The 55568-nt window shown below is 35.8% G+C and overlaps 3 protein-coding genes across 5 annotated transcripts; 2 read left to right on the top strand and 1 right to left on the bottom strand.

The window, feature by feature from the left end:
• The first annotated feature begins 15295 nt into the window (after positions 1-15295).
• Positions 15296-22095, top strand: LOC107862633 (protein STICHEL-like 2). 3 transcript variants are annotated; one of them, XM_016708264.2, is made up of 8 exons: positions 15448-16091; positions 16390-18043; positions 18141-18360; positions 19168-19350; positions 19460-19678; positions 20348-21050; positions 21541-21623; positions 21782-22095. In XM_016708264.2, the coding sequence occupies exons 2-7, from the start codon at positions 16466-16468 to the stop codon at positions 21620-21622; spliced, it is 2985 nt and encodes a 994-aa protein (XP_016563750.2). In that variant the 5' UTR covers positions 15448-16091; positions 16390-16465; the 3' UTR covers position 21623; positions 21782-22095. The 3 variants fall into 3 exon arrangements, with proteins under 3 accessions (XP_016563751.2, XP_016563750.2, XP_016563749.2); XM_016708263.2 differs by having other exon boundaries at positions 15451-16091; positions 21541-21595; XM_016708265.2 differs by lacking the exon at positions 21541-21623 and having other exon boundaries at positions 15296-16091.
• Positions 22096-22923: 828 nt separating this feature from the next.
• Positions 22924-27749, top strand: LOC107862634 (probable inactive receptor kinase At2g26730). Its single transcript, XM_016708266.2, has 2 exons — positions 22924-24945; positions 26828-27749. Exons 1-2 carry the CDS (start codon positions 23634-23636, stop codon positions 27493-27495), a joined length of 1980 nt encoding a protein of 659 aa, XP_016563752.1. The 5' UTR covers positions 22924-23633; the 3' UTR covers positions 27496-27749.
• A 10679-nt stretch (positions 27750-38428) lies between these two features.
• On the bottom strand, positions 38429-48276 carry LOC107862635 (probable Ufm1-specific protease). Its single transcript, XM_016708267.2, has 13 exons — positions 47938-48276; positions 47209-47571; positions 43204-43448; positions 42944-43031; positions 42638-42813; positions 41615-41705; positions 41409-41528; positions 41275-41322; positions 41114-41190; positions 40663-40751; positions 39481-39592; positions 39120-39222; positions 38429-38993 (listed from the first exon to the last, which is right to left on the bottom strand). The coding sequence occupies exons 1-13, from the start codon at positions 48125-48127 to the stop codon at positions 38764-38766; spliced, it is 1932 nt and encodes a 643-aa protein (XP_016563753.1). The 5' UTR covers positions 48128-48276; the 3' UTR covers positions 38429-38763.
• Positions 48277-55568: the final 7292 nt, after the last annotated feature.

Here is a 55568-nt window from a genome sequence, read left to right as displayed (position 1 = left end):
CATCTTAAGAAAATCCTGTGTTCGAAGGCTAGCCGCCCTATCTGTACCACTAGGACCCGTGGTAGGAATGGCTTGCCCTTGAGATTGCCCAGTAATTATATGAATCAAAAGTTGCACTGCATTTCTAAGATCTTGATCAGCAGCATTAATAGGTGGCACTGGGAATATAGTTCTCCTCCCCCTTATTTCTTCCGGAGTGGAAGAGGTTTCTGATGCATGCTCAGCTGGAGCCTCACTTTGATTAGCTGGTATAGTGGGTGACTTACTAGTCCCCTCTTCAGCAGTCACATCTACTTGTTTACCCGTATTCTTGCTTCTGGTAACCAGCATCATTACTATAATAAGAGAAACAAACGGATTCAATGGTCAACTATAACTTTATATACAATATAGGCTCTATCGCACGATCTAAGACATAAAGAAAAAGAAACAATTCCTAAATGTCCATAGCCTTCTGTTTATAGATGCGGTGCACGACACACCGATAAACAAGACTCTACGTAGACACAACTTTGTAAATTCACTAGGACGAACTTCTCTAATACCACTATTGTCATGCCTCAAATCCTATTGGGGAGGACTGGCACCCATAACCGAGGAGGCCCGGGAGAACCAGCTCATAACCTTATACTTTCCATGCATACCTCTATGACAACCTGAAATTAGGACAACATCATGTCACATTTAAAAGGAAATAATCACCTGTATAAGCTCGAGCACACATATATATGTATATACAATACTTGGCCATTGGAGCCATCACGTCTATTAACAAAACACCACCTTGACTGTACATTAGGTCTACAAAGCCTCTAGATAATACACAGAGTTTAACTAAGCTCGGGACACACCCCGCCATATAACTAACTTCTATACAATACCAAAAGTGACTGGATATGACACTAAAAGCCCTAAAGCAAATTGGAGCTCACCAAAAGCAGCTGGATATCCTGGCTCCTACTTGTGCGGTGTATGAGCTGAGGTACCTATGCCCGCAGCATGAAATGTAGGTCCCCCATGGGGGACGTTAGTACAAAATATGTACTGAGTATGTAAAGCTCTAGATAATCACATAAGATATAGGAGCTCAATAGAAATAAAAAACAAGTGAATAAATCGTAATAGGAGTGGACCACACTTACTAGAACTTGTGACAATCTGTATATTGTATTTATTCAATCACTTTACCTTCGTTCTTATCATCTTTGTAATCATTACTGTACAGTACTGTGACCATTAGGCTGCCTCCAGTATATATCAACTGGGATCGAACCATGATAGGCTATGCCCCTGGGATACCACCCATAAACACATAAATAGGGATCGACCCATGATAGGCTTATGCCCCTGGGATATCACCCAATAAGAGAGAACTTCCATCACTTAGTTCAATTAATCTTTGAGATAGTTATTTCGGTAGCCACCGCATTTTTGATACTTTGAAACAATGATACATCAATAAGAGACATATAAATAGACCATCAATGCAATAACAATGAAGTAAGAACTCGTTGGCACATCAATGAAGCATTTTGGAGTCATTAATGCCATAACAATGAAGTAGGAACTTATTGGTATATCAATAAAACGTTTTGGAGTTATTAATAGCACATGAATCTTGTTTGAGTAACCGGATACCTTCTGACATTCATTAGTGCAATAAACATGTAAGATTTGGAAAACAAGTAAGTATTGGAATATCTTGACATCTTGTAGGGTGGAAACAAGTTCATTGGTAATGTAGGACATCATACAAAACCATTATGGATCACATGTTACTGAATAACTTTGGAAACTTTCTTAATAGAACAATTGTTCACTTTCATGCCAAAGATATGGTATAGAGTATGCTTTATATACCTGACTGTAAACCTTCAATACTAGTCCCAAATAGACTTCCCGTCTTTTCGGATTACTTATCTACAATAAACATATATAGCAATCTAGTATTAACAACCAAACGTCACAATTTAATTATTTGAATTCACAAAACTAGTGGTTAAGTAGTAAGCCTTAATTACATCATAAAGGGTGTCACTTTAACCTTCTTATACTCCAATTACATTCACATTCCATGCATATTCATACAACATCCTCCAATATCAAGTTTGGGTTTATTTATCCTTCCAACCAATCCATTAAACCAAATTGAGCCATAAACATAAATAATCATCAATTCAATAGTATATCACCATATCCACTTTCCATAACTCAATTACCATATCCACCTTCCATAACTCAATTACCATATCCATATTCCATAATTCAATACAACCAAACCATGCAAAATAGTCCATAACCCTATTTCCATCACCTTTCAATAACAACCAATACATATAATCCTCTATCACACATATACATATGGAAAAGAACAAAGGCAAACAATATTCATGCCTTAGAATTCACCTCTTGATTATGCAATCCTGTTTGCACAAATAATAGGTGTCGTTCGAAGCTCTTGATATGACAAACGCAGTTATCGGATTACTTTAGAATTTCTACGGTTGAATCAAAAGTAATTTAAAGGTCAAATTTGGCTAGGGTTTGTTCTTACTCAATGATTGATGATGAAAATGGGTTTTTGAACTCATATACATATATATATATATACACATATATTCCCGTCCATAATATAATAAGAAATGACCAAAATTCCCTTAAAATTTAAATAATGTCAAATCTGTCCTTTGGTGGACTATTTTGATAAGCTAAAGTATATCGACCATAACTCTTTTCTCCGATATCGGATTTGGGTAAAATTGGTATAGTTGGAAGGATAATTTAAAGGGGTTTAATTTCATATAAAGTAGGTCACCCGGTTCGTCCTGTACAAGGATTTATGGTCATTAGAAGTTGACCCTAAAAATCTGTTTTGATAGACAGAAGTAAAACGAGTATAACTCCTTACTCAGATGTTGGATTTGGATGAAACTAATTGCATTGGAAAGAAGACTCAAATATCTTTCTTTTCATAGGTCACAGCTCTCCCAGTTTATTATATTAAGGGAGTTATGATCATTCAAAGTTGACTTAAAAATTTGGCTGGCCTCAGTAGTTTGTGTGCAGGAAATTTTCCTGCACATTTACTATTTCCAAATATCCCGGTCACTGTTTTATAGTTTCGAACGTGCTCGATTATATCCAAAACCCATCCGTTTTTGGAAATATTTATATTGTTGGAAAGCTTATTCAATAACCTTCGCATGGAACCATCGACGGGCAAATTCTGGTATAAATAAAAAAAATTAATTCCATACAAATAAGACCACTACACGTACTTGAATACGCCAATACACGTACTTGAATACGGGGTGTTACAATAGGTGCCTAATGTTCACTTGGTTGTTAAAGGGCATTTTTTGTCTTTTCACCTTTTATTTTGAGATGTAATAAAAATAGAACATTTTAGGTCTTTTTCTCCTTAATTGCACATTTTTTAGACTTGTAACATTGTAACACTTTAGTCTTCTCTTAGAAGATCCTAACCAAAACTAGGGCTAGGCAAGTGAAGATCCACTTGTGTTTGCATATTGGCTTGAAACATTGGTGTTTAGAGGAGGTAATGACCCTCTTGTGTCAATGTAGAGTTAGGTTTGTGTCGCAGATAGTGTTAAGGGTCCAAGAGTGTAACAATTCTTGGGTTCTTAAGATTGTCCCGTCATTTGGTCTAACTATTTATCTTGTATCTTGTTGAATTCGTTGGTTCCTTGTTATTGTTAATTTACCTGTAACTTTCTTATTGTTGTAATCTTGTTGTTTATGTGTTGACATAGTGAATTCGTATGGGGCGCCTTCGATTCACTATAGACCTCATAATCTTGTACTCTCTATCTACTTTGTTGAATATTGTTGTTGTTGTCTTGAAAACATAGAGAAGCCGAGTGGGGCCTTTGATTTTTTATTGTTGTTAATCTTGTAGATATCTTGACTTCGTGTTGAGTGTTCGATCTTGTATCATTTGGTATCAAAGCATGGCTTGATCTTGTTCCTACAAGATCAAATCTTGAGTTTGCTTGTTAGAAAAATAAAAAAAAGTGTTCTTGTTCTTGTTCTTGGCTGAATCTAGAATTCGTTGTTGTCTTGGCCAAAAACTTATTTGTGTGTCTAGATCTAGTAGATTTTTTTTTGTCTAGTGTGTTTCTTGTGTTGGTTTCTTTCTCACTAACACAAAAGATGTCTAGATCTAAAGTTGAGCTTATAATATTGACTAATGTTGTGGTGACTTGAAGATGGTCGTATGTTGTGCCTTGTTGTTGACAATTGGTGGTGTTGTGTTGTGTTCTTGAAGAAGTTGTTATTGTGTTCTTGAAGGTTGTTGTGGTGTTCATCTTGTTCTTATCTATTCTTACAACTTAAGACAACAAAAAGTGTAAAAAAATCCAAAAATTTGTAAGATAAAACTTATAAAGTTGTTTGTGAGAAGACTAGCACACATAACTTCTTAGACTTGACATCAACTTTTCCAACTACAATCCTTAAACCAAGGAGCCTTGTTTGGTGTAACTAGTACAAGTCAAGATCATCTTTTGATATTAAATTTACAAAGGACTCAAAGTCTTGTATTTTTCCCTCCAAAACCAATTGTTCTCCAATTCTAAATTATGTGAAAGTTGAAGATTCAAATTTGTGACTAAATTATATGGGCCCGAGACAAATTGCTTGCTGCACATCACCACTTGCTACTGTTCGCTTCAATATTGAGATCAAATTTGGATTTTCTAGTTTCTAATTGTTGATTCTTGGTTTCATTAACAAACTAGTGAGTTCCTACTAGATTGTCAATTAGCCCTTTGAATCCATTGTTCGTGTCTACGTTTCTTTTGTTCTTTTATCATTTTTATAATTGTAGTGCTTCTTGGTTCAAGTTCGAACATTACTTACTTGAGTCGTTCAACAAGCAATCCATTCTGACTAAGGAGTAGACTTACTCTTCAACTCACCACAACTACAATTCGATTTGAAAACATTTGTGACATCAAGTGTGAGGCCTCAACATGAGTTAGAGAATTGTGAGGTTGTTTGAATTAAGGCGTGTTTTGTTTTGTAGGTTTTGTGATGTATTGTTGTGTGTGACATAGTAGACTGATTTGGTGACTTGTTGGACCGTAACTTGAAGTATTAATTATGATACCATCATAATGGAACCCGAGGCTTCAAATTCTCAAATAATGGATAGTAATTCCATCAAACTTATTTTAGCTCGCCTCGAAACTATATCCTGAGATGTGGCTAGGTTGAATGTGGGTCTTGAGAAAATAGATACGAATGTGGCATCAATGAGTAGGATATTAGAGTTTGTGTAAAGTCAAAGGAGTCGACCATCCACCCCTCAAAACATTTCCTCGACCGTTACTCCCGAGGCCTTATACCAAATATTCCATCCACTGAGACAACCATCCAATGTCACAAATTAAACTCCACTATACTCCCTCACCCAATACCATGAGAGGCCAATCCAACCACCGCTTCACCAAGTCTAACAAGAAGGACTTGGAACCCAAATGCCACCCCAAAACCTGAGCCCTCCAAACTGAACACCACTTGACCAAATACCTTATTATCCACCAAATCCAAACCCACCACTACAAACTCTACTTATCCCAAATAGACATATCCAACATAAGAAAAATGGGTCGTTTAATGATGATTACATGAGGAGGGAAGAGGTACGGGGTAGATATGTTGATCCAAGGGAGGTTTATGGCCGATAAGGAAGAGTTGGTCATTGGAACCAACAAGGGAACCAAAACCATGAAGTAGGACTAAATACCATCAAAATAGGACTTCCAATCTTCAAGGGTGAGAGTGACCCTGAAGAGTTTCTTACATGGTAATCCGCATGTGAGAGGATTTTCTAAGTCAATGATCTTACCGAGGAGAAGAAGAGTTGCTACGCGATTGCTCACTTTGAGGGTTATGATACTATATAGTGGGAGTATGTTAAGCGTTTTGGCAATATTTTTGTAGAGGGGAATCCCCCTCCTTGGTTTCGGCTAAGGTACCTCATGAGACAAAGGTACCTACCCGAAAGATATTATCAAGAGCTCCTTGCCAAGTTGTATAACTTGAGGCAATGAAAAAAAAAACATTGTGGCTTACTACGTTGAGTTCCAACAACTCATCTTGAAACTTGATCATAGAGGGAAACAAGTGAATCATGATATCTCCGATTCAAGGTGGCGTTAAATAGAAATATTTTTTTACGTTTGACACTTCATAAGTTTGACACCCTTGATTTCATATTCCAAGCCGCATTGGAAATTGAAAGAGAGTTGAGGGAGAAATCGGGGTCCAAGTTCAAAGTCCAATCACCCTTGGGTTGGAACCATGACAATAATGATTCATCTAAAGCGGAGCAACCCGAGGCCGAGGCTGTCTAAGTCGAGAACAGGGCTCACCAAAGGCACCCTCCGAGAAATAAAGGTAAATCACATTCTTTTCATAATTCAAAGGGCTTTATATGTTTTAAATGCTAAGGTTAGGGACACAATGCTAGTGAGTGTCTGAATAGGAGAAATATAATCCTAAGAGAGGGTAAATTATATTTTCTTGGGGAGAAGGTGGGACTTAAATTGAAGGAGATTGATGATCAATCTCAAGGTGGAGAGGGGGTAGAAACCGAAAAGCCGAGGAAAAGGGAAGAGGAGGATGCTTGGTCGTGTGATGGTGAGGTTGAAATGCCATGCTTTGTAGTGAGAAAGGCCATGATTAGTAAGGTTTTGGGTGATACCTTTAAGGCCATGATTAGTAAGGTTTTGGGTGATACCTTTCTAATACCAAATGCCTTATTAAACGGGTTGTATGTTCTATGTTTTTTTATGAAGGTAGTTGCACCAATATTGCTAGTAGTACATTGGTTGATGTTTTGAGGCTGCCCACTATCCGTCTTTTGAGCCCATACAACCTTCAATGGTTAAATAAGTGTGGTGAGCTAAAGGTAAATCAACAAGTGGTGATACGGTTCAAGATAAACAACTACTTTGACGAGGTATTGTGTGATGTTATTCCTATTCAAGCGTGCCACCTATTGTTGTGGAGACCATGGAAATACGATAGAGCTACCATACATGGTGAACTAACTAATAGCTACACTTTAGAGCTCCATGCACAAAGGTATATGCGCCACCCTCTCTCACCGATACAAGTAGCAGAAGTTAGTTAACAAGTGAGAGAGTTGGAGGAAAAGAGAAAAAAGGAGGGAAAGAGAAAGTCCAAGAGTGGGAGTAGAGGAGAAGGAGAGGGAACAAGGAGCAAAGAGACAAGGGGTCCTCACTTTTGGGACTTACACTCGAGAATCTTTTACTTCTCACTAACGTAGGTACTAGTATTTTGCCTAGTACCGCCTTTTTTTGTGTCCAGGTACATGATCATGTGCTTCCTAGAAGAGATACCAAGCAACTTTCTCACCAACGCATGCTTGATGAACTCAAGGAGCCCTTGGCTAAGCCTCCAAGCTTTGGGATAGAAAATAAGGAGGTGATTCTATAAAGGAGTTATGAGGTTGATGAAGTCGTGAGTTTGAAGTCAAACTCCTTTCAAGATGGAGAGGAGGATACGAGTATGACCTTGTAGATGGATATATTTTGGAGCTTGTTGAACTCAACTAAGAAGGTGCACACGTTAAGTGTGATGGAGGCTCCAAAACCGTCTATAATAGGCACTACATAGGTGCCTAATGTTCACTTGATCATTAAAGGGCATTTTTGTCTTTTCACCTTTTATTTTGAGATATAATATAAATAGAACATTTTAGGTCTTTTGCTCCTTAGTTGAGTAGTTTTTAGACTTGTAACATTGTAACACTTTAGTCTTCTCTTAGAAGCTCCAAATCAAAACTAGGGCTAGGCAAGTGAAGAATTTACTTGTGTTTTCATATTGAATTGAAACGTTGACGTTTAAAGGAGGTAAAGGCCCTTTTGTGTCAATGTAGAGTTAGGTTTGTGTTATAGATAGTGTTAAGGGTCCAAGAGTGTAACAATTCTTGGGTTCTTAAGATTGTCCCATCATTTGGTCTAACTATTTATCTTGTATCTTATTAAATCTGTTGGTTACTTGTTGTTGTTAATGTGCCCGTAACTTTCTTGTTGTGTATGTGTTGACATAGTGAAGCCATGTGGGGCCTTTTCGATTTACTATAGTCCTCGTAACCTTGTACTCTCTATCTACTTTGTTGAATATTGTTGTTGTTGTCTTAAAAACATAGAGAAACCTAGTGGGGCCTTTGATTCTCTATTGTTGTTGATCTTGTAGATCTCTTGAATCCGTGTTGAGTGTTCGATCTTGTATCAGGGAGTGATCCAAGTGGGTTCTAGGAAGGTGAAGCCCTAAGGAGTCAAGAAAAGTGAATCCACTTATCATTAGCTAAACATCTATCAAGCTTCTCCAGAATAAGACTATGTTTTTTTCTATATATCATATTAGACCAAGTGTACTTACTACCCCTGAAGCCTAAGTCAATAAGTCGACAATAGTTAATGCAGTTCCAGAAGGTGTTAGCTCTATGCATGTTAATATTGTTCCTTTCAAACTTTTCTGAAGCCCTAAGAATCTCATTAAAGTCCCCCCCCCCCCCCCCCACTAGCCAAGAAATGTTGTCTAAGGGATTAAAAGATTCAGAAATGTGTTTCAGATGATTCCAAAGGTCATTTCAAATAACAATATTAGTACTAGCATAAACAATAGTAAGAAACCAACAGGGGGGGGTTTACTGACCTTGACAGTTGCATGAATAGCTTGGGGGGTAACGGAGATGGCAGAGATGGAAATATTGTCATTCTTCCAAAGAATAACAATACCTCCTAAGTGTCCCGAAGCACTAGGCTAGATGAATAAAGGAAAACCCAAGTCATTAGCTAATCCTGAGTGATCCATCATTCTAGTTTCAAGAAGGGCTAAAATGAAGGGCTGATGGATATTTACCATAGACTTACAATGCCTATGAAATTCAAAATTATTAGCACCCCTAGTGTTCCATAGTATGCAGTTCTACATTACTATTTTTATGGTTGGTGAGGTCACCACTGCTATTTCTTTCTTTTTTCTCGAATAGTTGGATTGACCCAGAGGGGAGAGAAACGTCCTCTTCCTGGAAAGTAGCGTAATTCTCACTTTGAAGGGATCTCCTAGAATAGGGTTTAGAAGGCTTATTCCTAGTTCTAACTTGTCTAAGTCCTGAGGTAGTAGTGATATAACCATCTCATTGAGAAACTCTAGACTTATAAGACTTTCCAGCGTGAGAACATCCGTTTAGGGTATCCTCAACAGGGCCAACAATATTTTTATTTCCTGGTTGCTCTCTTTCAAAGAGGTTGGTGTTTTTTCCCACTCTAGCAACTCCTGGAAGAGTGTGGTGGGTGGTTAAGGAAGGGGTGGAAAGAGGACTGAGGATTGTGGGTTGGACCCAAAAGAAATGACAAAAAGAGGTCCCTGAGATAGGAGGGATTGATTCAGAGAAGGGTAAAATGGCAAAGTCATGTTTGCTTGTGTCATCATTTTGGAGATTAGAGATAGGTTGAGATCTCCCTGAAAGCTGGGTTGAAGATTTGGAACATGGTTACCAACTACACATTCGGGCTGAAATTTTAGAGACCCTCATTAAGACAGGTCATTGCCAGTTGAGCAAGGTAGCGCGGGTCTTGGATATGGATGGTGAAGTGTATCCCCTACCATTGGAGGGGGAGGGGAAATGATTAGTTGGAGAGACACACATCCAACCATGATGCCGAAATGTGAGTTGGTGGAAATGGCTCGGTAAAGAGAGATATCACTTGAGGAAGTGGGGAGTTTATTTTTGCAAATTGTATTTTGCATGTTAACAGTAGACATTTTAAAGTCAGAATTATCAAGAGAAAGAGGAAGTGACGGAGTTGGGGGATAATCAAGAGCATTTAATGCTTTGTTTGGAGGTGGGATAATATCCATCAAATCTCCAAGGAAAAGTGGGATAATAGCCGTCAGTATGGCGGAGGGGATATCCCCAGGTGGGGGATGAGTAATCATAAGCTGACTTGAAGGGGACCCCACTTGGAGGTCTTTTGGAAGTTCTTTTTTATTTAAAAGAGAAGAGTAAATAGTAGTAACGGGAATAGAAGAGGGGAAATGGGAATTGGGTTTGGGTTTAGGGCAAGAAAGAGAATCCAAGTCCATGGACGTAGTAGGACCAATAGATGGGCTATCAGGGCTGGCACTTTTCCTAAAAAACTTAACATTCTTTTGACCAGGCCCATCAGGATAGTCAAATGACGGATGAGGCTTAAGGGGTTTTTGTTGGGCCTTGGGGTCCAAGAAGGTTAGACCAATAGAGGAGCTGACCCGTTGTGGCCCAACAGTGCGGAGAAGCCTTAGTCTGACAGATCCGTCATCCCTCGAGGAGGAAGGGGAATGAGCATCTATGGACTTGGAGGAAGAGCGGTGGTCGTCGGTAGTTTCTTATTTTTCTTAGTGAAAGAAACAGTGTGCCATTCATTTGAATTCTGGTCGGCAGACAATGAGATTTGGGGATCCAAGATGGTCGTCGGAAGCATCGGGCAAAGATCTGGCTTTTTGACGCAATTTACTGCTGTGTGACCCAGATATCCATATATTTTGCAAAGAACTTTTTCCCCTTCGTAGATGTTCCCCGATGTTGACGAAGGATTTGACCGGCCGGCCCAATTCAATTTGAACACAAATGCGTGCATATTTTCTTCTTATTGTAGAAGATGTGCATGCATCGACCTTCAAAAGCTTTCCAATCTTCCGACCAACCCGTTCCAAGATGTTCAAATCATAAATTCAGTGGGTAACTGAGGTAAGCAAACCCAGATAGCCGTGGAATCGATTTTAGAGTCTCTTGAAACAAAATTCAATTCCCAATTTCGAATGAACATGAAGGTACTCGCAACGAACCAGGGCTCTACTTGCAAGATCTTTGCTTGGCCAGCAGGATTTTATAATTTGACGGTATAGAAATCAAAACCCAAGTCGATCAGACAAAGTGGTTCAGGTAACCTCCAAAGGGCTTCCAACTTCGTTTTCAAATACTGGTGAGTGGATTTATGGACGAAGGCTTTGACAATCAGATAGTGTTGCCAAGGCGAATATAAGCGATTCATATCCTCGAGACTGGGGGTAATCAAGGAGTCATCTAGATCAATGGATGAGGGAGTGGTTGATGAGGCTTCAGCCGAAATTGAGGGAGAAACTAACTTGTTGGTAGTAATATCGCGGTATGATGGTAGATTTTTGGACGGTAGAGAGACCATAGGGGTAGTATCTGATAGAGAGGTATGGCTTCCAGCATCATGGAGTTCATGACATAGAGAAGTTGTAGGAAGATAACTGGGAGCTTTGTGGATAAAACAAGAGGAAGAAAATAGAAAGTGGGTAAAAGAGGAAAGATAGAGAGAGGCGAGACTCTCTTTCTCTAACCCATTTTCGTATATATGTTCATTAATCTATTGCTAAATACAAAGCTCTATACTTCATATATCTCAATTTTAATTTAAGAAAACTAAATATTTACTGATAAAAATATAATCACTAAAATAACTTGTTCACAAACCAAACTCTTAGGGGTCGTTTAGTTTGAAAACAAGTTATACCGGGATTAGTTATGCTGAGAGTAGTTATCCTGGGATAAGTTGTCCTGATATTATTTTTTAGTGGCTGTTTGGTTTGTGGTACTAAAAATAATATGTAGTGCATTGTTTGTAAGAATATATTGTTAGTTTACTAAAATACCCCTCACTTTAGTGAACTTGATTATTTTTATGTTTGTATTCCTATGGTTTTTCTTTTTTTTTTTCTTCTAGAAAACTTGAAATTCATATTTCATGACAGCAAACCTATGATACAAACTCCACACACACATTTTCCCTTAACATGAGATATTTGTTCTGGATAGATCTTAGCGAAAAAGTTTGGGGGTGCTATAACTCCACTCTTAAGTAAAACAGTGAAAAGTTTTTGAGCTAGCTATGGATTTTCTTTGGCAGCATCAATCATGTACTGTGAATCATCTTTTACTTTCATTCTGTGTATAACTGGGTAGCCACCATAGGAAGTCCATGTGCATCAACCCAAAAAATTGTACAGATACATAACCAAATTTAGGAATTAACAATAACAAAAACTTGAAGGACAATGCCGGAAATGGATTAAGTTCAGAACAAACCTCAATTAGAGTAAGTCCAAAGGTTTCAACTAAAGCTGGATTTATGAAGACATCCTGCGAAGTTTCTATACTAGGGTTTGAGGGTATTTTTGTCATTTTATAATTTTATACCAAGGATAAATTAAGTTGGGATAGTAATCCCACCCTACCCACTATATCTATGGATAAATTAGTCCCATAATAAGTTATCCCGAATATTGACAACCAAACGAGTGATTAAAATTTTTATCCCGAAATTATTTACTTTTAATACCGCACACCAAACGACTCCTTATTTTCCTACTTTTGAATATTTTCCAATAACTTAATCCTCTTAAGAAATCATTTGGTGTGAGGTATAAGGGATAAATAGTCCCGGGATAAAATGAACGGAATAAAGTGAAAGATTATTTTATCCCATGTTTGGTTGGAGGTATTAGTTAATACCGGGATAACTTATCCCACAATTTACACCATAGTGATGAGATAAGTTATCTCATATGAATAGTGGGATAAGTTATCCCGGGCAATTCTGGGATAACTAATTTCAAAATTAGTTATCTCAGGTAATAATTTTCCAACCAAACCAACCCTTAATTTGCAACTTATATAATATATTGACCTTTCATTATTTGAATAAGTAAAACAAAAATATTATGGGAAAAGCAGGGTGATTCCCCAGGCTACTCTATGAATAGGAGGGGTTAGACTTTGAATGTCAAGTCAGTATTACAATATTTTGAAAAAATAAAATAAAATAAGATGGACAGAGAAAGCAACAAAAAGGTATGAAATAAATAGTCAATGCAAAAATAGTTTGTGGGGTTTTGACTGGATTCTTGACACTCCCACTTGTCCAACCTCACATTTGCAATGTATTTATTTCAAATCAAATATAGCTTAGTATTAATATTAAAAAAAAACTGTGAAAATGTATAATTATTTGGTTATATCGTTTTTCAGCGCATTATTTGATTATATATTAGTCATGAGTTTTTTTATTAATTTTTTAAAATAAGTATTTAAAATTGCAAAGTTGGTCAGTTTTTTCAAGTGAAATTTATTTCTCACCCAAAAAAAAAATTTAACTTTTTTTTCAAATAAAATGTATGTTCCAATAAAACTTCAACTTGTTAATATTATTTAATTAACACTGTTTCTAAATTATTATTTTTTGAAATATTATTTAATTCATATCTATAGGCTTTTTCTCAATGTAGAATAGATGTAATAGTGGTATCAGAATATCTTTACTCCACTTCGAGTGTTTTCCTATTTTTCTAGCATTTTTTTGATTATTGAATTAAATTTATTCCTATCAAATATTTACATTAAATTAATAAATTTATAACATGTGTACCATGTTAACTTGAGTATGTATTTTTATTTTGCTAAATCATTTAATTTTAAGTAATTAAATTGGATAATCTTTGAGGAAGGCGAATACTGTTAGTGATGGTTGGTCCATCAATTACTAATAATTAAACCTGTTGCTGATAATTATGTGAGTACTCTAATAATGTTGATGATAATTATTGACATTGATAAGATTTGTTCATAAAATTGTGATTCATGCACGTGGTGTTCATAAAGTTCACAGAATAATAGCCTAAGAATGTCTCTTGCACTTTTGTTTTTGTGCTCCTTTAATAAGATAAATTTCAAACTTATGGTACCTAAGAATGTTTCTTGCACTTTTGCTTTTGTGTTGCTTAAATTAGGGGGGGAGGAAAATGAAATTTAGGATGTGATAGGTACGGAGGATATGTTTTTCAATCGCTTCAAATTCAATTGGTTGAAAAAATGTAAAAAATACTTTTTTAAAAATAACTTCTCTAATAAAAATATAGATCAAAAAATAAATTTCATAAATATAATTTTAAATTCATTATCTACTCCACTCATCGAAACCGTCCCATCTTCACCTCCCTCACAAACTCGTTATTCAAATATCTCTGTTTTGTGTCATTCTACATGTATGTATTAAACTTTCTTGGCAGTTGGTCCCATCCCTTTTAGGATGGGTTAGTACAAGATTGACACAAGAGGTAAAAAGGCTAGCCAAGCAAGGCAGAACAACCCCCCACCCCCAAAACACACACACACCCAATCTAAATTCCACTCTTCACTTAATGGGTTGAAATTATTGTAATGACACGTAATAGATTTCAAATGAACATCTTGAAGCATGAATGCCACCGCAAACATCACGACTACAAAGGGCACACTTGGAGGCACATGACGAAAGAGTCCACTGGTATGGTAGGGATAAAGGAGCTTCCACCCGTCGCCACCAGTGACATGGCACAAAAAGACAAGCAAGGGACAAATATATCGACTCCCTCAAAAACTCGAACAAGCTTTTGCAGAATAGAGTCAGGAGAATACTAGCTAATCCACTAACGAATCAAGATAGGTGACTATCCCCCATAAGTGGAGATCCCTTAGGATGTAGCTGCTAGTATTCGATCGGCTATGTTACAAATAGTTGTCCTTACTTACTTGTAAAGGGATCCTCATTTTCTCCCTCTCCCCTTGGTCTTTAAATTTTCTTTATTTTTCTGCATTATTGAATAGTTTCTTGGTTTATCAAGGATTCGTTAGGAGAATGATCCTAGCTCTTGATGTGCTCATGGACGACCTCGACCCGCTGTCGCTAATTTGTTTTATTTATCCATTATTGTATTCGACTTAATATTAGGAGACAAAAGTGTTCATACCACTTAGGAGCGCGAACGAGCTCGGACGGAAATATGCACTGCAGAGCTATTAGCTGGCTCACTAATCGATCGAACCCGTGGCTCGCCAGCACTGGTTTAAGTCCTTCAGGGCTCTATCGTTGCAATATAATTGTACAAGTCCTCATGCTATAACCTGTAAATAGTTGTCCATCTTTACTTGTAAAAGGATATATGATCTCTCGCCTAGTTACTCAAATCAATAGCTTCTCTTAATCTCCATGCAATTTCTCTTATACTTTACTACTTGTCTATCTACTGATAACTTTACTCCGTCGGTGATTCTAGTAGCTCCGATTAAATTATATCATAATCGCACTCATACTCAAACCGAACTCACCTAGATTTGTTTGCTTTACCTTCACTTGTGTCATATATCTCTTACTTAGGTGTTTTCCTTCATCACCTAGCGACCAATCTACTAGTAAATCAAATTTAAAACAAGATTAAATCATGATATATAAGTATTCTTTATTCACCTACAAATTTAAGTGTACCAAATTCATAGTTAACTCTCTTTCTTTTTCAAAATCTAGAAAGTGGTGTCCCAATAAATAAAAGTAAAATCAAAAAACAGGAAAGAAAAGATAGCCCCACGCAGCAGCTACAGTAGCAGTAGGATCAGCTTTTAGCCACCCAAGCCCCAAACTAACTGAAACTGTCAGTTTACAAAATTCCCAAAGTACCCTTTAAGCACCTTCTTTCCCTGCAAAATGCGCACACAGTAGAATTTCTGTGAAATTATTTGACATCACCTCTCTTTCCTCTGCTCTATTCAATGTGATAGCATGTTTCTCACTTCACCCCCTCTGCATTAACTACATTTACTACTTTGCCACTGTTCACCTCCTCCTCCTTATCCCAACAACAACAACAAATATTAAACTCTCCCTCTCTCTCTCTCTTTGTTGTTTTTCAAATTTCGTGAACTTCGAAGTTCTTTTATTTTTTATTTTTTTGTTTTGCTTCTTCTTGAATCCACAGGTTTCCTGTGTTTTCATGTGTCTGTTTTCTTACAAATTTTGTCGGTTTTTGGGTTATTCTAATGTGACGTTAGTATTTGTTTAAGTATTTAAGATTCTTCCCTATATAAAGTATTGTTTTGGGTTGAGTGAAAGGGCTATACTTTTCAAATGGTATACATATTTCGATGTATACGTATGGGAATTTGCTCATGTTGACTGTTGCGCTTCTTCTCTTTGTATATACTACAACAAAAGGTATGTTTTCTTTTTTTTTTTTTTCTTTGTATTTTTCCGTTGTCAAGTGTTTATAGGTGAAAAGGGGAAATGGGGTTTTGATTTTGTTTATTTTTGAGCTTATTGTCTCAGTTTAAAGGCACTACATTGTACTTCATTGATCATTTTGTATTTGTTTGATATCTCTCTAAATGTTTGCGATATGTGTTTTTTAATTATTTTGAATACCCTTTTAGGGACTTTACACTGTTGCTTTAGTTTGATTCTTTAGTTCATTGTGAAGCAATAGAAAAGACTTAATTTTTATTCTCTGTTCTAGGTAAATACTGCAGCATTGTTTGCTGGGCCATTTGAAAAATCTTCTGCGGTGTAACGGCTTTGATAATTTTTGAGTGATGGATGGGAGGCGACATTCCGTTGATGTTCCCATATCGAAAACACTGGTTGCACTTAGAAGAGTGAAGTCACTTAGGGATCCAAGCACGAATTCAATTAGCAAGTACTCTACAATGGTTGATAAGTTGAATTGGGAAACACATTCAAGTAATGCTATTACTTTAGGATTTGAGAATAGACAAGAAGTGCGCTACGATGAGGATAGTAGTGCGTTGAGGAATAATGGTTTCGTTTTGTATGCCAACCGGGAGGAATATGCAGGGGATCAGTTGGTTTCACCTCAAATGGAGCCTTGGAATGGTAATGTTGAAATGTCTAACGTACGCCAAACAAATGAGGTACAAAGAGGAAATAAATCAGCAAGTAAAAGGTTAGGTCATCCTCACAGCCGCAGGGATGAAGGAATGATAATGACTGGTACAACGCCTTCCAATGCGTGGGAGGAGGGCAATGGTTCAAGTAAAGAATCAAATGAAGGTGCAGTGCAGGCGAAAGATGTAGTTCATTACGCAACAAAAAGGCATTGCAGACAGAAAAAACATACTAGATCATCTAGAACAGCAGCTGGTGATGTCTTGAGTCGTGTAGGTAGTCCTTACTTTTCGGTAAGTGATGCTCCAATTGAAAGTTCAAACCATGCCATTTCACTGTACGGTAATGAAGATGTTGACAATGTGGATTCTGATCATGGTGGATGTGGAATTAGCTCCTGCTGGTTAGGCACCCCCAAGTTTAGGGGATCAAGTCCTCTTACAAATATGGAAGAGCGACCACTTCTGTCTGCAGGAATAGGCGAGACACTCTTAGCACTACAAAGAAGAAGCTTGACACGAGATAACAATGGAGTTGCTTCACATTCAGAAAGTCCTAGAAATCTCAGTCAAAAATTCAGGCCAAAATCATTCAGTGAAATGGTTGGACAGAATGTGGTCTCAAGGTCTCTGCTGAATGCAATCTCGAGTGGGCGGATAAATTCATTCTACCTGTTTCATGGTCCTCGTGGTACGGGAAAAACATGCGCATCAAGAATATTTGCAGCCGCATTAAATTGTCTTTCTTCTGATGCCGAGAGACCATGTGGCGTGTGCAGGGATTGTGTTCTCTATTTCTCAGGAAGAAGCAGGGATGTTAGAGAAGTAGATTCCTTGAAAATCAATAAAATGGAGAGAATTAGAATGCTTATCAAGAATGCAGTGACACCTCCAGTTTCATCCAAATTTAAGATTTTTATATTTGATGAGTGCCACTTATTGCGAGAGGAAACATGGACAAGCATTTTAAATCACCTGGAAGAACTGTCTCGGCATGTGATCTTCATAATGATCACCCCTGACCTTGATAAGCTGCCTCGTGGCGCAGTGTCACGGTCCCAGAAGTACCATTTTTCCAAAATAAAAGAAGTCGATATTTCAAAAAGGTTGCATGAAATTTGTGAGGTTGAAGGAATCGATTTTAATCAGGATGCTTTGGATTTCATTGCTTGTAAATCAAATGGTTCACTTCGAGATGGAGAGATAATGCTTGAGCAGCTAAGTTTGCTTGGGAAAAGAATAACAATGCCATTAGTCTATGAGCTAGTAGGTGTTGATTCATGACTTTCTTGTGTTTCTTTTTCTATATCCTAGTTTTATAAAAGCAACGAGAATTGATGATGTCCATTTATCTTCTCCGCAGATCGGAGCTGTCTCTGATGATGAGTTGCTGGAGTTGCTGCATCTGGCATTGTCATCTGACACTTTGAATACCGTTAAAAGAGCCAGAGAGCTAATGAGATCGAGAATAGACCCCATGCAATTGGTATCACAGCTGGCAAATCTAATAATGGACATTCTTGCTGGAAAATGTCAAAGAAGTGCTTGTGAAGTCGAAGACAGGCTATTCAGCCGACACATTTGTAAGTACAGGGTTCTTTTGTCATTTGTCCTTTTATATGTTGCATAGCATATTTGGCCAAATTTTATGTCCTTGATTCTGCATGTTGCAAATCAAGATTTTTTGGATGATGACTTATTACTCCAGTGGTATCAGCTGGGATCAGTGGCCACTGATGGAGTGTTCTAGCTCCAATCATTTTTAATGTTCCTTGTGGCTTCTTAGTTTGGTTTAGATTATTAGCTTTCAGAAACTACTTCAGTTTTCAAGATTTTGTGATGAAAATGGACATTTATCTTGCAAGTGCCATATTCATTCAGTGTTAAATTAATGTGTCCATCCAAAATCATCTGGCAAATTGTGTGGTCATCTAGACGGTTAGTAAAAAATATTTTCATGGAGAGCTCAAGCTAATTACATTCTATCCCATTATGAAAATTCAAATGACCAGATAGTCTACTTCTTGACCAAAATCCTTTTTGGTCGACCACTTGCCGTCTTTATACTACTTTTGGGAATTTAGCGGAGAAAATTGTTAAATAAGTGAGGATTAGGTGATCTTCTTTAGTTCTATCCATTTTCATTTTAATTCCAGAGTTTAATCTTTGTTTTGCTGTTTAATTCATCTTTCTTTTTCCCTATTATCTGATAATTCTTAGCTCTCACTCATCTGTACTTTATGTGATGATGTTCTTTCATTAGACAATAGGTAAAAAACTAAAATTCGAACTGTTTGACTCGACTTTGTTGTTCTGAAAATTTTAGTTTTTCGTTGTCTTGGAAGTCTGTTATATCTTAAAGATTGCATTTTTATTACTGTATATCATAGCTGAAGCTGAGAAACAGCAACTTAGTCATGCCCTCAAAGTACTCTCTGAGACTGAAAAACAATTGAGGATGTCAAAAAATCAAACAACGTGGCTGACAGCTGCGCTTCTACAGTTAAACTCAGTGGGTTCTTCAGTCAATGCCAAAGATGGAAGTTTGTGCTTGAGAACGGTATATGAACAAGGTGGGGGTTATTTGCATAAAACTCTCCTATACTTCTCCTTGTTTGGGACAAGGCTAATTTTCATGTTCATCAAGTTCATTGCAGTGGAATTTTGTTTATGTTGTGTCAGATCCTGATGGTCATCCTTGTAGTACATCGTCAACAAGTGAGAGTTTGAAGCACCTTACAAGTTGTGCTTGTGAAAGCATGGAATCTTGCAAAAGGGGAATGCAGGATGATAAAGAGACTCTGGCTTCTATATGGTATAGAGCAACTGAAATGTGTGAATCGAATTCCCTTGCAAACTTTTTGAGAAGAGGGAAGTTATCATCAATTTGTCTTAAGCAAGGTAGCAGTTCCTTGCTTTACATATTTATTGCATTATATCTTCAGCTTTTCCATCTCTGTGAATACATAGGTCTCGAGATACTTGATTACATTCTTTTCTTCAATCTAATGTATAATTTTACCCGCTCGTGTATCCTATTTTGGTAAATCCTGAGCTCTGCAAACCTCCTTCAATCCAAAGAATTTGAATAGGGGACTACTTTTGAGTTGGACCTCCATGATGCTTTTCTGGAACAGAATATGATGAAATTTATATCTTTAAGATATGGATCAAGTTTGTCCTTCTATCCTCATTATTCCGACGGATAAACTCCCAGGGTACCAAATGTGATTTCCATGGGTAATGAGTCCTATTTCTTTTCTGTTTTCTGTCCTTTTAACAGCATATTTTTAAGCTCTTGGCACCTTTAAACCTCTACTCACCTAAATCTCGTCGTTTTGTGTAAATCTGTTTGACCATAAATCTTGAGTCCACGGACGGGACAGTAGAGATGTATTAGGACAAAAAGCATAGTTTGAGTTCAACATTTTGTTCCTCTTATTGTCCAACTTCATAATGTTAAAATACTTATTACCAGCAAACCAGATGCTTTCTTAGTTTATTGAATGTTGCCTTGCACAATTCAACTTTTATATTTCCATGATGAATATGTTTCAATCCATGGTCCAGGTCTGGCTATTGCTGAACTGGAGTTCTATTGCCCCAAAGACATATCAAAGGCCGAGAAATCATGGAAACCCATTGCAAATGCACTTCAGCGAACATTATGTTGCAATGTGGAGATCAGAATTAATCTTGTACCCGGCTGGTTCCCCAAAAAGTATTCCAGGGTGAAAAGGCTTTCTTATAGACTTTTCAATTGTTCGCTCGGTAAACCACATTCCAAGATGGAACGCTTAAGTGAGGCATCAGAGAACTCTGATTCTGCTTCTAAAAGAGTTATAATGGTGGACAAAGTTGTTGAAACGTGTTCCTCTGAGTGTTTATCTCAAAACTCTCAAATATGTGGTAGAGAAATTATGACCATAAGAAACAGTGATGGAAATGCACTAAGCATTGGATCAGATACACCTCAGATATTGTTGACAGATGGTTCCCTGCAAACACCTCAGTTAGAATCTGATTGTTTGAAAGAGAGAAGTACTTGCAAATGCCGGGATTTATTTACCATTGAGTCGGAGCAAAAATCAAGCTGTTTTCCTAGAACAGTAGGACTTCTAAAGAGATCAAGGTCATCGAATGCTTCTCATATGACCTTTTCGATTACCCAACCACAAAGCAATTTGGTTTTATCCATTCCCAACAAGACACCTTGTCAAAGCCACATTCCTTGCAGCAGTTTAAATGATCACTCTTCTGGGAATCTAGATTTGTAAGTATCTTATATCTCAAAATGATTTTTCCCAATCTCTCTTCTTAATACAAGTTCTGTGCTAATCCTATTAGTGATCTCAATTTTTAGTTTGATTTTACATGAATGTGAAGCCCATAACGAATGTTTCCAAATTCATTTTTAGTTTGGTAATGGACCGATATAATATGGTATACCACAAGATATGGCCGGATCTAGAACTGTAGCAGTGCCTGATTGATAAACCACTTCCGACTGCCTAACTGTTCCGTGCATATATCTTTCTTTGAATTGAACTTTTATTTTATTTTTTTGGTCAAGGAATGTCACTTTTTAGGTCCCATATTATTTCCTTGTTTCCCAACACTAAATTTAAAGCTACAATGTCACACTTCTTCGGTGGTAGCGGTATGGACTGCGTACATCTTACCCTCCCCAGATCCCACGCCGTGGGAATACACTGGGTTTGTTGTTGTTGTTGTTATAATGTCACACTTCTCTTTTTCAACAGTTCCAAGGAGTCAAGGTCGCGTTATTGGAGAACTGCGCTGTTACCCTTCAGGAAGGTAGCCGTGGTACCTTATTATTTTTAAGGTTGTGTAGATGCATGCTTGCACCAAATTGTTCCTTCTGAAAGGACATTCTTTTGGCTTAACCATTTTGATTTCTTTGCTATTTACATTGCTTATAAGTTAACATCTCCATACATCCAAAAGTTCGGACTACCTAACCGATAATGCTTGATAATGCAGGCTTTGCAGCTGAGACATCAGCATGATAATCCGCCCCAAGAATGGATCCTACCTTATTCTGCAGCAAACTAGCAACTGAAAATATAACATAAACATTGAAAACAAATGAGAGTGCAAGATAGCTTTCATGATTTAAGTAAGCATTTTTTGTTACATTTGGCACTAACAGAAGAAGTTCACCTACATGGTCCCTCTCCAGAGAAAATGTTGAATTAACTTGGTGTATATACAGCATGAAGATATCTTGGTCTCCTCTACTATGTTGCTGGATTTAAGCTATGGTTTCTGTGGCCTATAAAGCTAATGTTTATTTCTTTTTTGGCTCATTTTACATTTAGCTTCTTGTCTTTTGTTTTGTTGGGCCAAAAAATTTTGTGGACTGAAATCCATAGGTGCTCTCTTTTTTTTCCTTGGTAACTAATAAATCTATAAGTAATACTATAAAGTTAGTGGTCCATGGATTTTTGTTATGTGTCATTTTTTCTAAATATTTTTGGTTCAACTATTTAGGTCCCTCTGTTAAGTGTCCTTAGGAATTACATTACAAGTACAACTAATTCACGTGAAGACAATTTGTGACCCACTTTTTAGTTGTTTTATTCTTTTGGTGATTAAGGGCAAAATGGAGTCTGTTTTACGTCAATTTTAAAGTGTTTCAAAATATCTTAATTGTCCTTTTCAAATTATTTTTGAAAATGAATAAAAACTGTTAGGTATAATACTATAATATAGAATTTTGTTACTTACTAGAAGTTGTATATTCCTTGTTTCAAAACAAGTATCCTTGTAGCAAAAGAAGTTTTGTCTCAAAATAGTTATTCTTATAGTGAAAGAAGTTTATCTCATAATAATTGGTTATTGTTTTCTATGATGCCTCTTTATTAATTTAGTTAAAAGTGCTCTATTTTTAAAGTATCTGATAATAAGTATGATTAATCCAAAATGATATTTAATATTTATTATTATTTTTAATGAATTAAGACGATAATTATTTTGAAACGAAGTGAATATATAAAAACCACGATTATACCTTGTTGGACACGGCACGACATTAAACGTTTTGTGAAGTAATTTTTAGTTTGGTAAAGTTTTATAAAAGGTCATTATAACATCAATGCAAACTAAAACTAAAAACATAAGCCAATTGTTTTTGCTTTTTATTATTACAATACATCCTAGATTTTCTCCGATAATACTTATGTTTTTCCTGTACGGCAAGCATGATTACGTAATTTATTTATAGTTTTTATTACTTACAAATATTAATATTTCCGATTTGACCGCTTCCCCTAAGATTTTCTTACTATTTTCATTTTGTTTTCTTCCTTCTAATAAGGAAAAAACATTCCTGCCAAATGGCTTTAAAATTTAATACCAAGTTATATAATATACGAACTAGAGGCTAACCAAGGAACATTCTAGTTTAAAATATTAAAGCCTAAGGAGTTCTTGACACAAAAAAATATCTCCATTGACTATAATTTAATTATAGTACAAAACTTTCATTCAACTTGATATCAAATATGTAAAGAAGGTTTTTTTTTTTATTTTTTTTAGTATATGTATAAATTGAAAAAAAGAATTCACCTTGAAGGAATCTAGTGGCTTCTCATTGACAACCTGGGCCCACACATTCCACACTCACTCTCTCTTCCCCTTTAAACAGTCATCCAATAACCCAAAACGCACCGACTCCTTTTTCTCTCTCTAAAATCCCACCTCCTTTCATGGCTTCTCGCCGGAAAATCAAGATTCCCCGCCGGGAAATCAAGAATCCGGTTCACATTCTTGTTTAAAGGGGTTAGGAGCAAAAATACAAAAGGGGTTTTTGATTTCTAATCTTTTTGATTTAATGGCGGTGTTTTTAAGGTTTATTTTTTGTGTTCTATTCTATGCTTTGTTTGGAGTGAGTAATTATTCAGCTGTCTCGGAGCCTGTACAGGACAAGCAAGCTCTCCTTGCTTTTCTATCTCAGATCCGACATGCTAATCGGGTCCAATGGAATAATTCTACTTCAGTATGTACTTGGTTTGGCGTTGAATGTGACTCCAACAATTCGTTTGTTTATTCACTTAGACTTCCTGCTGTGGGTCTCGTTGGTCAAATTCCTTCTAACAGTTTAGGCCGGCTGGGCCAACTTAGAGTTCTCAGTCTTCATAATAATCGTCTTTCTGGTTCTATTCCTTCGGATTTTTCTAATCTTAAGCTTCTTCGTAGTCTGTATTTAAAGAGTAATGGGTTTTCCGGCGAGTTTCCGAGGAGTTTACCCGGGTTGACCCGGTTAAACAGGCTGGATCTTTCGTCGAATAACTTTACTGGAGATATCCCTTTCTCCATCAACAATTTGACCCATTTGACTGGACTTTTCTTGCAGAATAATAGCTTTACTGGTATTCTACCCAGTATTAATCCACCAGGTTTAGTGGATTTCAGTGTGGCGAATAATCAGCTTAATGGGTCAATTCCAACAGCGCTTTCGAAATTTCCAGCTTCCTCGTTTGCTGGTAATATTGATTTATGTGGTGGCCCATTGCTGCCATGTACCCCATTCTTTCCTTCTCCTTCACCCTCACCTTCGTCAGAGCCAAAAATCGCTCCGTCGAGGAAGAAGTCGAAGAAGCTTTCTACAGCTGCCATTGTTGGAATAGCTGTAGGTTCCGCCATTGGGTTTCTACTACTGTTGTTGCTCCTTTTCATCTGCCTACGTCGAAGGCAAAAGGCGACATCGAAAGAACAGAAGCCTCCGGTAGCATCAAGAGCCGCGGGGGCGGTAGCTGGGGCAGCTGGAGAAGCGGGGACATCATCGTCAAAAGACGATTTAACAGGTGGTTCAGCTGAAGGGGAGAGGAACAAGCTTGTATTCTTTGATGGAGGTGGATATAGTTTTGATCTTGAAGATTTGTTGAGAGCTTCTGCTGAGGTACTAGGAAAAGGAAGTGTTGGAACAAGCTACAAGGCTGTTCTTGAAGAAGGTACTACTGTTGTAGTGAAAAGGCTTAAGGATGTTGTGGTTCCTAGAAGAGAATTCGAACAACAACTGGAGATATTGGGGAGTATGAAACATGAAAATGTGCTACCTTTGAGAGCATTTTACTACTCTAAAGATGAGAAGTTATTGGTCTCTGATTACATGCCTGCTGGAAGTTTATCTGCTCTTCTTCATGGTATGCTTAATCCATGGTTCATTCTTCTTCTCTACGTTGCTTGGACTCTTCAAAAATGTTGACGGATGTGTGTGGAATACTCCAAAATAGTGCATTTTGGATAATCCAACATGGGTGCGGCCACAATTTTTAAGAGTCGAAGCAACATAACAGTTAAAGAAACTTAATTTTGTTCTTTTTATTGTTTCATTTTGCTTTATTATATTTTTCTGCATTCTATTTCTGCTGTTTTCATATTATATTTTCCTGCATTCTATGTCTGCTGTTTCTGAAAATCCAGCATCTCAAATTTGCAGTTCTAAACACTTGAGTCCATTCTTTCCCTCAAAGTCTTGAACATTAATGGCAATAAAGATAGCAGCATTTACTAATCTTTAGCTAGATTTTAGGGACCTTCTTATGATTCTTGAAAAAGTCTTTTAAGGGTTAGGTGGGTTATGGTCAAGAAAAAAAAAGATTGAATTTTTATTTTGTTTTGTTTCTTTTTTTTTTTGAAAGAGTGGATGAGGCTTCAATCTATACACGTGCAGATCATGTACACATTGTAACCATAGTTTTACAGCACTTCTGAACTGGCATTGCATTATTGTTTCTCTCAATTATTGAAGTTTGGTACCACTTAGTTTAGTTTTTTTTTAATCCTTTATTCAGAATATGTGAGTACATTTATTACCAAGCCAGGCGCAAATTGCGCATTTTGTTCCCATTATTCCTAAAGATACAACAACATTCTTTCAGAGAAAATGGAACAATGGCATTTGTTAGACTTGTTATTACTCTTTCACTCGATCTTAAACATGTTACGTGAAAAGTTTGAAATTAAAGAGTTGTCAGGAAAAAAAGGGCACACTTTTTGAAACGAACTAAATAGAAGAGTAAAACGAAAGATGGAGTATTACTTTTTTAGTACTTCTAGTTATCTTTTATGAAACTAACGTTACAATGCAACAGACCACCATGATTCCCTACCGACATACCTTACTTTATAAATGATGAAATGAATTAAAAATTGGAAAAAGAATACTTCTTTCTTTTCTTGTCCAAGATGTACCTTTTATTTTGCTACATTGCTTGTGCCTATGCCCCAAAAAATGTGTGTTTTCCCTAATTACTCCAACTATTCCATGCATGGTTGGTTACTAATTTTGCCCAAGTCAACAAACTTCATGTACAGTTGTAGTTAGATATATTTTATACAGGGGGGAGGGAATAACAAAGTGTTGGGGAGTTGGTATATCAAATATACTAATTAAGTATCAATAATAGCATTTGGTTTTCAAACCCCACAATTTTCAAATCATGATGTTAGTAGTAATTGTTGTAGCCAAAACCTTACTTATTAGACTTAAAAAAGCATACATTACTTTGGCTTTAAGCTATTTGGTGGTTATAACTGTCTTGATTATTATTCATCTAATCTTGATTCTTTTGCTTTACTTTATTCATCATTGGTTCTTGCTGTCCCCCATTTTTCTTCTTTTGCTGAAATAACGTGCTGCTTTACTCTATTGTCCATTGATTCTTGCTGTCACCCATTTCCTTCTTTTGTTGGTTGAATAAAAAAGTACTAAAGAAAAGCTAATATTAGACTATGTCCTCTTGAAAAACTCAACTGCTTTGATTTGGATCCAATTTGTTGACTGAAATATACAGAAAGACTATTGATTTGCATTCACATTGGTTTGTTACGATATCAACATACCCCGTGTAATCCCACTAGCATTATCCGAGAAGAGTAGGATGTATGCAGACCTTACCTCCACGGCACCTACCTTTGGTTGTCGTTGGTTTATCGTCTAAGTAAAATGTTATACTTTGGTTAGTTCTTGTAGGTAGTAGAGGATGGCATTGCTCTGATGTTTAATTTGTTTGATTCTTGTAGGTAGTAGAGGATCAGGTCGTACGCCACTCGACTGGGATAGTCGAATGAGAATAGTGTTAGGTGCTGCAAGAGGCATTGCATACCTCCATATTTCAGGAAAACTTGTCCACGGAAACATCAAGGCTTCCAATGTTCTCCTTAAACAAGATAACCAAGATGCATGTGTATCCGACTACGGATTGAACCCTCTTTTCTCCACCTCAGCACCGGTTAACCACCGTGTTGCAGGATATCGTGCACCGGAGGTTCTTGAAACGCGAAAAGTCACATTTAAATCCGACGTGTATAGCTTTGGAGTGTTAATATTGGAGCTCTTAACGGGGAAATCTCCTAACCAAGCTTCACTCGGTGAAGAAGGCATCGATTTGCCTAGATGGGTCCAAAGCGTTGTAAGAGAAGAATGGACCGCGGAGGTGTTTGATGTTGAGCTAATGCGATATCATAACGTGGAAGAAGAGATGGTACAACTACTGCAAATAGGTATGGCGTGTGTTGCTACCGTGCCTGACCAACGTCCTGCCATGGCAGAGGTAGTTAGGATGATCGAAGAAATGAATCGAGGTGATACAGATGATGGTCTTCGACAATCCTCCGACGACCCCTCAAAAGGTTCCGAAGGCCAAACACCTCAAGAGTCTAGAGGTTCACCTCATGGTATTACACCATAGAATTTATAAAAATGGATGGCGCCATTTGTCTAAAGTAAATTGTACTGTTAGATGCTTAGGGGGTGTTTGGGGGGGCCAGCTATTTGTCTTTATTTTTTTTTTCTTTTCTCGATATTATTTTGAGAAAATTTGTGCAATTATTTTTACAGGTAGTAATTGAGAAATTTGAATATTTCAGTGACAGTGTGATGGAATCAGTCAGTTGTTTAAAAAAAAATCATCTGATTCTTTTGGTATAAAAAGTTGTCTAGCAATTGGAGTCTTCTTTGCTCTTTGATGTTATACGTCCAAATTCCAATAGTTTAATAGTATGTATTTGCCAACTAGCAATTCAAATGGTTACATCTTATAATTCTAAGAATTTGTGAGAGGCACCAATATTTTATACTATATTTTCATTAAAGATTAGGTGGATTTGGTCTGACTTCAGGGTGTTAAACCACATGCAATTCATGGACTTTATATTAAAAAAAATTAGACGTTATTTGCCAGTGGGTCCAGCAATTATCAATTTGTTAGTACTTGTGCGTGCGTTTTAATTTACTTCTTTTGTTTTGATTTCATTTTGTTGTCTTGTTTTGTTTTTATGTAGACCTTAAAAAAAAAATCAGACTCATAAATTAAAGGTAGGATGCACTAATTTTTTTTTTAAATGTAGTAATTTAGAACATTAAAAAGTAAAATACACTTTTTTAATGAAGCGGAGTGTTTATTAATTAAGAGCTCTCATATCCAGAAGTTGAAGGTGGTGAAAATGAGGATGTTGCGTTGGATGTGTGGACTTACTAGGGGAGATAGGGTAAAGAATGAGGCTATTTGAGAGAAGGTGGGTGTGGTTTCGACGGAGGATAAGTTGTGAGAAATGAGGTTGAGATGGTTTGAGCATATGATGAGGAGTGGCATTGATGCTCCAATTCGTAGGTGTGAGAGGTTAGTTTTGGATGGTTTCAGGCAGAGTAGAGGTAGGTCGAAGAAATACTAGAGGGAGGTGATTAGACGAGATCTGAATCAGTTACAGCTTACTAAAGACATGACCTAAATAGGAAGTTTTGGAAAACATGAATTAGGTTAGAGGGATAGGATGGGTGGGTAGGTGCGGGGGGCGTAGCTAGTGGCAGGAGTGCTTTGGTGTAGCCTTGCTAGTAAGAGAGGGTTGGGGTGAGGGGGTGTTCTCCTGGTTGATAGTGTAGGGACTGAGGGTTTATCGGAAATAGCCTCTCTACTTTTTTGGAGGTAGTAGTATGGACTGCATACTTTTTACCTTCTCCAGATCCCATAAAATACGGTGGTATGCTATTATTGTAGTAATTTAATACATGGCATGTAAAAAAAAAAAAGTTATAAAATAACCTTCTGGACCCCTGTACTATGTCGGTTTTATAAGTTGAACACTTCTACTTACATGGTTGTCATCTGAACCCTTCAACTCAATAAAATTCAATATTTTAAACCCTTTGACCGTTGACTTAATTTATGTGGCATTAAAAGTGCTGACTAGGCTAAAACGCGTGTAGTCACGCGCATATGAGAGAGTGAGGCAAATTTTTCAGCTTTTTAAATTTAAACATAATTTTAAAAATTTTACTTTTTCAAAAAAACAATTTAACATTTTTTCAGCTTTTTAATTTTAGAAATATTTTTAACAATTTTAAAAATAATATTTTTAAAAAATAAAATAAAATAAACCCTCCCCTCCCCCAGCCCCGTCCAACACCCCACCGCCTCCCTACCGTCCCCCCACCCCATCCACCAGTCCAGTCCACCACCCCAATTTTCGCCATGCATACGTCCATCGCTGTTCCCCACCCCATCCACCACCCTTCCCGTCCCCCACCCTGTTCCCTCGTTCTCTACCCTCTCCTCACCCCCCACCCCGTCTTTCACCCTCCCTAAGCAACACAACCACCACCACACTAGCGTTCTGCGTCCCCCCCACCCCCCACCCCACTGCAGCATCACAAAAATTATAGAATTAATTCAAAAAAAAAATTCAAATTTCATTTTCATTTCAATTTTACCATGGAATCATAATCTACTAACAGAATCTCAAAGACATAAGTTACTCTTAATTTAACTGATCAGCCAAATTTAAGAAAAGAATACAGCCAAAGATGTTTATTACTTTACCATGGAGTCATCTGCTAACAAAAAAAAAAATCTAAAATTTCACATCAAATAATTAAAATATTCAATATATAAAATGGGTATTATGAATCTTGAATTCATATGAATTTTTTTTTATAAAATCTAATAATTTTAATTGAATTTTTTGATTCATTAGAAGTAGAATAAAGAAAAGAAGAGAAACATAATAGAAGAAAAGAAGAAGAGAAGAGAAAGAGAGTAGAAACAGAAGAAGAAAGAGAGAGAGAGAGCAGAATCGGAGAAAGAGAAAGAAAAGGGGAGGAGAGAGAAGAGAGGAAGAAGGTGGGGGGGGGAGGATTGTTTTTATTTATTTATTTATTTTAATATTTAATATTTTTATATATAAAAATAATGTGGAAGATGACATGACAGCTGACGTGGCGGGAGTGTATTACATTCACCAAAAAAGTGTTTAAAATATTACTTTTTCGTGGGTTCAGGGATCCAGATAACAAATATATAAGTAGAGATGTCCAACTTACAAAATCGACATAGTATAAGGGTCCAAAAGATTATTCTATCATTTAAAAATTACCTCAAAAATAAAAAAAATTAAATCGATTGAATAAATAAATTCAAAGAAACTGTAAAACTAAGTTAAAAGAGCAACAATATGAAACAGAGAGCAAAAACAATAAAAAAACAACAGAAGATTTCTTATTCTTTCAAATACTCCCTCCACTTTAACTTGTCCCATTTTAACATGACGCCCTAAATAAAAAAATAATTATTGATATAAAAATTATTGATAAAAAATAATTATTAATTCTTTAATATTTATTTATTTATTTATGTGTCTCTTAATGTTAAAATAATACTAATTATTAAGAATAGAATTGAATTTTTTTTAAATTATCTATTGACATTTTTAACAAGCTAACTATTTTGAGATAAGATTTTCTAAAGCAAACATATCAAGTATTCACTAGGTAATGATGAGAATCATTGCATCCACATAATATACTTTACTATAACAAAAGAGTAGTAGTACTAATTATGGTAATTTTGATGGAACCTAAGCTGACTTTTCTTTTTAATTTTTTGACAAACCCAAGTTGACTGACTGGTGAATGATTGCTTCCATTTTCTTAAGGATGACACGACTATATAGCTTTAGCAATTAACATCATCACTTGAGTAAACTAATTTACCCAATTACATACACCATTTTAAAACCTAATGTTTTCTCCGTCTCAATTTCTTTAATATTATACTATTTGATTAGATAAAAAATTTAAAAAGAAAAGAAAAATTAAATTTGTGATTTAAGATTTCTTTTTAGAATAAATTGTGGAAAAAGTGTGTCACGATGAAAGGAACAGTAATTATCACTTAAATACCATCAAAGGATGTGGTGCAGCGAATGAGGTTGCTCTGCCTTTAACCAGAGATCTCGGGCAGGGACGGATCTATTAAGACCTGTGGGGATGGCACGCCATCCGCAAAGTTCGACGAAAATACTGTATATATAGCTGTATATATATAAGAATATAGTTATATATTAAATCTGTCATCCAATAACAAAGTGTTATCTAGTGTGGGTGGCAGAGTAGTATCCTCAAGGTCGTGTGTTCAAACTTGGATAGCAACATTTGTTTTTTAATTTTTTTTTTTTGGTTAATAATTGTTTCATTAAAACAAGGCAACAACACTTTACTTAATAAAGGCGTCTTACCAGTTAACTTTTATAGAAAAGTAATGTTATCTTTTGACTTCTTTTTATTTAATTGTTTAAAAAGTTAAAAGGTTTAATAAAATATCTCTCATTAAAATAAACAAAAAACCCTATTTGGCTATTTCCAATTCCAAATCAGAGCAAATCAAAATGCTCTCTTGTTCTTGACTGTTGAGGTTTGCTGCTGCTGCTAGCCTGCTCTGCTTGCTCTCCCTCTGGTTGCTTCTTAATCTTGCCATCTTTGTAAGTTGTTTTGAAAAATTATTTTGTTTCTCTTTCTTGAGCTTAGAAATTTAAATTTGGAATTATCTTGATTTAGGAGAAAGTATTCTAATTTTTTGAATTGAGATGGAGAATTTTTTCAAGAAGGTTAATTATTCTCAATCAAGTTCTAGTAATGTCAATGTCCATCGTTCTTATCTTATAAATAACCTCGATTTGGGTTCACTTAAAGCCGATTCGTGGGAAAGAAGACCTATTTTTGATAATGATCCTCGAATACGAGATGAAGTGAGGAAATATTATATTAAAAAAGGGTCTTGTCAACCTATCTTGAAACCATATCTTTCAAGTGAAATAGGAGGTAGAATGCATCAATTTGCTTCAAGTTGGTTTAAAGGTTCACATTCGACTTGGTTGGGGTATAGTGTGGAGGAAGATGTCGCATATTGTCTTTGTTGTTATTTGTTCAAAAATGAATTTGTTCATGAAACTACGGGTGATTTTTATGCATCTAAGGGTTTTAGGGGGTGGAATAAGGCTCTTGAAAGATTTTGTTTACATGTCGATAAAGTTAATAGTGTTCACCACAAATGTTACAATAAGATGTTAGATTTGTCAAATAATCGTCAATCAATTAAAATTGTTCTTGATAAACATTCTCAAAAGGCAAAAAGTGAGTACAAAATTAGTTTGGAAGCTTCAATTGATGTGACAAGACTTTTGATGTAACATGGATTGCCTTTTCGAGGTCATGACGAAAGTGAATCTTCAACTAATCAAGGCTATTTTTTAGGATTTTTGCGGTAGCATGAAGACAAACATCTGAATGTGGAAAAAGTGATATTAGAAAAAGCTCCACAAAATGATACTTTGACTTGTCCTATGATTCAAAAAGATATTGTCAATGCTTGTGCGAAAGAAACATTGAAAGTTATAATTGAGGACTTGAATGGAGATTACTTTGGGATATTAGTTGATGAATCCAAAGACATCTCACACAAAGAACAAATGACTCTTGTTTTGAGGTATGTTGATAAGAATGGTGAAGTTGTAGAATGATTTATCGGTCTTGTCCATGTTAGTGATACATCGGCATGCTCATTGAAGAAAGAAATTTACTTTTTGCTTTTCGATCACTCACTAAGTCCATCCAAAAAACATGGACAAGATTATAATGGAGCTAGTAATATGAAAGGAGAGATAAATGATCTCAAAACTTTAATTATGAAAGATAGTCCTTCGACATATTATATTCATTGTTTTGCACATCAATTGCAACTAACACTTGTTGCTATTGCTAAAAAACATTTGGAAGTTGAAGACTTTTTTTGATCATGTGACTAATGTGTTGAATGTTAATGGAGGATCTTTTAAGCGTAGAGATTTACTTCATCATCATCAAGCCATAAATTTGAAGTAATTATTTGAGTTCGGTGAAGCTCATACAGGACAAGGATTACATCAAGAACGTGGGCTTCAAAGATCGGGTGATACTCGTTGGGGATCACATTTCAAAACATTGGATAACTTTCTTGTTATTTTCTCATCTATTGTTCATGTGCTTGAAGTGATTGAAATTGAAGGGTTTTACCTCAAGTGATAGAAATCAAGTGGAATATCTTTTGACAAAGGTCAAACTATTCAAATTTGTTTTTATACTTCACTTTATGTTGAAAGTGTTGGCCAGGTCAAATGAGTTGAGCAAGATTTTACAAAAAAAAAAATCAAGATATTGTTAATGCCGTGGAATTTCTTAACATCTCAAAGAAAAGATTGCAAGATATGAGAGAAAATGGGTGGGAATCTTTATTGGATGATGTTTCTTCATTTTGTGATTCACATGGTATCTTAATTCCCAAATTAGATGAGCCTTATTTTCCTGGAAAGTCAAAAGGTAAGTGTTTGAATGTTTGTTATTCGCACCATTTGCGTGTTGAAATCTTTTGTGCTGTCATTGATGTGCAATTTCAAAAGTTTAATGATCGTTTTGATGTAGTGAGTAGTGATTTGTTCTTAGGGTGGACAACTTGAATCCTGCCAATTCTTTCTCTAACTTTGATAAAGATAGAATCGTGATTTTAGCGAAGTGTTATCCAAATGAGTTTGATGATGGAAAGCTTCGATATTTAAGTTACCAACTTGATACTTTCATAATTCATATGTGAAGTGGTAATTCCAAATTCTCCAACTTGCAAGGAATTCGTGACTTGGCAAAGGCATTAGTTGAGGCAAATCTTGTGGAGACTTATTCACTTGTTTATTTACTTGTGAAGTTGCCTCTAATTTTACCCGTTGCTACAGCAACTGTGGAAAGAGCATTCTCTTCCATGAAGCACATAAAAAATGAAGTGTGAAATAGTATTGGTGATCAATATTTAAATGATTGTATAGTATGTTACATAGAGCATAATGTATTTGCAAATGTAAGTAATGATGTCATCGTTGATCATTTTCAGAATATGAAAACTCATCGTGGACAATTGTAATGAATTATGGATATTATATTATGATATTAGTAATATTATTGAAAGATTAAGTTTTATCATTTTATTATCGCTCTTTTTTATTAATTGGTTGATTAATTGTTCTATAGATTGAAAAATGAATAATCGGATTAATTTAATCGATAAGTTTACTTGGCAGTTGACACCCAGAGAGTTCAGATCCTGAATCCGTCTCTAATCTCGAATTTGAGCCTTAGATATAAAAAAGTTCTTAGTAAAGAGCGCTCCCCCAAATAAAGTCCTATACAACGTGAATTCGATTTAATCGAACTCTAATACAAGTACTAAACATTGAATGAGAACCAAAAAAAAATAAAATTATCACTTAGAGCTTTCAACTGCCGATTGTACGTGTTGAATACTTAAAAGTGAGCAAAAGTGATTTGTTAGTCAGACACACAATGTTCATGAGACAAGCCACGTGTTTTCAACTCGAAATAAGTGCGTAAACATATATAATTTCTCTATTTTAATTTATTCGTTACTATGTTTTAATTTGACAAAAAGTCTTTTAATTAAAAAAGAACTCTTGAATCCAAAATATTAAAATACATTTTAGTTTTAAAGATATGTGGCGCAGATACAACTTACCGACAACTGCCTTCGATAGAAAATGGTGGACGATACAGATTATGATAGAAGAGTAATAGGTGAAGTGTATTTGCACTAGTTGGTAAGAGGGTATTGATTTGCTATCTATTTTTAGTAGTCGTAGTATTACTCTTTGTTTTTTATTTTTCGAATTGTTGTTATTATCAATGTTGTTGTGTAGTTTGATTATAATACTTTCTCCATTTCAAAATAATTGAATTGTTAGAGTATGACACATCCTTTTAAGAAAAAAAATTTAGAACATAAATTGTAGGTTATGATCCATTATTACTCTTTTACTTGTTCCAAAAAGAATGACATATTTTTATTTTGAGTAATAATTTAATTTTAAAATATTAAATTTTTTTTAATAAAGTACTCCCTCCGTTTCGTTTTAGTTGATCCTCTTTTTAAAAATATTTGCTTCAATTTAGTTGTCCATTTGATCAAATCAAGAGAATTTTATTACGTTCTTTCAATACTACCCTTAACATTAAATGACTAAATAAAGTGTATTTACTCAAATTTATATTTTCAAAGCATAATTAATAAGATTAATTTGATAAATAAACTCCCTAATTAATATTTTCTTAATAGATGTGTCAAGTTCATAGGGGCCAACTAATATGAAACGGAGGGAGTAAATTGTAACCACACAAACTTCTCACTCATCTCAAACCACGCACTTCAAAAACTTTCTTTCTTAAACACTAGGCCAAGTCAAATTACCTCACATAAATTGAAATAAATGAAGTATATTGTAATATGATTTGCTACTATATGTAATTAATTGTATAATATTGTCAGTTTTTTCTTCCATTTCCATTACTTTCTTTTCTAAAGTACCGATTTTATCTTGAGTCAATGTCTCTCGAAAACAATCTCTTTTATTATTGTTAAATTAAAACAGGTAAATTCAAACACCCACTAAAATGTATTTTATAATTAATTTTAAAGATATGTGGCGCAGTTCCAACTCATCAAGGACTATCGTAGATAGAAAAGGATGGATGACGTGATTATAATAAAAGAGTAGTAGGTAGGACTGTGTCCATACTAATATGTAAGAACGTATTGATTTGCTGTCTATTCCGGTAGTCGGAGTATTACACTTGTTTTTTATTTCTTGATTTTTGTTATTATCTGTTCTGTCCCCGTGGATTGATTATGGTATTCCCTCCGTCTCAATTTATATGACACATTTTTTTTTTAGTTTATCCCTCAAAAAACGACAAATTCTTATATTGGATAACAATTTAAAATACTCACTTTATCCTTAATGAAGTGATTATTCATTTTAGACCATATACTTGAAAAGTTTTTCTTTCTTAAACACCATATCAAATTAAATTACCTCACATAAATTGAAATAAGAGAGTATTATTTTGTTGTATTGTGATTCTGCTACTATATATGTTATTAGTTGTATAATATTGTGTATGTTTTCTTCTATTTCCATTACTTTCTTCTCCAGATTACTGCTTCTATCTTGAGCCGCACGTCTATTGAAAATAACCTCATTTGTTATTGTTAACTAAAAAACCGGTAAACCAAATAAATTAAAATGGAGGGAATACTATTTTCTTTCCTGGTCTTGTCTTTTCTTCTCTCCACAGTTATGATTAAATTTGAAGCATCGTCGATACATAGGTATTTTATTTGAAGGTGAGACAAAAATCAATTTGATTCAATACTTGCATATCATTTTCCACCAATTTTCAAACTTTGGTCCTTCATAAAGACTTTTGTATACTAAAGAAGAAACAACCATAAAACATTCACTTTATTCTGTTTTTTTCAAATTTATACGTACTTTCTCCAAATTACAGCGTGTAGAAGCAAAAAATGCAATCAAAACAAACGAAAGAGACAGAGTTTCAGTTTTCCCACTTTGCCCATTTTATTTCACTTGAATTCAAACAGACTACACACCTACTTGTCAGTGGTGTTGGGTGGTTAAATAATGTGATGTGAGAAAATGGATAATGGATTTTTTTTTTGGTGTGAAGTAAAACTTAGAAACAAAAAATGGAGAATATATATATGTATTGTATATGTAAAGAAAAGAGCTAAGGTATTAATTTGGACGTAAACTTTAAAAGGAAAAAAGAGAAAAAATAAAGAAGATGATGGAAACAGGCGGGGCTGGAATTATCCCAAAACAATTTGTATTGTTTTGACTCAAATACTTTAATATCTTTTCTATTTTTGGGAGTATTTTGGCTTGAAAGCCAAGTGCCAGTATAATATAGGTTTTATGTGACATAATTTGAAATCACATTAAGAATTCAAGTTTGACATCTAAAACAAGTTTTAGGTATTTATACAATTATAAATAATTTTATTTAGGTAAAAGAAACTCTATTAAAATTTTATTGTATCTAATTAAATAATTATATAAACATTGATATACTTTTAGAAAGCAGTGAAAAAGATAGTATATCATATATTGAGATAAGACAAAAGAAATACTCCCTCCGTCGTCTCATAATGTGCGTCGTTATTTTCTTTTTAATCCGTCTCAAAAAGAATGTGATCTTTCCTTATTTAATATTTCCTTCGTTTCATAATAAATGAATTGTTGAATTTTGACATACAGATTAAGGAAAAAACATTAAAGACATAAATTTAACACAACTTTTCACTTTTACCTCTAAAAAGGAAAAAATTGATATTGTAATACTTTTTCAAAAGTTAATTGATTGTCAAATCATAAGGGTAAATTTGAAAAAAAATTCAATGATTCATTTATTTTGAGACACCAATAAATATCCCAACAATTCACTTATTCCGAAACGGAGGGAGTAACTATTAATGACATTATCTCCATTTTATTCTTATTGAATCCCACTAAATAAGAAAAGACAACTAAAAAAGTAAATAATAAACAATTCTGTAAACTATACAAAGTCATCATTTATTTTTTAAACTCCATACTCGATCAAAAAGCAACACATAAAATAAAAATAAAGAGAGTATAATTTAGCTTGTGTTGACAGTGTTCAATAGATATAAAGTTCATTTGAGATGTTTTAAACTGAAATTCACCTAAATTCAGGAGCCAGCCACAAATTTACCTGGAGATTGTTGCTTAAAATGCCTATGTGTGGGTCCAACACATTCAGTGTCAATTATCAGACTCTCACAAACGTATGCTTGTCATGTGAGATTCAGAATAAAATTTGTCGTCATTTCAAAATCTATTCATCGGATACCTCCTACTTCCCACGAAAAATCTCAAGTTGGAGGGAAGAATTTTTGGATTCAAGAGAAGAATCCAGCTCTGATCATCTCCAGCTTTAGGTTGCACGTCTTTGAAAAGCTTCATATCCTGATCCCTCTTTGAGCCATGGGCCTTTGGAAAGCAATTTTCAACCTGTCGAGATAAAGGTAAGATCTGCATACACTTCACCCATTCCAACCCTTTTAACTTGTGGGACTATAGTGGATAGGTTGTTCTTGCCACATACTGATCCTGGTTCAAGTTGAAATTGATTGTTTGCCAGAACAGGTTAGTCCGGTCAATTCTTTATTGAAGTGATTCTTAGAAATCGCGTGCAAACACTATCAACTATCTCTTTCAATATTGGACATTGCACCATTTTCTATATGACAGACACTCTTCTCACAAGTCACAAGCTTACATCAGTTAATTGACAAAATAAAAAACAGTCCTGCATTTACTGAACCCAGTCAAATGTTTACTTGGATCCCACCAGAAACACATGACAGGACAAAACTCATGCTTTTAATTATAGTTAATTATAGTAAGTATATAACAGGAAGGAATCCAATATGACAGAAAAAGAAAAGTCATACGAGTAAAATTGATTTCGGACCATCATTCATTGTCATCTAAGACAAGGTTTTCTATTTGTTAGGGAGAAACTGGGCTAAGCGATCTGTCGATGTTGTGGGATGTCAAGATACATTGGTGGGGATATTTTAATTCATTGTCCGCTCTTTCCAGTATTTCCCGAAAACACAAAGCTCCACATTGGAACTTCTCATTTACTGTCAATAAAATAAAGACAGGTTGATCATTCAAGCCCAGCCAACCCCACAGAGTGATTATCTGTCTGTCTCTGAACTTGGTCCTTGCAAATAGTATTTTTGTATATTCAAGATTAATTAGACCATATTAGGCCGCTGAGGGAGCAGAAGATTATAGAACTTATCATGCAAGAAAAAGTGTTTTCCCTTGCTGTCAACGGCTTTCTTCCACCCACACCATCCACCATTTACTATTTTCTTGATATCATCACCGCCAGTACAATGAGGATCCAGTATAAGGAAAGCACAATCTCCGGTTGCATCATTGTAATCCACGCCCAGGAGAGTGTAGGCAAGAACACCACCACCTGCAAGCATACTAAAATGCTAAGTTTTCTGATTTTAACGTAAACAAAATAATTGATGGGAAGCAGGTCTCACAAAAATAACTCTATTTACAGCCAAAAGTGTATTACAATAACTGTATGACCTACCAATCATGACAGGAGTTCCTTGATTCTCAAAATGCAATGCCAACTCTCGACACTTTTCAGGAAGTTCAGCTCCAGATCTGACATTTATGATTTTGCAACTAACCTATTCACAAAAGGAATGCAAGGGCTTAATACATTGTTTACTTTCTGAGTCTGAAGCTAAATCCCTTTAATACACCCCAGTTTCACGGGGAACCTTTTACACACCAAACATTTCACCAAGTGTGTCTATTGGCCCGTGAAATTGGGGTGTGTAAAAGGTTAAACAAGTTTTGTAAAGCAACAAAATTGAAAGGTTTATAGGGGAGTACAGCTACAGCTAAAGAATTTATAAACATTTCTAGATAGGTATCAAACTTACTCCAATTAGTTTATCCAAAACAAAACTCAATTCAATCGCTCCAATCCATTCACGTGACCCTATAAATGAAGGATCTTTGTCACCAATCTCTACAAGTGCCTGTTGTATTTCCCTGAAAGAATGCGCAATTCACTTTCAGCATAATAAAATTTTACTTCAGATATTGAATCTTCATTTGTGACTACATATGCACATATTGCAGAGTGATTAAATCACCGAAGATATTAGATGTTCATTTATGAATACATAAGCACATTTTGCAACGTGATTATTATAAATTAGCTGGTGCTTTCAGTAGAAAACTGGAACTCAATTGGTCTCTGTTTGTTTTCACGGAGAAGTTGTGTCTTTGCTAAGTTGTGAGGGTGGACCTGTGTGTGCTTAATATGTAATCTCTCCTTTTCATATTATATGCATTTGATTTAGTCAGTCCCAAAAAGAACAACCTCTTTTTATATTTATTAACAATTTAACTTTAAACTTTCCATTTTACCCTCAATGAACTGATTAATAGCCACACAAAATTTTATGGATTGGGTTATCAAAACATTTTTATGGATTGACTTAGGCCGCAATTTCCAAAACTCTTTTTTTCTTAAACACTGTGCTTAGTCAAACACCTTCACATATTGGGATAGATGGGAGTATTAAATATAGAAAGTGCAATTCTTTTTAAATAGACTAAACAAGGAAGAAAAGACACATAAACTAATACAGAGGAAGTGCTATTTATGATGATAGAAATAGGTGTGACTTTGTGGAAGCAGCAATGCTATCTGCAAGATCACATTGTACTCGCTTGTACGGTGGAAAGAAGCTATTCCTAGTATATGGATTTCTTTGAAGCTCCCCCTTTTACTTTCTCTTCTGAATCACCCCGATGTTTATACAATGTTTAAATTACAATTTTCATCAAACCAATGATGTTGGATTTCTGTGCTCTAATTAAGCTATCCATTTTAAAGCTAATGCAAATGGAGTGTTTTAACACCTATATCTAGCAATTTCTTGTTCTAGAAAGAGAGCTGTGAGCCAAGAGAAAAAACACTAAGCAAGCCAAGAATCACATGCATTTATAATTTGTACTGACTTAGAGCATCAAACAAAATATGGTCAGTCAAACCAATCACACCTGACAAGAAAGGTACCTTAAGCACTGTAGCTAAAGGATTTACACGATACCTGTGTGATGGGACAACAATTGAAGTGTAATTTTGCAACTTGAACCATGAAATGATTGTCTGCAGAGAGCGGTAAGCACAGCCCCAACCCTGTGAGGTATATAATGTGAGTGTAAATATAATGGTGACTATTAAATAAGCTAGCCAGCTACGTATTACTGTAATCCAACAGTAGCACTACTCAATTCATCAAGTAATAACATGCAATTAGAGAAAATTACAACACAAGAAAGCGGAAGTGAAAGAAAAGCTATAGAACCAAGAAAAACAAAATACAAATTAAAACTAAGTACAAAAATAAAAAAGTTTGCATACAATGAACAGAAAAGAGATTTCTGGATCCAAAAAAATGCAGAAAGCAAATTGTCTGACTACGTTCAACTCGAACAACATATTAGGGTGCACAGTAAGAGATGTCACCTACGAAGCCTCCAAAAAGAAAATTTTATTACCGAGTCATCAAGTCCCTCGTGGAGGTAATGGTAGTATTCATAAGAACCTTGAACCAGAGAAGCCACACCTCCAGAAACTACAGAGGATGTGACAATGTTAGCACAGTAAAAATTGCAATTTCTTAGTAGGTGGGCAAAAGAGGAAACAAATAACTACTCACCACCACTACTTGGTATCGTCAAATGTACATTCTTGAGAAAAGAAGAACCTGATATGGCCATGGCATGATGGAGTGTTATAAGTATGAGCAAACAGCCATGTTAAACATATGTATATATGATACTGACAATTTACCTTTCTGGACTAAGCTGCTACTATTTTTCTTCCCTACTAGATCAATGGCATTTGAAATTCTTAGAATAGGGCGATCAAAAGGTAACCCAAGTCTCAAATGAAGGGATCTTCTGGTTTCAACTGCCATAACACAAACCTTGTCAGTGTGTCAGACCACATTTTAGCCGAACGACAATTAAACATTCCCAAGCTTCAAGTGGTTTCACCTTGCTTCAGTTCTGTCTCACCATAACTAAGTTCATAGAAGACTGTAATTGGATGTAAAATTCCCTGAGGAAGGAAGTGATACGGTTGCAACTGCAAGAAAATTACAGCAGCACCAGTTAACTTCTGGACTGAGAAGTGTGGAAATTCAGGAGTGTAGCTAGTTAAACATCGCAACAGGAAAAGTTGTTTGAAGGTCCAAGTAAATTCATATGTTCAAATGAATAACAAATTCTTTTTCGAAAAGAAAAGTTGTTTCTTGAAGTCACAAGAAACATTAAGTGACGGACTCCGAAGTGCCAAGGAAGGTGCTTAATATTACGACAAGGATAAAACCATATGAAGTAAAACAAAAAAGGTAAATGCTTCTATCGATAACCCATTTTCCTTTCCCCTCTTTGACCCATTTATGTTGCAATTTATTAGCGGCCCATATACTTTAGATGTTCCTCTATACTTGACACTATTCCATACTTCTCCCAAGCTACTCTTTTGGCCTGCTCTTTTCCTATGTCAGAAATCTCAAATTACCACTATGGAACTAACATTAGAGTTCCACAGAAAAATTTATTATACAATCCAACTCAACATCGAATTTCTAAAACAACGTAACTTCTTATAGAAGAAATGATGGAACCATGAAACATGATTAGACAGCAGGAAATTTCCAAGAAGACAACCATACAGTATAGCTTTGAGTCAGAGTGTGATGTTACAGGAATTCATCTATTTACCAACTCTAAAGAAAGTCCAAGTATCCAATACAAGACATTTCCCTTGGTTGTACACCCAACCCATCCTAGTTAAATGTTAGTATGTTTACTAACAGTTCAACACTGAACGTAATATGTGATGAATCAAGCAGGCTCATATCCCAAGCAACCTCAACACCAATTTTTTTAATTAAAAAAAATCAAGAAGAAAAAGATAATTTAAAGCGGTAACAATATAGCACTGGATCACCCAGCAATTCAGTTTTCAAGCAAAGTTGAAAAAAGACCAGAGAACAGATATTGTGGACTAACCTCTGGATGCCCCTTTAAAAGGTCAGGCATAATAACTTTCCTCATTGAGTATAGCTGGTCAACTAGTGCAGGGATGACCAACTTTGAAATGCTATAAGCCAGCGACAGATCTTTTGCCGCATAACAAAGCACTTCTAGTTTATGAGATATGACTAGAAGTTGAGTTTCTTCGGTGGCTGAAAGAAAACAATTCACCAACTGCTTAGGGGACAAAAAGCTAGACGAAGTTATTTTCATCTATATATCCCAACAAAAGCAGAATGAGTAAAAGAAGATAGCCAGAATTATCTATTCAAGTATCATTACCTGGATAATATTCAGCAATAGGTGCAGAAGGTTTCACAGATTTCATCGATTTATTAAGCAGAAAGCTTACTTGGATTTTATCTGCACTCTAAAGAGCAAATATTTTAAAACAGTTGTATACAGGCCCACAACAAATTGAAGTAAATAAAATATAACTTCATATTTAGCAAAACTCGGTTTTGATAGGTTGTTGCTGGGATAGAATAAGTCATATTTGCATTTTGACTATAATAGTATTTGAATTTTGAGGTGAAATATACCTCCTCAATTGAAGAAAATGAGGTAATATCTTTACTCCTTGAAGAAAAGTGTGAACATAAGAAAGCTTTCGTATCAGAATCTTTAAGTTCAGAGGAAGAACTTGAACTATCTGTGTTCAGTTCTGAACCACGAAGAACAACAGCACCAGAAGTTTCATTTAAACCTTCTATTAAGCAAGTAACTTGTGGCTCTCTGAATTTACTAGCAACAGCTTCAGCTGCATGCATATATATATCATGTACATCTGTAAATAAAACAAGCTATTGTCAGCAACTAGGAATTGGAAGTCTATGGGTGCACATCTTACACACACTAACCTTTGATATATAATGTAGGAAGGCAAAGCTAAAAGGATGGCGTCATTTTGATGCACAAAGATCTATTGTAGGTACTTAAAAGAGTTGTATAGCATACAAAAAAAAAACATAAAGACAATAGATATCTCTTCATTTAGGTCATCTTCATCATACATTCTTCGATTGGGAACTCGACGCAATGGAAGTAAACAACACAACAACAACAACAACAAACCCAGTGCATTCCCACATAGTGGGTCTGGGGAGGGTAAGATGTACGCAGTCCATACCACTACCTCCGAAGAAGTAGAAAGGTTGTTTCCGATAGACCCCCGGCTCAAGACAAGTAATAATAAACAAATCCGTAATAAGCATGGAACAAGATGACATAACATAAATACGACACCCGCAAAGAATAGTATACAAATTCGTAATAAAGCATGAAACAAGATGGCATAACAAGAATAATACACCCACCAAGTAATACCCTACACTAACGACCCAATCTAGCACTAGCCTTCTATCCTAATTCGTGTCCTCCGGATCTTCCTATCTAGGGTCATGTCTCAGTAAGCTGTAACTGCTTTATGTCCCGCCTAATCACCTCTCTCCAGTAGTTCTTCGGCCTACCCTTACCCCTAACCCGCCAGAAACTATCCAAAGCTAGCCTCTCACACCTAAGAATCGGGACATCCGTGCCCCTCCTCATCACGTGTCCAAACCATCTCAATCGGGCTTCCCGCATCTTATCCTCTACCGAATCCACTCCAACCTTCTCCCGAATAGTCTCATTCCGAACTCTATCACCCCTAGTAAGCCCACACAACCAACGCAACATCCGCATTTCCACCACCTTCAATTTTTGAATGTGGGCGTTCTTGACTAACCAACACTCCGCTCCATACAACATGGCCGGACGGACTGCCACCCTGTAGAATTTGTCTTTAAGCTTGGGCGACACCTTCTTATCACATAACACCCCCGAGGCGAGCTTCCACTTCATCCATCCCGCCCCAATACGGTGGGAGACATTCTCGTCAATCTCACCCGAGGCAAGCTTCCAATTCATCCATCCCGCCCCAATACGGTGGGAGACATTCTCGTCAATCTCACCATTCCCCTGAATCATGGACCCGAAATACTTGAAACTATCCCTCTTACACACAACCTGGGAATCCAACCTTACTACCACCTCGTCCTCCTCCTGCCTCAAGTCATTAAAATTGTATTCCAAATATTCTGTCTTGCTCCTACTCAACCTGAACCCTTTAGACTCAAGGGTCTGTCTCCACACCTCTAATTTATCATTCACACACACCCGCGTCTTATCAATCAAAACTACATCATCTGCAAAAAGCATACACCAAGGCACCTCTCCTTGAATACGCCGCGTCAACACATCCATCGCCAAAGAAAACAAAAAAGAGCTAAGAGTAGATCCCTAATGCAACTCTGTCAAGACAGGGAAATGCTCTGAATCTCCTCCCGCCGACCTCATCTGGGTCTTAGCTCCATCATACATGTCCTTGATTGCTCTGATATACGCCACCGGGACCCCACTCACCTCCAAGCATCTCCAAAGAACCTCCCTAGGGACTTTGTCGTACGCCTTCTCCAAGTCGATAAACACTACGTACAGATCCTTCCTCCTTTCCCTATACTGTTCCACCAGCCTCCGCACCAGGTGAATTGCCTCCGTCGTCGAGCGCTCGGGCATAAATCCAAACTAGTTCTCCAAATTAGACACTATCCTCCCCAACCTCAACTCGACCACTCTCTCCCAAATCTTCATAGTGTGACTCAATAACTTAATACCCCTATAGTCGTTGCAACTCTGAATGTCACCCTTGTTCTTATATAGAGGGATCATAGTACTCTATCTCCAAGCCTCGGGCATTTTCGCCGTCTTGAAAATGCCATTAAACAAATCAGTCAACCACCTTAAACCAGCCTCTCCAGAAAACTTCCAAAAATCCGCAGGAGTCTCATCAGGCCCCGTCGCCCTACCCCTTCGCATCCTGCGAATAACCTCTCTGACCTCCTCCATCTTAAAACGTCTACAATAACTAAAATCACGACACTCCTCTGAATGCTCCAACTCCCCTAACACAATAACTCTATCCCCTTCATCATTCAAGAAACTATGAAAATACGACTGCCATCTTTTCTTAATGAGACCGTCCATCCCCTTAATGCACTTCACCTGGTTGAGGTCACGACCCTTTCCTCTCCCTAGCCTTAGCAAGCCTAAACAACCTCTTTTCCCCTCCTTTCTCCTCTAACCGCACATACATGCTCTCAAACGTTATCGTCTTAGCAGTCATAACTGTTAACTTAGCCTCCTTCCTAGCTAACTTGTACTCATTCCTATTTATCCGTTTCTCTTATTCATCCTTACTCTCAACCAACTTAGCATACGCCCCCTTCTTAGTCTCTATTTTCTTCTTAACTTCTTCATTCCAACACCAATCCCCCTGACGATGACCGGCTCGGCCCCTGGAAACACCCAAAACCTCACTCGCAGTCTCCTTGATGCACCTAGCCACCCTATCCCACATACCATCCACATCCCCCCTACACTCCCACACCCCCATTCCCGCCACCTTCTCCCCTATCTCCAGCGTATTCACCGACATCAAGCCACCCCACTTAATTCTAGGTCGACCCTCCTCACCCCTTCTCTTCTTATCCTTCTTTATACCCAAGTCCATTACCAAGAGCCCAACAACAATTATGTCTTGATAATCTTTCTAGATATTTCCCAGCTAGAAACCATTTTTTTCCTCCCCAGAAGCTACCCACCTTGCTCCCTTGGTGACTTGAACCCACAACCTTAAGGTTGGAGGTGAAACATGCTTAGATTCCACGAAAATACTATTTTAATTAAAATGCTGCAAACACACTATTTTGAATTATGATTTTGGCAATTCTTGCTATGTGAGAGGAGCAGTACTTAAGACTGTTTTGCTCTCTTTATAAAAATAACCACCAAAGGTACTTCACTCATATATCATAACATTTTGATGGTTGTAAGATCAACGTCCTTGGAGAGCATCAAAAGCATATCGTGTGGTAGTTATATCATATGAAAACTTGTAACTAATTACTCTTTACTTTCATGTCATTAGAATGTAAAAACTGTTAGAACATGTATATATATATATATATATATATAAATATTTATCGATGAAAGTCTCAATTAAGCAGCTGTACAACAATGCGGCAACATCCATGAAACAACGCCACAAAACAGCTCCCAAAATATTTTTTAGTAAAACAATTTAGATGAGGATATTGCTCATGATGGGAAAGCTGCATCCTTTAAACTAGATGAGGCTGACAGCAAGAACATCATATGTTGCTCGGGTCATCCTTTTAATCAACCTACATTTTTCCCGGTTTTCATAGTTCCTGTTCTTTTTCCTAACCACTCTTTAGCCTACAACTATTCCATTTCCAATTTTCTAAAATCTACGGGCATTAATATCCAGCTCTACATACATCTGCTGTTAAATCATTTATGCACATTCAACTTTCATGATTATAAACAGCCAATACAGGAGACCTTCAACACCGGCATACTACCAATACTCATGCCGGACTTCTGAATTTGAAGGGAAGAACAGTAGCAAACATACCATAATTATCCAGCAAGTGGCTAGAATAAGTCGAATTTGATAGTATCCAGTAAAAGCATGGATAACTCACCGTTAGGCTTGTTTGGCTCATAATACAAAGGCAATTTTACTTGAAGAGCACAGTGGAGCAAACAGCCTCTTTCCCAAACAAACTTTTCAGGATTATCTTCATACACAATCGAACTAACACTCTGAAGACTATCCAATTTTCCATCCTTGGACATGAAAAATCGAGCATCCTTCGCGTTATTCAAATCCACCACAGCCCCAATCAGCTCCAAATTTCCCGAATTTGCATCACTGGACAAACTTCTCCTCAAATTACAAGCTGCATTAGTCGCCTCCCTCGCAATTTTCTCAAAATTACAGTCCTTTTCAACAATTAAAGCTCCAATAACTTCAAAGCCCTTCGGTAGCAATGTTCTTATATCATCTTCCAATATAAACAAAAAATAGTTAAAATTTTACTCAAGAAAAAACAGAAATTAAAGAAAAAGCGTCAATGAAGTGGGGCGAAACCACAAGGTCTCGGGTTCAAATCCCAGCATTGACAAAAGCACTAGGCCTTTTCTTCCCATCTATCGTAGCCTTAGTTGACGGATTTACCCTATACCCGTGAAATTAGTCAAGGTGCGCAAAAGCTAATCTGGACACTGCGGTTATAAAAAAAAACAGGAGGACAAAGTTACCTGTTATCCCGTGGAATTAGTGGAGGTGCAAAGCAAGCCCGGACAACACGGCAATCAAAATAAACAAGCAGAAAAAATCAAATGGCTGAAATTAGACTTGGTTGACTTACCTGATTCTTTTGAGTAATCGGGGGATAGGGGATTGGAGGAGATGTTGTGGAGACATCGGAAGGTAGAGATAATGGTGGAGCGAGGGAAGAATGGAGAACCAATGAGCCATTGAAGACCCGATTCGTTTTTGATAATCTGGAGCCTCCGACAGAGGATTCGAATAGTCGGGTCCTGGTTTTCGGTATCCATTCGGGATTTATCGAGCGGCGTGAAGCGGAAAGGTAAGTGTTCAGCGGTGACAGTAGACGAAGTGCAGAGACCAAATACTACAATGTTACTGTTGTGTTATTTTGGTATTGATTGGGTAAAACTAGTAATGATAGCAAAAATGGTCTCTTACTTTGAGAATTACATTCGTAATAGTCTTTTCAAGTACTCGTGTGTGATAAGATCATATAATTAAAAACTATTTTACTATAATTTTAGTTTAGTATCATAAAATTAAAAAATGAAGGGAGCATATTGCTATTATATACAAGAGAATAATAAATTTTGATAGTCCTCACAAGATTATTTTAGTAATTTTAATTAATTTGTTAATCCAATAAAATTATGATATGTAATTGATATACATAAAATTATTTTATTTCTTTGTTTGTCAAATGAGACTCTATATGTGGCGTGTCATAATGAAAAATTATTATTGAGTTTTTTCTTAGATTATTTTTAAAATAAAATAGAAAGAAAATTATAAAGTGGAGAATAGGGATGTGCATCGGTCGATTCGGTTAGGTATTACGTATTATTGGTTCGATTTATCGATTTTCAATTTTTAAATATGTAAAATCAATAATCAACCAATAAGATATTTTCTTATCGATTTTTTATCCTTAACGGTTCGGCTTTCGATTTAACCAATAAGAAAATACTTATAAAATAGAAATAGTAACAACTAACATAAAAAAAAATGAAATCTTAATTACCGCCAAAACCTACGCAATGCATTTTAGTTTACAAGAATCTTCAAACTTGAACTGAATGTTAGTTAGAAAAAAAAATTGAATCCTAATTGTTGGAAGCTATAAATGCTTCAAGCTTTTTATTACGATAATAACTAAACTTTATATTATGCCTTTGTTGCCCTGAACAGGTTAATACTTTGGGAATCACTGAATTATAAATTAGTAGTGCATATAATCTATATACATACACATATTATATATATAGAGAGAGAAAGATTTAAATATATAACATAAATAGGGATAAAACAATAACTCAGTGTATCCTTATTGGGTTATCGATTTAACCGATAACCCAATAAGCTAAAACCGATATCGAACCGTTTACCCAATAAATTTTTTTATAAAATCAATAAAAAATCGTTAACCCGATAACCCAATATCAATAACCCAATAATATTTTTATCGGTTCGATTTATCGGTCGGTTCGATTTTTGTACAGCCCTAATGGAGAATCAAACCTTCACTAATAATGTGAGAGTTTAAGCGCGTTGCTTAAATAACCAGTAAATCTATTAACTAATTGTATAAGATTATATTTGTTTATCAGAAATTAAGTATGATTTACAATATTTTCAAATTACTTGTTAGAGATAATACATCAAAATTCCCCTAAACTTGTCTCCCCAACTTACTTGGGGGTTTGGGCCACAGGTGACAAAAGAGTTTTAAAATGAGGTGTAGGTGACACAAGTCTTAATTATTAGTTGGAGGTGACAATTACTTCATTATGTATTAAGAAAGTTAGGGAAGTTTGAAAATAACCCACAAATTTTAAAATTTACACTTTGATCCCAATGTATACCTAAAATAACGGGAAACGGAGGAAAAAAATGTGTCTTTCTCTCTCTTCTCATCCATTGTTGTTTTCTCTCTGTTAGCAATTTTTGTTGTTAATTGTTTCTGTTTCTGCTGCTTTATTCATCATCTTCTGCTTCATTATTATCATCTTCTACTTCATTATCATCTTCATCTTCTTCTTGTCGACCATTTGTTGTTGGTGTCAGTGGTGGTGGTGGTACAACGCTACTGCTGCGATCTGACCAATTTCTTAGGTCAAATTTTATTTACTACATCACTTTCCACTTTGGCATTACTTCATAGATGACTTTGCTAAGTAAAATTATGATTTTTATTCGTATTTGTAATCTGGGTACACTTCTATTTTTCCAATAATGGCTAGAACCCCGATTATGAATCCAGCATAAGTGCCCACAATTTAAACAAATCAATCATCTGTTGCATCAGAAGATTTATCTGTTGCATCAGACTGTTTATCTGTTACATCATCGTATTATCTGTTGCATTAGACGTATTATCTTTTGTATCAGGATGTTTATCGTTGCACCAGACTGATTATCTGTTGCATCAGAATGTTTATCTGTTGCACCAGACTAATTATCTGTTGCAGCGAATGATTAATCTGTTTGTAACCGCACAAATCAACTCCTGCCACAAACCCAACAGATAAATCTTGCTATTGCTACTGGATTCAAAATTATTTCTTTTTATGTCGAATCATTGACATGTTTGTTAAGAAGATAATAGACAGAATGAAAATTAAATATGGATTAAAACATCAAAGATCAAACATAATTTATTTATTAAACAAATAAAAATACATATAATAGACTAAAAGAAAAATAATAGTCTAATTATTATTATTATTATCAGCATCATCATTGCCAGCTGACCAATCTTCAACCGGAAGTAATAAGGCCCTCCTCAGCCTGCGTATCTCGCGAAACATTCTTGATCTAACTCCTCCCAGTTCCCATTGCAGATCACGAACTTGATTCCGAAGTTCATTCACGGCGTCTTGCAGAAAAGCAACGTCCCACACTGGGTCAGCCATAATCTTATCTTCTAGAGTGTAATATGAAAGACGAGATGCAATAAATAAATAGAGTGTATTTGAATTAACGATTGAATAAGGACAAACCTATTTATAGAGGATTGGATTTGAATGAGAGGCAAAAAGGCGCGACTATTCACCTCTATACATTAATTACATTTTTTATTAAATTAAGAAAATAAATATTGTGATATAAGTCATGACTTTTCAGATTATTATTATTAATTAGTTCTTTCGAAGAACCATTTTTATTGAGTTGTGGCAACAAATTCTATATCTGTTGCATCAGATAACACATCTGTGACAACAAATATATTATCTGTTGCAACAAATATAAAATATGTTGCATCAGATAACATATCTGTTGCAACATATAATCTAACTGTTCACCTCCATTTATTAATTACATTTTTTATTAACATGAAAAGTAATGAATTAATTAAATTAAGAAATATTGTGATAAGTTATGACTTTTCAGATTATTATTATTAATTAGTTCTTTCCAAGAACTGCTTTTATTGAGTTGTGACTCGATATTGTTTGTATCAGATAAATCATTTGTGACAACAGATATATCATCTGTTGCAACCATAGTAAACCTGTTGCATCAGATAATTTAATTGTTGCAACATATAATCTATTTTTTTAAAAAAAAAACATCTATATCATCATATCATTAATCCAAATTTGCTTACTTTTTATTTTATAAATAAATAAAAAATACCTTTTCAAAATTTTTAATAAAATAATAACCATTTTATTATATAATAAATAATTTAAAAAATAAATTCAAAAACAAAAATGGTGAAAAGTCACGATCAGTTATTAAAATTGTGGTTATAAACTGTGTTTATTATTTATTTCCTTATTATTTATTTACGAAACATTTTTCATATTGAATAATCGGAACGGAAAGTCATGTCTTTTTCTTTTCACCCTCTCAATAACAACAATTGCCCTTTTTATTAATAACCGCCAGGTGCAACATATGATCAATCTGTCGTAGCAGATTAACCTCTAACTGTTGAACAAATTGCTGCTCAATCCCTACCACCAACCGTCGATATGTTGAGAACAAGGAATAAACAGAATGATTATTATTAAATACTAAATAAGAATTAAAAATTCAAAGTCGACAACAAAATGAAATGAATGTTCATAGATTTTTCAATCCCTTGGGTAGATTTGATATACAAAAGGAGGAAAATAATCGCTAAAATAAAAAATATTACCTAATTATTATTACTACTATAATTATTATTGTCAATCAGACATCTTTCATATGGCAGCCTTGCTCCGAAGTTAGTCAAATCTCTGTGGAGTTCATCAAACTGCCTTTGAAGTTCACGCAAGGACTCGACATGAATATTCTTGTACGAATCTGGATCATCCATATTTGTTAGGAGGGACCTATTTATAAATTATTGTATCTCAGAAAGAAAAGAAAATTGCTTTAAAATAAATCTAACAGATGGGTAATCTGTTCCAGAATATATTCTTTCTGTTAGATAACTTACAACATACTAGCAATCTTTTTGCAACAGATGTATATATCTGTTTGATTTATTCAACAGGTTGATCAACTATCGTAACATATGTCTCCAATTATTTGACAATATAAACAAATGTGTCATCTGTTGCAACAAACTAGTCATCTGTTTATTCAATTTAATCCATAGATGGGCTAGGAAGAATAAGGTGCGTGCAGATGGATCCACTATCATATGTGTGGGAGTTAAGTATGTATTACTGATAAGGTTATCGAGATAACACACACAAAGTACAATATTTTTGTGAACGCAATTTTTAACCGATTAGGCATTGATTATTCAAACAAGATCCTGCATTGTACCGTTAAGTTTGATGGGTTCGGAATTGATAAGGCGGAGGATCTCATGAAGATGGTGCAGATACTCTGTTACGGATTACTGATAGTTGGTGCTCGTGTTTATGCGTGTCAAGTTTTGAGAAGGGATCAATATTTGTCGTCACTGCAGAGAACGAATAGCGATTGGACTTAACTTTAAGTGTGCATTGGACCCATAGAGGGCCCTCGAAGCCTCGCACTGCATCAAACAAGAACGGAAAACCAATATAGTTATTGCCCTGACCAAAATTTATATGGATGGGTTGCTCGCTCGGGGTGATAATTATATGCCAGAAGGTGCGGTAGAAGAATGCTTTCGAGGGAAAATGGGTGATTGATGGAAGACTATATCATCTAAGAGCTAATTGAAGAAGAGACACAAGGTAGAAAGTAACTTCTAACGAATCTAGCTGATGGAATTATCTTAACACATGCGAAATCTGAATCAAGTGCAAATATGAAAATGTATCCGGCAATATAATTTCGTCTGTTGTGTCTCTGAAAGAAAAACAATGCAGATGGACACTTTGCTAGGGAGCTGCATGGTCGGGATTATCACCTAGGTAGAAAATAGGAGAAGATCAATAAAGCAGCCTCACGGGCATTGAGGGTAGAAATGATGTTCAACAAGTCTAGAAAACTTACGTCAACAACAACTACAGTTTAAATAAGAAAACTAAGCTATGACAATTTTTGAATTTTAAATTTCATCCCATCTTCTTGTTTGTATTTCCGATCAGGTCCACTGTCATTGACCTGATCTGAACCACAAATGAGATTGAAAGGCAAATAGAGTAAAATTACTTCCTTAGCAATATGGATTAATTGATTGTGTTTTCTTGCCTTAGCATGCTTTCAACATTCCTTGGAGAAGATCATATGTTTGCTGTAGTATGTGAATCCCAATAATTTTCAAGCTTGCCTCCAGCTTGTTGATTCTGTATTCAAGCTGGTCGTTATCATCTTCGAAGTTGGTAAGGAGTTCCTCGTCTCTTGTGAGCTCAATCAGGAACACTACCTTCAAAGTTGTGACATTTTAGAAGCCCTTCAGAACACTTTCTTCAGAAGCCTTAAAGGATACATGGAGGGTCGCTGTGTTTGTTTTAGGTCAAAATGTGTTGATGCACGTTGAAGATGTGGTCCCAACAGTTGAACAACATACTTTTATCGAGCGTTGCTCCATGCATCTTGCTTAACTAATTTGATAAATTAGTAAGCATGGAGTTACGTAGTATGTGATTTAAACCGGCTCTACCAAGCCTATCAAACATTACGTAACTCCGAGCTCACTACACTATCAAAATAATATGCCCGAGTTAGTGCACAAATCAAAAAAGCTCAATCTGTCAGCCTTTCTGCTGATCACTCTTCTTCAATATAGATGACAAGATATCTGCTATGCAAAAGTCTACACCATCTCCAGACATGCTTGCCTGGGAGCAATTCTTCAGAAGACATCAACAGAGATCCTTCAGAAGAATTGCTCCCAGGCAAACATGTTTGGCGACGGTGTAGACTTTTGTATAACAGATATCTTGCCATCTATATTGGAGAAGATCAATCAACAGAAAGGCTGAGAGATTGAGCTCGTTTGATTTGTGCACTAACTCGGTCATATTTTTTTGATAGAGTAATGAGCTTAAAGTTACGTAATGTTTGATAGGCTTGGTAGAGCCGGTTTAGATCACACGCTACGTAACTCCATGCTTACTAATTTATCAAATTGGTTGAACAAGATGTATGGAGCAACGCTCGATAAAAGTATGTTGTTCAACTGTTAGGACCACATCTTCAACATGCATCAACACATTTTGACCTAAAACAAACACAGAGACCCTCCATGTATCCTTTAAGGCTTCTGAAGAAAGTGTTCTGAAAGGCTTCTAGAATGCCCAACTTTGAAGGTAGTGTTCCTGATCGAGCTCACAAGAGACGAGGAACTCCTAACCAACTTCGAAAAGGGCAACGACCAGCTTGAATATAGAATCAACAAGTTGGAGGCAAGCTTAAAAATTATCGAGATTCACATACTACAACAAGCATCTGATCTTTTCCAAGAAATTTTGAAATCATGTCAAGGCAAGAAAACACAATCAATTATAACCATATTGCTAAGAAAGCTATGATACTCTATTTGTCTTTCAATATCATTTGTGGTTTCGATCAGGTCAACGACAGTGGATCTGATCGGAAACACAATCAAGAAAACATGGGATGAAATTCAAAATTCAGAAATTTGCCGCCTTCGTTTAGATTCCTTATTTTAACTGCAGTTGTTATTGGCATAAGTTTTCTAGACTTGTTGTACATTATTTAAACCCTCGATGTCCGTGAGGCTTCTTTGTTGGTCTTCTCTTATTTTCTATATAAGTGATAATCCCGACCACGCAGCTCCTTAGCAAAGTGCTCAGATGTATTATTTTTCTTTTAGAGACTCAACAGATGAAATTACATTATCGGATATACTTTCATATTTGCACTTGATTCAGACCTCGCATTTGTTAAGATAATTCCACCGGTCAGATTCGTTAGAAGTTACTTTCTACCCTATGTCTCTTCTTCAATTAGCTCTCAGATGATATAGTCTTCCATCAACCACCCATTTTTCTTTGAAAGCATTCTCCTACCGCACATTCTGGCACAAAATCATCACCCCGAGTGAGCAACCCAACCATATAAATTTTGGCCAGGGCAATAAATATATTGGTTTTTCATTCTTGTTAGATGCAGTGCTAAGCTTCGAAGGCCCTCTAAGGGTCCAATGCACCCTAAAAGTTAGTCCAATCGCTATTGAATCTCTTTATATTGACACAAAAACTAGATCCTTTCACAATGCTTGACAAATAAACATGAGCAACAACCGACATTAAATCTTAACAGGCTATCAGAACCATATTCATGGTCCCTCAGCCTTATCAGTTCGGACCTACCAAACTTAACTGCAAAATT

The sequence above is a fragment of the Capsicum annuum genome, chromosome 3 (assembly GCF_002878395.1).
Source record: "Capsicum annuum cultivar UCD-10X-F1 chromosome 3, UCD10Xv1.1, whole genome shotgun sequence".
NCBI classification, from domain to species: domain Eukaryota; kingdom Viridiplantae; phylum Streptophyta; class Magnoliopsida; order Solanales; family Solanaceae; genus Capsicum; species Capsicum annuum.
This window is presented reverse-complemented; position numbering and strand designations above follow the sequence as displayed.

What these genes read in the sequence shown, in the direction of transcription:
- LOC107862633 (XM_016708263.2), top strand. Translation starts at nt 16,466, where the DNA reads ATGGATGGGAGGCGACATTCCGTTGATGTTCCCATATCGAAAACACTG. An exon ending in TGCCATTAGTCTATGAGCTA is followed by an intron (nt 18,044 to 18,140) that starts GTAGGTGTTGAT and finishes TCTTCTCCGCAG; the next exon opens with ATCGGAGCTGTCTCTGATGA. An exon ending in ATCAATTTGTCTTAAGCAAG is followed by an intron (nt 19,679 to 20,347) that starts GTAGCAGTTCCT and finishes TCCATGGTCCAG; the next exon opens with GTCTGGCTATTGCTGAACTG.
- LOC107862634 (XM_016708266.2), top strand. Translation starts at nt 23,634, where the DNA reads ATGGCGGTGTTTTTAAGGTTTATTTTTTGTGTTCTATTCTATGCTTTG. An exon ending in TTTATCTGCTCTTCTTCATG is followed by an intron (nt 24,946 to 26,827) that starts GTATGCTTAATC and finishes TGATTCTTGTAG; the next exon opens with GTAGTAGAGGATCAGGTCGT.
- LOC107862635 (XM_016708267.2), bottom strand. Translation starts at nt 48,127, where the DNA reads ATGGATACCGAAAACCAGGACCCGACTATTCGAATCCTCTGTCGGAGG. An exon ending in GACGATACCAAGTAGTGGTG is followed by an intron (nt 41,191 to 41,274) that starts GTGAGTAGTTAT and finishes CATCCTCTGTAG; the next exon opens with TTTCTGGAGGTGTGGCTTCT. An exon ending in ACGAGGGACTTGATGACTCG is followed by an intron (nt 40,752 to 41,113) that starts GTAATAAAATTT and finishes TATACCTCACAG; the next exon opens with GGTTGGGGCTGTGCTTACCG.